The 72089-nt window shown below is 38.7% G+C and overlaps 1 pseudogene; it reads left to right on the forward strand.

The window, feature by feature from the left end:
• The first annotated feature begins 32987 nt into the window (after positions 1–32987).
• Positions 32988–43380, forward strand: LOC114890368 (annotated as a pseudogene).
• The last annotated feature ends 28709 nt before the right edge of the window (positions 43381–72089 follow it).

Below are 72089 nucleotides of genomic sequence, written 5' to 3' on the forward strand. Positions count from 1 at the left end.
GCAAGAGTGTTCCCTTTTCTCCACACTCTCTCCAGCATTTATTGTTTCTAGATTTTTTGATGATGGCCATTCTGACTGGTGTGAGATGATATCTCATTGTAGTTTTGATTTGCATTTCTCTAATGATTAATGATGTTGAGCATTCTTTCATGTGTTTGTTGGCAGTCTGTATATCTTCTTTGGAGAAATGTCTATTTAAGTCTTCTGCCCATTTTTGGATTGGGTTGTTTGTTTTTTTGTTATTGAGCTGCATGAGCTGCTTATAAATTTTGGAGATTAGCCTTTGTCAGTTGCTTCATTTGCAAATATTTTCTCCCACTCTGAGGGTTGTCTTTTGGTCTTGTTTATGGTTTCCTTTGCTGTGCAAAAGCTTTGAAGTTTCATTAGGTCCCATTTGTTTATTTTGGTTTTTATTTCCATTTCTCAAGGAGGTGGGTCAAAAAGAATCTTGCTGTGATTTATGTCATAGAGTGTTCTGCCTATGTTTTCCTCTAAGAGTTTGATAGTTTCTGGCCTTACATTTAGGTCTTTAATCCATTTTGAGCTTATTTTTGTGTATGGTGTTAGGGAGTGATCTAATCTCATACTTTTACATGTACCGGTCCAGTTTTCCCAGCACCACTTATTGAAGAGGCTGTCCTTTCTCCACTGTACATTCCTGCCTCCTTTATCAAAGATAAGGTGACCATATGTGCGTGGGTTTATCTCTGGGCTTTCTAACCTGTTCCATTGATCTGTCTTTCTGTTTTGTGCCAGTACCATACTGTCTTGATTACTGTAGCTTTGTAGTATAGTCTGAAGTCAGGGAGCCTGATTCCTCCAGCTCTATTTTTCGATCTCAAGATTGCTTTTGCTATTCGGGGACTTTTGTGTTTCCATACAAATTGTGAAATTTTTTGTTCTAGTTCTGTGAAAAATGCCAGTGGTAGTTTGATAGTGATTGCATTGAATCTGTAGATTGCTTTGGGTAGTAGAGTCATTTTCACAATGTTGATTCTTCCAATCCAAGAACATGGTATATCTCTCCATCTATTTGTATCATCTTTAATTTCTTTCATCAGTGTCTTATAATTTTCTGCATACAGGTCTTTTGTCTCCTTTGGTAGGTTTATTCCTAGATATTTTATTCTTTTTGTTGCAATGGTAAATGGGAGTGTTTTCTTGATTTCACTTTCAGATTTTTCATCATTAGTGTATAGGAATGCCAGAGATTTCTGTGCATTAATTTTGTATCCTGCTACTTGACCAAATTCATTGATTAGCTCTAGTAGCTTTCTGGTAGCATTTTTAGGATTCTCTATGTATAGTATCATGTCATCTGCAAACAGTGACAGCTTTACTTCTTCTTTTATGAGTTGGATTCCTTTTATTTCCTTTTCTTCTCTGACTGCTGTGGCTAAAACTTCCAAAACTATGTTGAATAAGAGTGGTGGGAGTGGGCAACCTTGTCTTGCTCCTGATCTTAATGGAAATGCTTTCAGTTTTTCACCATTGAGGATGATGTTGGCTGTGGGTTTGTCATATATGGCCTTTATTATGCTGAGGAAAGTTCCCTCTATGCCTACTTTCTGGATGGTTTTTTATCATAAATGGGTGTTGAATTTTGTCGAAAGCTTTCTCTTCATCTATTGAGATGATCATATGGTTTTTCTCCTTCATTTTGTTAATATGGTGTATCACGTTGATTGAATTGCGTATATTGAAGAACCCCTGCATTCCTGGGATAAACCCCACTTGATAATGGTGCATGATCCTTTTAATGTGCTGTTGGATTCTGTTTCCTAGTATTTTGTTGAGGATTTTTGCATCTATGTTCATCAGTGATATTGGCCTGTAGTTTTCTTTCTTTGTGACATCCTTGTCTAGCTTTGGTATCAGGGTGATGGTGGCCTCGTAAAATGAGTTTGGGAGTGTTCCTCCCTCTGCTATATTTTAGAAGAGTTTGAGAAGGATAGGTGTTAGCTCTTTTCTAAATGTTTGATAAAATTCGCCTGAGAAGCCATCTGGTCCTGGGCTTTTGTTTGTTGGAAGATTTTTAATCACAGTTTCAATTTCAGTGCTTGTGATTGGTCTGTTCATATTTTCTATGATTCAGTCTTGGCAGGTTGTGCATTTCTAAGAATTTGTCCATTTCTTCCAGGTTGTCCATTTTATTGGCATAGAGTTGCTTGTAGTAATCTCTCATGATCTTTTGTGTTTCTGCAGTGTCAGTTGTTACTTCTCCTTTTTCATTTCTAATTCTATTGAGTCTTCTCCCTTTTTTTCTTGATGAGTCTGACTAATGGTTTATCAATTTTGTTTATCTTCTCAAAGAACCAGCTTTTAGTTTTATTGATCTTTGCTATTGTTTCCTTCATTTCTTTTTCATTTATTTCTGATCTGATTTTTATGATTTATTTCCTTCTGCTAACTTTGGGGTTTTTTTGTTCTTCTTTCTCTAATTGCTTTAGGTGCAAGGTTATGTTATTTATATGAGATGTTTCCTGTTTCTTAAGGTAGGATTGTATTGCTATAAACTTCCCTCTTAGAACTGCTTTTGCTGCATCCCATAGGTTTTGGGTCGTTGTGTCTCCATTGTCATTTGTTTCTAGGTATTTTTTTATTTCCTCTTTGATTTCTTCAGTGATCACTTCGTTATTATGTAGTGTATTGTTTAGCTTCCATGTGTTTGTATTTTTTACAGATCTTTTCCTGTAATTGATATCTAGTCTCATAGCATTGTGGTCGGAAAAGATACTTGATACAATTTCAATTTTCTTAAATTTACCAAGGCTTGATTTGTGACCCAAGATATGATCTATCCTGGAGGATGCTCCATGAGCACTTGAGAAAAATGTGTATTCTGTTGTTTTTGGATGGAATGTCCTATATATATCAATTAAGTCCATCTTGTTTAATGTATCATTTAAAGCTTGTGTTTCCTTATGTATTTTCATTTTGGATGATCTGTCCATTGGTGAAAGTGGGGTGTTAAAGTCCCCTACTATAAATGTGTTACTGTCAATTTCCCCTTTTATGGCTGTTAGTATTTGCCTAATGTATTGAGGTGCTCCTATGTTGGGTGCATAAATATTTACAATTGTTATATCTTCTTCTTGGATCGATCCCTTGATCATTGTGTAGTGTCCTTCTTTGTCTCTTCTAATAGTCTTTATTTTAAAGTCTATTTTGTCTGATATGAGAATTGCTACTCCAGCTTTCTTTTGGTTTCCATTTGCATGGAATATCTTTTTCCATCCCCTTACTTTCAGTCTGTAAGTGTCTCTAGGTCTGAAGTGGGTGTCTTGTAGACAAAATATATATGGGTCTTGTTTTTGTATCCATTCAGCCAATCTGTGTCTTTTGGAGGGAGCTTTTAGTCCATTTACACTTAAGGTAATTATCGATATGTATCTTCCTATTCCCATTTTCTTCATTGTTTTGGGTTCATTATTGTAGGTTTTTTCCTTCTCTTGTGTTTCTTGCCTAGAGAAGTCCCTTTAGCATTTGTTGTAAAGCTGGTTTGGTGGTGCTGAACTCTCTCAGCTTTTGCTTGTCTGTAAAGGTTTTAATTTCTCCATCAAATCTGAATGAGATCCTTGCTGGGTAGAGTAATCTTGGTTGCAGGTTTTTCTCCTTCATCACTTTAAATATGTCCTGCCAGTCTCCTCTGGCTTGCAGAGTTTCTGCTGAAAGATGTGCTGTTAACCTTATGGGGATTCCTTTGTTTGTTATTTGTTGTTTTTCCCTTGCTGCTTTTAATATGTTTTCTTTGTATTTAATTTTTGACAGTTTGACTAATATGTGTCTTGGCGTATTTCTCCTTGGATTTATCCTGTATGGGACTCTCTGTGCTTCCTGGACTTGATTAACTATTTCCTTTCCCATATTAGGGAAATTTTCAACTATAATCTCTTCAAATATTTTCTCAGTCCCTTTCTTTTTCTCTTCTTCTGGAACCCCTATAATTCGAATGTTGGTGCGTTTAATGTTGTCCCAGAGGTCTCTGAGACTATCCTCAGTTCTTTTCATTCTTTTTTCTTTATTCTGCTCTGCAGTAGTTATTTCCACTATTTTACCTTCTGGGTCACTTATCTGTTCTTCCACCTCAGTTATTCTGCTATTGATCCCATCTAGAGTATTTTTAATTTCATTTATTGTGTTGTTCGTCATTGCTTGTTTCATCTTTAGTTCTTCTAGGTCCTTGTTAAATGTTTCTTGCATTTTGTCTATTCTATTTCCAAGATTTTCAATCATCTTTACTCTCATTATTCTGAATTCTTTTTCAGGTAGACTGCCTATTTCCTCTTCATTTGCTAGATCTGGTGGGTTTTTATCTTGCTCCTTCATCTGCTGTGTGTTTTCTATCTTTTCATTTTGCTTATCTTACTGTGTTTGGGGTCTCCTTTTTGTAGGCTGCAGGTTCATAGTTCCCGTGGTTTTTGGTGTCTGTCCCCAGTGGCTAAAGTTGGTTCAGTGGGTTGTGTAGGCTTCCTGGTGGAGGGGACTAGTGCCTGTATTCTGGTGGATGAGGCTGGATGTTGTCTTGCTGGTGGGCAGGTCCACGTCTGGTGGTGTGTTTTGGGGTGTCTGTGGACTTATTATGATTTTAGGCAGCCTCTCTGCTAATGGGTTGTGTTGTGTTCCTGTCTTGCTAGTTGTTTGGCATAGGGTCCAGCACTGTAGCTTGCTGGTCGTTGAATGAAGCTGGGTGCTGGCATTGAGATGGAGATCTCTGGGAGATTTTCATCATTTGATATTATGTGGAGCTGGGAGGTCTCTTGTGGACCAGTGTCCTGAAGTTGGCTCTCCCACCTCAGAGGCAGAGCCCTGACTCCTGGCTGGAGCACCAAGAGACTTTCATCCACACGGCTCAGAATAAAAGGTAGAAAAAGTAGAAAGAAAGATAGATAGAAAGAAAGAAAGAAAAAAAGAAAGAAAGGAAGGAAGGAAGGAAGAAAGAAGATAAAATAAAATAAAGTTATTAAAATAAAAAATATTAAGAAAAAAATCAAAAACAAAATGGACGGATAGAACCCTAGGACAAATGGTGGAAGCAAAACTATACCGACAAAACCTCACACAGAAGCATACACATACACACTCACAAAAAGAGGAAAAGGGAAAAAAATAATAAATCTTGCTCTCAAAGTCCACCTCCTCAATTTGGGATGATTCATTGTCTATTCATGTATTCCACAGATGCAGGGTACATCAAATTGATTGTGGAGCTTTAATCCGCTGATTCTGAGGCTGTTGGGAGAGATTTCCCTTTCTCTTCTTTGTTCGCACAGCTCCCGGGGTTCAGCTTTGGATTTGGCCCCGCCTCTGTGTGTAGGTCGCCGGAGGGCATCTGTTCTTCGCTCAGACAGGACGGGGTTAAAGGAGCAGCTGATTCAGGGGCTCTGGCTTACTCAGGCCGGGGGAGGGAGGGGTACGGAGTGCGGGGTGAGCCTGCGGTGTCAGAGGCCGGCGGGACGTTGCACCAGCCTGAGGTGCGTCGTGCGTTCTCCCGGGGGAGTTCTCCCTGGATCCTGGGACCCTGGCAGAAGCGGGCTGCACAGGCTCCCCGGAAGAGGGTGTGGAGAGTGACCTGTGCTCGCACGCAGGCTTGTTGGCGGCGGCGGCAGCAGCCTCAGCGTCTCATTCCCGTCTCTGGGGACCGCGCTTTTAGCCGCGGCTCGTGCCCGTCTCTGGAGCTCCTTTAAGCAGCGCTCTTAATCCCCTCTCCTCGCGCACCAGGAAACAAAGAGGCAAGAAGAAGTCTCTTGCCTTTTCAGCAGTTCCAGACTTTTCCCCGGACTCCCTCCCGGCTATCCGTGGCGCACTAGCCCCCTGCAGGCTGTGTTCATGCTGCCAACCCCAGTCCTCTCCCTGCGCTCTGACCGAAGCCCGAGCCTCAGCTCCCAGCCCCACCCGGCCCACCGGGTGAGCAGACAAGCCTCTCAGGCTGGTGAGTGCTGGTCGCCCCTGATCTTCTGTGCGGGAATCTCTCCGCTTTGCCCTCCACACCCCTGTTGCTGTGCTCTCCTCTGCGGATCCGAAGCTTCCCCTCTCCGCCACTTGCAGTCTCCGCCCGCGAAGGGGCTTCCTAGTGTCTGGAAACCTTTCCTCTTTCACAGCTCCATCCCACGGATGCAGTTCCCATCCCTATCCTTTTGTCTCTGTTTTTTCTTTTGCCCTACCCAGGTACGTGGGGACTTTCTTGCCTTTTGGGAGGTCTGAGGTCTTCTGCCAGCCTTCAGTAGGAGTTGTTCCACGTGTAGATGTATTTCTGGTGTATCTGTGGGGAGGAAGGTGATCTCCGCGTCTTACTCTTCCGCCATCTTCCCCTCGTCTCCTAATCATGGGTTCTCAAGATTGCACGGCTCAGAGGCATAATCAGTGGTTCTGGCAGATATTGAACCCCTGTGATTTGTAGCATGACCTATAACATAGTCATTTAAAATATATAGAGGTAAAACTGGAAAGTCCTTTTGAGTAGGTGAAAGCTTTCAATTACTGTTCGTTTTGTTGACTTTCCTCAATCATTGTCCAAAATATAAGTTTAAGATGATAACAACAAAAACAAAGTTTTATAACTCAGCCATCTGTCGTTACAAATAGATTTTCTATCCCAGGTTTACGAACTATATTGTTCATTGACAATCTATTGGGCTAGTTTTAATTAATTCTTTTCTTGGGCTGAGCACTAAGTTTCAGGAGTGAGCACAAATATTTATTTTGGAGGCTGAAGAATTATAGGTCTGATGAAGAACGAGAAGGTTATTACACTCAAAGGACATTTGTACCCATTTTGGGAGAATTGTAAAGGAGTGTATTATTGTGGGATGGATAATGGTGGTTTCCTTCTACACTTAGCAATTTCATAGCAATGATACAGCTGTGTACTATGGGAAACCACCCAAATACTTGGCAGAAGTAGAATACCAATGGTTCATTCCTAATTAAACTTGTTTATTTTATTTATTTTTTTCTTGGTGTGTGTATGGCCTTATTTCAGGTTTGAGTTCGTTCTGTGATACAAAGACTGAATGCGGGCAAAATACAATCTGCAAAGAAAGTCTATTTTTAATGTTCCAGACTCTTTTTTTTTTCTGAATCTTCTCTTTCCTTCTTTTCAACCATCCATCCCCTCATATCAGGCACCTATTGCCTTAATTTCTCTCCCTCTTATCTTTTGTGCAAGATTCTTAGGGAACAATCTACTATCAGCTATTGGAAGTATAAACATAAATCCATGTTGCTTTTCTGAAGCATATTTACACTTAAAACCTCATCTTGATTGGAATTGGAAAATGATGTCCCAATTACTGGAAAATTAGGCATTAATGAGCTGATAGCACCAGAGGAACATTATAGAGCTTCTGGTTTGAGCATAAGGTGATAGTGGGGTAGGAATTTGTTTGAAGACTAAAATAGCCCTTCTGGTTGGCTTGGGAGTTCTTTGGGACTTAACTAAATTTATAATTAGTCAACAACTGATCAATACCATATGCTCTAGTTTGCCAAGGACTCTTCTTCCCCTCCACCCAAAAAAGGACTTTCAACTGAGAAAGAGAATTCAGATTTCAAAATGAGGAGTCCTACCACATTGCCTCTTGCAAAAATGTCTTCTAATTTTATTACTTTCTCTCACTACATTTTATGTTCAGGTGCTTTGTTAGAAAATGATTGATGGAGTCGGAAAAAAGTCTAAAAAGAGGAAAACCAAAGATATGGTATCTCAATCATTTATTCTTTCAACAAATATTTATATTTATACTATCTAGAGTACCTAGAACTAGAAAGTATGGGGGCTACAAAGAATAATTTTTCCCCTTGGGGGGGATTAATTTTTGACTCATCTTAAAATAATAAAGTCCTCATAAAAAAAAAGATTAAAAAACACCCCCAAACCTCATTTGGACAAATATCTGTGCACCATGCTACATGTTGCACAGCCCCACAGAGTGACTTGTGTGTACAGACCTCTGTATACAGTTCCCACTGGACTTGTGTAGGGTACAAGCTGTCCAGCCTTCTGAGGCAGCCCTTTGATACTTACTTTAGGGACAATGAAAAAGAATGACTTGTTGTCTCTAAAATACTTCTCAAAATATTCTTTCTCCTTTGTTTATTAGATAACCACGTTCTGTCTCACACAAACAAATCAACAAAAAATTTCAAATTGATCCAAATGCTCTAAAATGTTTTCTCTTTAAAGTTCATTTTTCATGGATTTTGCACTTCATGCAAGGGAAAAAAAGTGAAACAATGAAGAGGGGCTTTTGGAGTAATTTCCAGTGACTCTAGATTCCCCTCATTATAGATCTTAGGGCTATTGAAAGGCAGGTCTTACCTCCCTAATTGGATGGAAACAGTTCAGCCTTCCTTTCCAGAAAAAAATTGGTCTCTAGAGTCAAATGTTTGGCTTCTCTTTATGCAAAGTAGAGTCAAAAAAAAAAAAAAAAAAAGCACAAATTGAGCCGGTAAGGCAAAAGGTGGAGTAGATTCTGTTCAATGCCTTTCCACCATGGTTTTTTTTTTTTTTTTCTAAACAAAGCAACTCCCAACTAAGGGTGGGCTGTTTCACTTGGGCCAGTGCAGACACACAGACATTAAAGGGTTTTGTGAGTAATTAGTAACATGAATGCAGTCATCACACTCTGAGATGCGTACATATCTATCCAAGCAGAGGGGAAATTGTGTAATTAATTTTGAAACTGTTATGATGTTCCAATTGATTTGGATCAGAAAAAGGAGAACAATTAAGAAGAATCAGAAAACAATATCCCGTTTAGTATTCTAAAGGGAAGAGATAAATTAAATAGGAGTTTAATTGAAAAATTCTGATCTATATGAGGGAAAGGGAATGTTGTGTAAAAAGGATTCCTGACATTATGGGAACACTTATATTAGGCCAGCATCTTGGGCAAAAAAGTCTAAATTTCTCTGACCACAGAGCCTTCAGGAGAGTTAGAGGTCAGAAATCAAAATGTTAAAATTGTTTCAGTTACCCACTTAACCCAAAACTTTTGCTTCTGGAATTATTCTATTGGAAAAATATTACTCCATGTTAATTCCTAATACAAAGTATAAAATATTGTCATTATTTTAGTCTTTCCATGGCCTTTTATGGGTCATTTTACCTTCTTCATGTGGCCCTTTACCTATAGGAACTGGAATAAACATGGCTGTTTTCATAGCCTTGATCTTTCTGAAAATGCCATTAGTAATTTATTTATCTCACAGAAAAAGCATATTGATATTTTCTAGGCTAATGATATAGGATAAAATTCTTTAAAAAAATTAATACATTAAAAAAATTTCAAAACAACCTTGTGATATAATAGCTAAAATCACATGGTGGAAAACTGCCTTGTTTTTATATATATTTATCAATTACTCATTACTTAATTGATTTAATTGTCTACTATGTGTATAATCTTATTTCCTATTGCTGCTTCATTAATTCTTCCTAGAAAAAAATCCAAGGATTTCCTTGTGTCCACTGTACTCATAATTCCCTTGTGTACACAGATTTTCAGGAAAACCAACTGTAGCCTTGGAACCCAAAACCCATGTCTTTTGGAACTCTAATTGAATAAATAATTATGAGGGCAATATAGGCAAGAAAATATATATTATATCAACTACAGGTTCTACTGCTTAACAGTTTGATTTAAAAATAATGATGGGCTTCCCTGGTATCACAGTGGTTAAGAATCTGCCTGCCAATACAGGGGACACAGGTTTGAGCCATGGTCCAGGAAGATCCCGCAGGCCGCAGAGCAACTAAGCCCGTGAGCCACAACTACTGAGCCCGTGTGCCATAAATACTGAAGCCTGCATTCCTAGAGCCTGTGCTCTGCAACAAGAGAAGCCACCACAATGAGAAGCCTGTGCACCACAATGAAGAGTAGCCCCTGCTCACCACAACTAGAGAAAGCTCACGCACAGCAACAAAGACCCAACGCAGCCAAATATAAATAAATAAAATAAATTAAAAATAATAATAATGGCATCCTGAGACTTCCCTGGCAGTCCAGTGGTTAAGACTCTGCGCTCCCAATGCAGGGGACACGGGTTCGATCCCTGGTCAGGGAGCTAAGATCCCGCATGCTGCATGGTGTGGCCAAAAAGAGAGAAAGAAAGAAAGAAAAAGGTAATGGCATGCCTATGAATTGTGGCTGGATTTTTATCTTAAAAAGGGACTGAAATTCGTATTCAGTAAATTTTGTTCTTCTGATAGGTATAGTCGCATGACCTCAGAATTCCTCATGAGCTAATTATTAGAATGATTCTTTGCTAATCAGTTAAGAAAGTTTGGAGTCAAAAGAAAGGAAAAGGACAAAAGGCTGTATGTTATGAAGACAACCATTTCTGGCTTCTGGTTCGATGAATTTATGGCCAGGAGGTAGAATTCTCCTTTCTCGTGAGTTCGGCATTTTGGTTTTCTTTCTTTTTTTTTTTTTTAAGATTTTTGTTTTTTTGATGTGAACCATTTTTTAAAGTCTTTATTGAATTTGTTACAATATTGCTTCTTTTTAAAAATGGTTTTGGTTTTTTGGCTGCAAGACATGTGGGATCTTAGCTCCCCGACCAGGGATCGAACCCTCACCCCCTGCGTTGGAAGGCAAAGTCTTAACCACTGGACCGCCAGAGAAGTCCTGGCATTTTGGTTTTCTTGGATTTAAAATACTCACTGTGTCAGGAGAGAGCATTTCAAGCAGGCCAGATAAGATGAGGAGTCTTTTCTGCCTTCAAACCTTGATGTGCTAAGTTCAGTTGTACAGGGTAAAATAATAGGGCTCTGTTAGTGGTTGATATAGAAAACCACCTGTCAGAATATGCAATATTCTATCAATTTCTTTGCCCCAATTTAGAATTCATTCGACAAAAGATCCAGTCTTGTTCATCTCATATTAAAGTATGGTCAAATTTAAGCTAATTGAGAATGTTGTCTGATAGTGAATCTTCTCTCAGCTCCTTTGCAACCCTCTTTTTTCTCCCTCTAATATCAGAAAGAAGTCAGCTAGGAACAGCCTGTGGTGCTTTCTGAGGGGATTTCCTGCACCTTCACGTACTCTGACCGACTCTTTGATGGTAGAATGAAAAGAACATGAGCAAGCAGAAGCCACTCAGTAAGTACACGTGAGATTTGGTGGATGTACTTTGAAAAACTTGAACTGTTCTCATATTTTTGTTCCATCTACTCATCAACCTCTTTTTTTTAAATCTCAGAATTGTATTCACTTCACGTCTTTCCTAGCTCCACTATAGAGAGATGATTTTATGTCCTTCCTTGAAAGTAGAGTGTCTTGCTGGGTGGCTGTCATTTATCCTCTCATCATATAAAACTTGCTCCTCTCAGACCCCTTCTTCTCTGGAAAGTAGCTGTTCTGAGGATGGTGTTTGCATTTCAACCTGGTGATACTAAATCAAGGTGGCACAGAGACTAAATTGCAATCTTTTCAAAAAACATTACCATTTTTGAAGCTTGGGTTTCCTCTGATTACATAAGAAAAGAGACTCTAGGTATAAGATGCTGGGAAACCCTGTTTCTTCCCTCCAATCATCCCTTGCTTTCCTGCCTCTATACTGAATAACCAAGTGAGTATACTGCAGAAGCTTTCTTACCTGGTCTCTATGGCCTCTGTCTCCCTGGCAACTAAACTTTTCAGAGATTACAGGGAAAACGTTTCCTGCAGCCCCGTAGCTGTTTTAATGCTTTCAAATGTCAGAGGAAAAGATTCTACAGTCCCATGGGTGCTGGTGTGAACGGGTCAAGAGACAATATTTTAAAACTTGTTTAGTCAATTCTTCACGAGGCAGCAACCTTCAAAACGTGTGCAAATTATAAAAATGAAAAATAATGTAAGTAAACTGTGGAAGAGGTTTGGAAGTTAAGCAGAGAGAGACTCCTCTATTTGGCTGCCCCCAGAGCACTGGGTATGGGACATTCTACTTTCCTGTACCTACACATTTTCAAGGCAATAGAGATTTGCTTTCACAGCTGCTGGGGGTACAAAAGGCAAAGGGAGTCGGGTCACCAAAACACTCAGACTGACTTTCATCTTAAGTGCAAAGGAAACACAGCTTTTAACATTTCCCTGTTACTTATATGATCTTTCTCATGAGTGCCCACCTACCAAATATCAGTTTTGGGGGGTTATCATTAACTAATCCCCAATCTGGACATTTTTGTTACGTAACCTGGTCTAACAGAGATGGTGTTTTTTCAAACTCTTCTCCAGTCCTCAGAAACCACCATTTTACCCCGGATAGAACAGGTGGTTGTGGGACAGGGACTTACTACCTTCTCACGGTGGTGAGGAAATACATTCTCAGGAATTTGTTTGGTCATCTTATGCTTTTGCTGGGATAAGGACCTCTGAGGTGTAGCTGGTTCCATCCTGCTGGTATCTACTGCTGAAAGCTGCTCCTGGTAGGCTTTGGGTTCTTTTCTCTGTATTGGCACAGCTTGAGCACAGTGGTCTCCTCATGCTGATTTGGTAGCATGGGAGCACCCTTTGGTGCTATGGATACTCCTGAGAGACAACAACAGCTCCTGTACTTCAGGCTCAGACCTCTTTGGTAGACCTCACTTGTACATGCCTGGGCCCTTGTCTCTTGCCATGGTGACTCAGCCAGACCCTAAACTGCTTAGTGCCTCCACTAAAAATGAGTTTTTTTCATTATTATTTTTCAGTCTCAGGCTGGGTCCCATGCAAGCAGGCCCATATCTGTCACCTTAACTTCGAAGTTTAACATCGGCAGACAAACAATCTTATCATCAACATCCGAGCACCATGACTGATGTTTATTAGGCCCTCAGCATTTTTCTGCTGAATGACTGAATGAATGGATGAATGAATGGCTCTGCTGAGTTCTTAAGGAATAGAAGTCTTTAGCCCAACTACATTTATCCTTAAATATTTTTCAAGTGTATGCTCCAATTCATTCTTATCTAAGAAAGGAGTTGATAAGTACCAAGTCATTTAGGTAAATTTGTCACAGAAAAAGAATCAAAAGGCAGAAAGTATTCTAGAAGTGACTTGTTAAGACACCCCAGTGAGATTCTCTATTACCTTGCCAGGAAAGTAATGGCCCATCATCAATACAAGTAATTGCTAAAGCACATTGATAAGAAAGGCATCTTAATTAAAGATTCTATTGGAAACGTGTGGACCAATCTAATTTCTAGGCCACAGGGCAATAATAACCTTCCTATATAGTATGTTTCTCATTTTTATGAGCATTTATTGTTTGGAGCAACACTGTCTAATTGGACCAAGCACGGGGAAAAGAGCATTAATGCTCTTTGTGCTTGATACACATTTTGAATGGGAATGTGACTGCAGAGAAGACAGTGTGTTAAAGCCTCCATGGAACTTGACTTCTAAGACATCATAGACAGATAGGGAGCAGCCCTGGCTGAGTCCACTGGGGGTAGATATGGCTGCTGTTAATCTATTTGCACTGGGGTGTTGGTGCCAACTCAGATTCTCCTTGTTACTCAAGCTTCTTGTCAGAGTGAATCATTCTCAGTCACCGAATCCCACAAGAAAGTGGAAAGTACTAAGTTTTCATCAACAGATGAATGGATGAAGAAATTGTGGTGTATGTATACTACTGAAATACTACTCAGCCATAGAAAAGAAGGGAATCCTGCCTTTTGCAACAACGTGGATGCAACTTGAGGGCATTATACAAGATGAAAAAAGCCAGACAGAGAAAGGCAAACATTGTATGCACTCACCTATATGTGGAGTCTTAAAAAGCCAAAATCATACAAACAGGCAATAGAATGGTGGTTACCAGGGGTGGAGGGATGGGGGAAATGGGAAGATGTTGGTTAAAGGGTACAAACTCCCACCTATAAGTTGAATAAACCCTGAGGATCTAATGTACAGCATGGTGACTATAATTAACAATACTCTATTATAAACTTGAAAGTTAAGAGAGTAGATTTTAAATGTTATCACCACACACACACAGAATGGTAATTATGTGAGAGGATGGAGGTGTTAACTAACCTTATTGGGTATTCATTTTGCAACATATAGGTATATCAAATCATCACATTGTACACCTTAAACTTACGTATGTTATATGTCAAAAAAACTCAATATGACTTGAAAGAAACTTATGACTGGTGAAAAAAAGTGAAAAGTAGAGCTTTAAATACAAGATAAAAAAGAAAAAAAATTAAAGAAAAAATTGAAATTGCCAATAGAAGTATTGTAATATCCAAATCCCAAACAATGTACAACAACTTCTTTCTGATTGCAACAGAAGATGAAACCTTAAAATAAAAATGGCTGGGTATAAAATGCTCTAAATTTTGGCTCAAATCAATTTGTCCATAGATTAAGATTTTCTGATTCTTTATGAAGTTTACGTTATTGAAGTGGAGAAAAAAGACTTCTTAATTTCAAAACCATGATTGGTTGCATAGAATAGTTGCTGGATGTTCAATAAATAGTCTCTAACTCAATGTATTCTTAAGGGGTTTCCATGAGACAGGACAGTAGATACTGTGTGGTTTGTCTTTTTATATTGCTTATTGATAGATAAAAGAAGTTCTCATCTATACTATTGTTTTCACTGTATTTGTAACATTGCACAAAAACATGTTGCTGTTAAATGATTTGATAAACCATTGGCTTATACTGATATATATATACAACTCTTGCCTATGCTATTTTCCAACAGCACCAGAATCAGACCAATGGGCATCTTATTAAAAAATATCTTTAGCAAAGTAATTCAAGCTGTCTGCGATATAACAGTTGTATATCAGAGCTGACACAGGATTCTTTCCAGCCACTTGCTTTTATTAATGCAGACTTATTTATTAAGAGCATATTTTCACTTCATTTATTTGAATGCTTTTTAAATTTTTATTTTTAAAATTTATTTTATGAATGCTCATCTATGAATGTTCACAGTTGTGAACATAAAAGAGTTGAGTTCTCTCAGCCATCACTGGTTGGTTTTTCTCTCAGGGTTCTTTCCCATTTGGCTGAATTTTTTCTGTCCTTGTCTTCTTTTGTTTTTTGCCACCTTTGTTGACATATGGAAAAATCTTTATTTAGTTTTTTGCTGGCTTGTTTTAGCTCAGCTGGCCTGGAGGGCAGGACTAGAGTGGCAAACTGGGATTTTCAGAGTTAATAGCTGTGCTTTTTCATGAGCGGCATGGTCTTTGGACCAAGTCTTGAAGACTTAGGAGGGTAGAAGTCAGAGACCCACACAGTCTAAGCAAGTGGCCTTCCAAACAAAGACTTTTCGAGCCCCCTGTCTCACATGAGAATTATGAGATGGTGGCTCTGACCACACCACGGCATCACAAGTGGAGAGGGGGTTGAGACAAAGTCTTCACTGACAGGCCCTGGCAGGTGATTCCTCTAGAGTAGTTAATTAAGAGACATGTTATTTGTGGCTACCTTTAACACTATCTATCATGAGATATTCTCATGCCAAATTCCTTTTGACTTTTTCTGATAACCATTTAATTATTTACTAGACTAGAGATGTTCTAGGGCTTAGAAGGGTGGGGGGAGGAAAGCTGACATATCTGAACAAGTGAGTAGTTTATAATGGAACTAAAATATTCATAAAATGACAACTCAGATACTTCAGTTAACACATCCATTCTATTTCTGTTCCAGATAGTAAATTGAAGCCTCTAAATAACGTTTGTTTTACAATGGATGGTGCATTTCTGAACAGAGCAGACACATTTGAAGTCACTACCTTGTGCTCAGTTGATCTCTTTAGATCTGGGATAGGAAGCAGACTCTTTCAATATACATGTACTATGAATAGTAGACATGGGAACTCTGTTTAGCGCATTCACTTTGTAAGCGAATGATTCTTCAGTTTTCCCAAGAGGACAGGTTACTTATTTAACTTGGTTACCTGACAACATTTTGCATTGGTTTGTCATGCAGGGAGGTCTCAGTTACACAGTATTGGATAAATCAAGATCCTTGGTTCATTATACATTCTTATATTTGGTCTTTGTATGGCTCAGTTTGATTTAGTTATGCAGTTGGTTAATTAATTATTTAAAGTATGTAAGCAGTACTTGCACAAGCTTTAAACAAAACAAAGTGAAATCTTGATAATAACCTGCATCTAACTATGTACCCTTCCCATGAATCAGAAGTCAGAATAGATAATTGACTTGAACAAGGTCACGTATTGGGTAAGGGTAGAGATGGATTTCAAATAAAACTTTGAACTTCCTAACCATTAACTCTTAGAAAAAGATCAGTATGTCAGTGATGTTTCTTAAACCCCCCAAAAAACAGTAAAGGAAAGAATGAAAGAAAAGAAAGAAAGAAAGAAAAAAAGAAAGAAAGAAAGAAAGAAAAAGAAAGAAAGGAAGGAAGGAAGGAGGCTTCATGGAAGAGATGACACTTTATCTCATTGTCAGCAGATTAATTATTTATTATTCAACAGCTAAAAATGAAAAACATTGAGAAACATTCTGTGAGTGCTATGTACTTTTTGCAGACACGTAGCCTTACTTATTTGTAAAGGCAATACATACAATATAGGAAAAGGCAATAATATATAAACCTGAACATTTATAAAGCCATATGTACCCATATACTGATTACATTTGCTGATCACTCTTAAACCATTACTCTAATATGCCTCATTTGTGCAGGCTAAACTTTCCATCATTATGTGCTACATATGATTTAAAAAATTATCACCACGTGTCCCCTTTTACATGTCTATCCAAGCAGCACAATCTCCCTCAATATAATCACCTTGGAATACTTGGCATTTACTCCAACAATTGCTGCCAATTTCTTGAAATGTTTTTGGAGCTTCGTTTAATTGGATTTTCACTTGTTGCCATCTTAAGAGGGGCCTAATAAAACCAATATCATTATTTTAATGTTCCATCTCCCCACACCGTTCCATGCAGAATAGCATCATTTATTATTATGTCAGTCAGGATTTTGAGCTGCAAGCAACAGAAACCCTTACTGATGTAAGCAGAAAAAGAATTTCTTGGTAGAAAATTGGGGAGCTCATAGAATTTCTGAGAATATTAGAGAAATGAGTTTTCAGATAGGCAGATACAAAGGGCATCCATGCAGTCAGAAGTGCAACCCAAATAATTCCTGTGACCCAGTTTTGTGAAAGCACGACTGAGTGAGGGCTGTCACAGCTTCCACCGCTGACATCATCAGTGATGTACCCTGGCTGCTGCCAGTGGCACTATGTACGTGGCTGCCCCTGCCACTGTGGCCAGAAATAATTCCCTCTTTCTTCTTTCTTGCTCTGCCAGTTCCAGATTCAGAATCCTGCTGAGGTCCATCTGATTGATTTAAACTTCACCATGGTCCTATGATTTTCAGGAAAGCTGAGAAAAGGAATGTCTGGCTTCCTCATCTTCTTTAGTATTCAGAGACTTCTCTTCCCATATGGCAGAGATAGGGAGAGGCTCACAAATACGTGTGTTCTCTATCCACAGTGTAGAGTTGTTTCTGATCATTTCCTGGACAGAGTCTGTATTTCCCAGGCCACCTTGCATTTAGATGAATGGAATAGAAATGGAAATGACAGTGTCACTTCTGGCTGATGTGGTTAAGGATTGGTGTGCCTTTTTCGCTTTCTCTTTCCTCTTCTGTAGGACCTTGTATTGAAGACTATGGGGCCCCAAATTGGAAGAAACCTAGAACTCTGAATACAGAGTTGACGGCCAGCTGAATTCCAGCCTTGGGCTTTTGTGTGAATGAGAAGTCATCTTCTGAGATCTGTGGAGTTTATCTATCACAGGTACACTCATTATTAATTTTTTCTATGCTTCATACTCCATCCTTACTGGTATTAATTATTGGACTGGCTTTTGATACAGTGACACCTCTAGGATTGTTGAAGATATGACTGAATGCACCCCTTGAGTAGGAAGAGAATCAGTTTATCTTAAGGATAAACTAAGGATGGGGACTTTCAAGAATGTACACAGCATCTATTGGAACTAGACAAAAAGTTTCTAACCTTTTTCCTGATGTGATGTACAGAGTGACTGGTCCAGGCTAGAATTGTGCATTCCCTTGGTTGTGTCCTGGGCTGTCTTTAATCCCAAGCCTTAGATGCAATTGTGCCTAGACTTAATTCTTACAGTGACTTTGAATCTGCTCCAATATATATGAATTTAAAAAACAAACCAACCTCACATTTCCATTCTCTAAGTGGCATTAATAGCAAATTACTTACAACACACCCTACAATCATGCAGCCCATCAATAAGTCAGGACCCCCAGATTAGCACCTTTCTACCAAGCTTGGGCTTGAACAGAAAGCTACTGGGGGAAAAGAATAGGGTTCTCTTAGTTGTAGGAAAAGACACTTCATACTCCTTTGCATAAATTCAGCTATAAAAAGCTCCACCCTCCAACACACAGATATTCTTCTCTAACACCCTGAACAAAACCTTCTTCCATCAAATCTTTGGAAGCCTTCCGTGGCATCACACTCTTTCACAAATCTCTCTCTGTTTTCAGTTTGGCCGTATAATCTGCTTATAAATGTGACATGGAGGAGCCATGTCAAGCTCCCCCAGTGGCTCCAGGCCAAGCATTTTTTTCCCCAAAGAATAATCTTATCTGCACAGAATGGTCCAGCCTGCAGAGAATTCTCCTTCTGAATTTTATATTCTAATATCACTTGGTCCACTTAATGTTTCTTGTTGGCAGGGGAAATGAGATTTTTCTGAGTTAATTCTAATTAAACCCATAAGCTGCATTTTACACACCCTTGAGAGTATAAGAGAACACATTCCGGGGGCACTTTCCCCTGGTGTCATCTTCCAGGTAAGTAACTGTGTTGGGAAAGATTGGCCATGGGACTGGGAGGTATTAGTGCCCTGACAGAATAGTCTCCAGAGTAAGTAGACTCTTCTGATAGACAGTTATGGCATTTTAAGAATCATCAGAAGCTGTTAGTATGTATCTTACATGGTATTTTATAAATGGGGACTGAATTGTATTCTATTAAGTCAAGGATGGGATCACGTGGTGGACAGACAGGGAATCTGGCTTTTGGTTCTTGAACTCTATACCTTCCCAAACTCCTGAAAACATTAAAAAAAAAAAACCCAACACTTTGTTTATATTTGGTCCTCAGCTTCTTGGAAAAGCAACTCCTCAATTTCTCAGAGCTCTGCTTTGGATTTTACAACACCACCCCAGGCATTAGGGGACAGAGAACATACTGGGAACAGTTTTCTTTTCTGTAGAGGTAGTTTAAGTCCTCCAGGGCTGAGCCACTGCACTCAAAGGTAAATTTATTAGTTGACAAACTACATTTATTGTGGAGGATCAAGATTAAGTGATCCTCCAAGTTATAGGCTTCTCTTTTAGAAAATTCATGAGAAACGAGAAGAGAAAAATCCCATGCCAGTGGCAAGTACCCAGGTGGGACCTCCAAGATCCATTTCCTTGGCACTTACACATTTTTCTTGCTGTCACATACGTCTTCATCTTCTTGCCAGAGCTGCTACCCTCTCTTCAAATTCTTGACAGGCTAGGATAGGGGACACTGAGTCAGCAAGGGACATAGAAGAGTGGAGAAAGAAGAAGCAGGGCCAAATTTTTACCAGCTCTGGGAATCATGACTCCTCCCTTAATGGTATATTTTTCAGTTTTATTGAGGTACAATTGACAAATAAAATTGTAACATTCATAAAATGTACAAGGATATAATTCGATATATGTATACCTTGTGAAAGGATTCCCCTCATCAAGTTAACTAACACGTCCATCACCTCACATATTTACATTTTTTCTCTTGATAAGAACACTTAAGTTCTACTCTCTTGCCAAATTTCAGTCATACAATACAGTGTAATCAACTATAGGGACCATGTTATACATTAGATCCTCAGACATTGTTTACCTTCTAAGTTAAAGCTTGTACCCTTTTACCAACCCCTTCCTATTTCCCCCGCATCCAGCCCCTGGCAACCACCTTTCTACTCATTCTATTTTGTTTCATCGAGTCCCATCATTTTTAAAAAATTTGTTCCTATTTTTTTTAGATTCCACATATAAGTGATATCATGCAGCATTTGATTTTCTCTGCCTGGCTTATTTCACGTAGCATAATTCTCTCCATATATGTATGTAACATTTTCTTTATCCATTCTTCTATCAACAGACGCTTAAGTTGTTTCCGTTCCTTGGCTGTTGTGAATAATGCTGCAGGAAACATGGGAATACATATCCCTCCAAACTAGTGATTTTTGTTTCCTCTGAATATATATATATACCCAGAAGTGGGATTTCTAAGTCATAAGTTAGTTCTGTTTTTAATCTTTTGAGGAACCTCCTTATCGTTTCCATAGTAGCTGTATCAGTTTACATTCCCACCAACAGTGCAAGAGGGTTCCCTTTTCTCCACATCCTCTCCAGCATTTGTTCTCTTGTCTTTTTGGTAATAAATACCCTAATATGTGTGTGTATTTGCTCTTCTTTTTGTCTTGACATCACATGCTGTACAGGTACCACCATTAAAGCATTTTCATAGTGAAAAATAAATATAAATAAATACCCTAATAGCTCTGAGATGATAACTCATTGTGGTTTTGATTTTCATTTCCCTGATGATTAGTGGTGTTGACCACCTTTTCATGTACTTATTGGCCACTTTGTATATCTTCTTTGGAAAAATATCTATTCAGGTCCTTTGCCCATTTTAAAATGGATTTTTTTTTTTTTTTTGCTATTGAATTGAATGAGTTCCTTGTATATTTTGGATAATAACTTCTTATCAGACATGTGGTTTGCATATGTTTTCTCCCATTCTGTAGGTTGCCTTTTCATTTTGTTGAGGGTTTCCTTTCCAATGCAGAAGATTTTTAGTTTGATGTAGCCCCACTTGCTTATTTTTGCTTTTGTTGCTTTTGCTTTTGGTATCAAATCAAAAAAATCTTTGCCGAGACCAACGTCAAGATTACTGCCTAGGTTTTCTTCTAGGAGTTTTAAGGTTTCAGGTCTTATATTCAAGTCTTTAATCCCTTCTGAGTTGATTTTTGTGTACAGAAAAATGTTTGTATCTTACACTTAAGATAGGGAGTCCAGTCTCGTTCTTTTGTGTGCGGATATCCAGTTTTCCCAGCACCATTTATTGAGGAGACTATGCTTTATCTATTGTAATTCCTGGTTCCTTTGTCAAAAATTAATTGACTACACATGTGTGGGTTTATCTCTGCATTCTCTTTTCTGTTCCACTGAACAATATATCTGTTTTTATGCCCATATCATACTGTTTTGATTACTATAACTTTGTAGTTTGAGATCAGGAAGTGTGATACCTTCAACTTTGTTTTTGTTTCTCAAAATTGCTTTGGCTGTTCAGGGTCTTCTGTGGTTCCATACACATTGTAGATTTTTTTGGTTCTATTTCTGTAAAACCTACGATTGGGATTTTGATAGGGATTGCACTGAATCTGTAGGCTGCTTTGAGCAGTATGGACATTTTAACAATATTAATTCTTCCAATCCCTGAATGTGAAATATCTTTGCATTTATTTGTGTCTTCATGAATTTCTTTCATTAATGTCTTCTGGTTTCAACATATAGCTTTTTTCCACCTCCTTGGTAAAATTTATTCCTAAGTATTTGATTCTTTTTGGTGCTATTATAAATGAGATTGTTCCTCTAATTTCTTGTTCTGAAAGTTTGCTGTTAGTGTATAGAAATGCTATTGATTTTGTGTATTGATTTTGTATCCTATAACTGTACTGTACTGAATTCATTTATTAGTTCTAACAGGTTTGGGTTTTATATTTGGAGTCTTCAGGGTTTTCTCCATATAATACCATGTCATCTGCAGAGAAAATTTTACTGCTTCCTTTCTAATTTGGATGCCTATTTATTTCCTTTTTTTTTTTTTTTTGCCTAATTTCTCTGTATAGGATTCTAGTATTATGCTGAATAGGAGTGGTGAGGGTGGGCATCCTTGTCTTGGTCCTGATTGTAGAGGAACACCAGTGAGTATGATGTTAGCTGTGGGCTTGTCATAAATGGCCTTTATTATGTTGAGGTAGATTCCTTCTATAACCAATTCATTGAGAATTTGTACCATCAAATGATGTTAAATTTTGTCAAATGTTTCTTCTGCATCTACTGAGATTGTCATATGATTTTTATCCTTCATTTAGTTATAATGGTGTATCACGTTTACTGCTTCATGTATGTTGTGCCATCCTTGCATCCCAGGAATAAATTCCACTTAATCATAGTGTATGATCCTTTCAATGTGCTGTTGAATTTGGTTTGTTAATATTTTGTTGATGAATTTTTGCATCTATGTTCATCAGGGATGTTGTTGGCCTGTAATTTTCTTTTCTTGTAATGTCCTTGTCTGGGTTTCTATCAGGGTAATACAGGCCTTGTAAAATGAATTTGGATGTGTTCCCTCCTATTCCATTTTTTGGAAGAGTTTGAGGAGAATTGGTATTAGTTCTTCTTTAAATGTTTGAAGTGGAGCCATCTAGTTCTGAACTGATTTTGTTCAGAAGTTTATGATTACTGATTTAATTTTCTTACCAGTAATTAATTTGTTTGGATTTTCTCTTTCTTCATAATTCAGTGTTGGTAGGTTGTATGTTTCTACAAGTTTATCCACTTCTTATAAGTTATCTAATTTATTGGTGTTTAGTTGTTCCTAGTAGTTTGTTATGATTGTTAGTATTTCTGTGTTATCAGTTGTAATGTCTTGTCTTTCATTTTTTATTTTATTTATTTGAGTTTTCTCTCTTTTTTTCATAGTTAGTCTAGCTAAAAGTTTGTCAGTTTTGTTAGTCTTTTTAAAAACCATCTCTTAGTTTTACTGATCTTTACTATTATCTTTCTAGTCTCTATTTAATTCATTTCCTTCCTTCTACTAATTTTGGGCTTAGTTTGTTCTTTTTCTAGTTCATTGAGGTGTATAGCTAGGTGGTTTATTTTAGATCTTTCTTTTTTTTCTTAATGTAGGCATTTATTGCTATATACTTCCTTCTTAGAACTGCTTTTGCTGCATCTCAGTTTTGGTATGTTGTATTTCCATTTTCATTTGTATCAAGGTAATTTAAAAATTTTCCTTTTTGTTTTTCTTTGACTTATTGTTTGTTCAGAAGCATGTTATTTAATTATCACGTATTTGTAAAGTTTTCAGTTTTCCTTTTGTAATTTATTTCAAGTTTCATACCGTTGGGATTAGAAACAATGCTTGGTATGATTTCAAACATCTTAAATTCATTTAGACTTGTTTTGAGGCCTACTATATGAACTATCCAGAGAATGTTTTATGTGTGCTTGAGAAGAATATGTATTCTGCTGCTTTTGGATGAAATATTCTGTATGTCTGTTAGGCCCATCTGGTTTACAGTGTAATTTAAGTCCAGTTTTCCCTTATTAATTTTATGTTGAGAAGATCTATCTATTGTTGAAAGTGGAGTATTGAAGTACCCTACTATTATTGTATTGCTGTCTATTTTTCCCTTCAAAACTGTTAATATTTGCTTTATAGATTTAGGTGCTCTAATATTGGGTGCATATACATTTACAGTGATTTAATTCTTTCATTTCCTTCTGGTATCCCCATAATACATGTATTGGTCAGCTTAATGTGTTCTGTAAGTCAAACTATTTTCACTCCCAGCCTTGAAGGAGTGATCTTGTGTAGGAGATGAACCTTATCCTTCAACCCTGCTCTAGCTCTTAGTTGTCTCTCAAACCTTTGGGATTGTCCAAGCTGCAGTCTTTCTTCTTGGTGACTCCTAGCAGTTCAATGAGTGCCAAGACCCATACATCTCAAAGGGGAGGATTGCAGTTAGCACAGGTTGATTAGAAGCTGAACTCCCAGGTAGCAGTTGGAAGCATGTAGTCAAACTCCTTCCGGGGAGAAACTGGGATATGGGTGTTTGCACCTGCTGCTTCTGCACTGAGCCCTGTAGAAATAGCTGCAAGCAAGCGTTCACATGTCTGTTAAGAACTCCTTCTTTTTTTGCTTATTCCTGTGGGACTTGTGAATGCAAGTCCTGCTGGCTTTCTGAACTACGTGATTTGGGGGCCCATCCCTTGGGTGGCAGCCTTAAAAGTTGGGCCACTAGGTGTGGGAGTGTCACTCCTCAGGGAGGACCTGGGAGTTGAAGGTTCCCTCCTGATTGAATGCTGCTACACTGTTACACAGCAGTAGATAGCTGGCACTGTACTGGGGTGGGATTTATGGCAAGCGTGTGTCTCAGCCTTTCCTCCCTATTTTCATGTGGGTATTTTTTCAGTCACCTGATAGGTAGGAGTCACTCAACTAGTTTCTGCATTTCTCTCAGAAGGAATTGTTCTGTGTGTAGCTGTATATTCAGAATGTTCATGGGAGGAAGGAACTTCAGGGACCTCTTATTTTGCCATCATGGTCCGGACTCTCAGCAGAGACCCTCCCCCCCACCATGGTGTTTTTTACCATTATATCTCATTGAATTTTCACTAGACTAAAAACTGCTGGAAGGAGTTAGCAACTAGTATTAACATTCCCTTTTACAAGTGAGTGATCTGACAATATCCCCCGCCTCCAAACTTCTTTAATCACTTCTATGGCTCTGAATTGCCTTAAGAATAAGATTTAAACACTCTACAAAGCCCTTCACAAACTTGTTTCTTTCCTTCCTCAGCAAGCCCAATTCATACTGCTGCCCTTTCACACAGTAATGTCCAGACATACTGAGTTTTTGAAATTTCTCCATGCACTTCTCTCTCTCTCTCATTCACTTGGTGTTTCAGTTATCTATTGCTGTATAACCAACGATCCCAACACTTAGTAACTCAAAATAGCAATGATTTATTATCTCTCATGATTCTGTGGGTTGGCTGGGTGTTCTGCCAGTCTTGCCTGGGCCTTCTTACGTGGATTCATTCTTCTGATGGGCAGCTGGAACTGGAGTGTCTAAAATGGCCCCACCTACACATTGTGGCCTTGGTAAAGATGGCAAGAAGGTTGGGATGTCTCTCCACATGGTCTCTTATCCTTCAGCCATCTAGTCCAAGCTTCTTTACATGATGGCTGTGTTACGAGAGGCAGGAATGGGAATTGAGAGGTCTCTTAAAGCTCCAGAATTTCTGCATGTCATTTCCTCCACATCTCAGTGGTCAGAGCAAGTCACAGTTTAGATTCAGGGGAAAAGTTGATTCTATTGCTTGATAGAAGAAGCAGCAGCATCACATTGCAAAGGGGTGGCGACACAGAGAGTCATGATTCATTGAAGGCCACTGATATTATAATAGGCACATAGAAATGTTCTTCCCTTTCACTTGGTGAATCCGTATTTGCCAAATTTGTCTCAATGGGTAGCGGCTCCCTTTCTGGGCTTCTGTGACCTACTGGGCTAATCGCTATGAAAGCATTTATCACAGGCTCTGAAATCACCTGCTTCCAAATGCATCTTCTCTAGACTGTGAGTCCACCAGTTTTATCTCTAGGGTATAGCACATGGACTGGAACCTGGATGGAGTTCACTAAATATTAATTAAATGGATGAGGCTCAAAGAGTTAAGAATCTTATCCAAGATTACACAGAAAATAAGCTCTACTATATTGCCTGGGAGTCTTCCCTCAAGAAATGAAGGCCTTATATCAAATTTTAAAAATAATAGTGATGAATATAATGGAATTATCTTATATTGCCTTTATTTTATTTTATTTTATTTATTTGAAGTATAGTTAATGTACCTTATTATACTTTACAGGTGTACAATATTCATAATTTTTAAAGTTCATACTCCATTTACAGTCATAAAATACTGGCTATATTCCCCATGTTGTACAACATATCCTTGTAGCTTATTTTATACATAATAGTTTGTACCTCTGAAACCCCTACCCCTATGTTGCCCCTCCCTGCTTTCCTTTCCCTTCTGGTAACCACTAGTTTCTTCTCTGTATCTGTGAGTCTGCTTTTTTTGTTGTTGTTGTTATATTCACTAGTCTGATACATTTTTTAGATTCCACATATAAGTGATATCATACAGAATTTGTATTTCTCTGTCTGACTTATTTAACTTATCATGATATCCTCCAAGTCCATCCATGTTGTTGCAAATGGCAAAATTTCATTCTTTTTTATGGCTGAGTATATTCCATTGTATATATATATATATATATATACCACATCTTCTTTATCCATTAATTTGTTGATAGACATTTTGGTTGCTTCCATATCTTGGCAATTGTAAATAATGCTGCTATGAACATTGGGGTGCATGTATCTTTTTGAATAGGTGTTTTTTTTGGGGGGTATACAGCTGGGAGTGGAATTGCTGGGTCATATCATAGTTCTATTTTTAATTTTTTGAGAAAACTCCATACTGTTTTCTATAGTGGCTTCACCAATTTACATTCCCTCCAACAGTATATGAGGGTTCCGAATTCTTCACATCCTCGCCAACATTTGTTATTTTTGATGATGGCCATTCTGACAGGTGTGAGGTAGTGTCTCGTAGGGGTTTTAATTTGCATTTCTTTGATGATTAATGATGTGAGCATCTTCTCATGTACCTGTCAGCCACCTGCATTTCTTATTTGGAAAAACACCTGTTCAGGTCTTCTGCCCATTTTTAAAACAGGTTGTTTGTTTTTGTGATGTTGAGTTGTATGAGCTGTTTATATATTTTGGTTATTAACCCCTTATCAGTCATATCATTTGCAAATATTTTCTCCCATTCTGTAGGTTGTCTTTTTATTTTGTTGATGGTTTCCTTTGCTGTGCAAAAGCTTTTAAGTTTATTTGCTTTTATTTCATTTGTCTTAGGAGACAGATCCAAAAAATATTTCTACAATTTATGTCAAAGAGTGTTTTGCCTATGTTTTCCTTTAGGAGTTTTATGGTTTCTGGTCTTACATTTAGATTTTTAACCTATTTTGAGTTTATTTATGTATATGGTATTAGAAATGTTCCAATTTCATTCTTTTACATTAGCTATCCAGTTTCCACAGCACCACTTAAGAGATTGTCTTTTCTCCATTGTATATTCTTGCCTCTTTTGTTATAGATTAATTGACCATAAGTGCGTGGGTTTATTTCTGGGCTTTCCATCCTGTTCCATTTATCTCTATGTCTGTTTTTGTACTAGTACCATATTGTTTTGATTACTGTAGCTTTGTAGTATAGTCTGAAGTCAGGGAGTATGATTCCTTCAGCTCTCTTCTTCTTTCTAAAGATTATTTTGGCTCTTTGGGATCTTTTGTGTTTCCATACAAATTTAAAAATTATCTTTTCCAGATCTGTGAAAAATGCCTTTAGTATTTTTATAGAGATTGCATTGAATCTATAGATTGCCTTGGGTAGTGTGGTTATTTTAACAATATTAATTCTGCCAAATATAGTATATCTTTCCATCTCTTTGTGTTGTCTTCAACTTTTTTCATCAGCATCTTATAGTGTTTGGAGTAAAGGTCTTTTACCTCCGTAGGTAGTTTTATTCCTAGGTATTTTATTCTTTGTGATGTGATGGTAAATGGGATTGTTTCCTTAATTTCTCTTTCTGAATGTTTGTTGTTAGTGTACAGAAATGCAACAGATTTCCATACAGTTTGCATCCTGCAACTTTACTCAATTCATTGATGAGCTCTAGTAATTTCTGGTTTATCTTGCCTTTTAAGAATGAAGAAGTAATTTTAGGAGAGGTCCTTCTCATTGTCAGGTTTTTCCTGGAGAAGAGGTTGTCTGTCCTGGGGATAATAGCTGGAATAGTGTTTTGCTACTCAAAGTGTGGTCCAGGGACCAGGAGCATTGACATCACTTGGAAGCTGGCTGGCAATACAAAAGCTCAGGCCCTGCCCCAGGTGTACAGAATTAGGATCTGCATATTCACAAGACCCCCAGGCAATTCCTATGTACTTTAAAAGTTTAGAAGCATTGGGTTAGAGTATATTCTTGAGTGGTATTTCATACCCACTACAACAATGACTCTTAAGAGGCAGCCTCAAAAGCAACCCTACTCTCCTAACTAGGAGAGATGATATTTCTCAATTAATTGTCACTAAGTTTCCAGGGTGACTTGAGTTTGGCCCTCTCTGATTTTGCTTAGTATAAATAAAAGCAAAGCAAGTGACACTGGGCCTTTTGTGGAAGTTTCTCAGTGGAGCCCTGATGTGGTATTTGTTACTGAAACATTGTCATAATGTTTGAGTTATTTTTGGCTTATACTGTACTTTTAAGTATTTAAATATTAACAAAAGAATAATGTGTGTGCAGTGTAAGCAAAGCCTTGCATTTCCTAGAATTTGTGTTGTTATGTTTCCAATCTTTCAATTTTTTTTCCAATCTTGCATATTGAAGTGTGTTTCATTTTAACTTAATTTTTAATTTTTTCTTTTTCATTAAAAAAATAAAGAATGAGGCAGGAGAGTGTGTTATTCACAGTAACTGGAGAAGAAAAACACAAAGCCACAGCTATGTGAAAGTGTGGAAAGAGATACAAACAAAGCTTATCTAAATTTAACCAGGATTTATTAAGTATTCAAAAGTAATCATTTTCCATGTAACACACATAATTCAAACCAAGAGTTTATTGTGACAATCCATTAAGTTGGGCATATTTGTTATTTATATTATAATAATTATGATTATTGTTTAAATAAAAAAGCAATATCACTATGTAGTCAAAGGTTTAGTAGAATTCCTACTCTAAATGAGTTGGTTTTTAGGGGTGTGTGTATGTGTGTTTGCATGCATGTCTGTGTTTTTATGATGAGCCTCCTTTGGATCCAATCTTTGTGAGTAATCTCTTCAGGAACTCTATCAGCCTCACTAAGACTTGGGTTTTCCAAGGTAGAAAGGGTCCTATCTCTTACTTGGGAATTCCCAGAGCTGGGGACAGTCCCTTACCTGCTGAAAGGCTTTTCTAATTCAACAAAGAATATAGAAAGTGTCATCAAAGTTTGCTCAAACCCCCTACTTGCATATATTTTTCAGTGGCATCCTGCCAATTTGTGCGAGTTGCCCACAGGTTGAGCAGCCCAGTCACTCAGCTTATTAAGGGTTAAATGACTGATTCAGGGCAATAGTCGGGGAAGGGCCAAAGTCAGGATAAAAGTGCCAGGCTCATGCTGCATGTTTCCCCTTTTCTTTCACAGGTCCAGCAGCCTTTGACATTCAGGCAATCTGGAGCAGTGATTCTCAAAGTTGAGCCTGTATCAAGAATCCCCTGGAGGGTTTATTAAGACAGTATTGCTGGGTCCCACTCCCCACATTTCTGAGTCAGGGGATATGGGATGGGCTTGGCAAGTTACGTTTCTTTTATTTACTTTGGTTTATTTTATTTTTTTATTGATGTATAGTTGATTTACAATGCTGTGTTAGTTTCTGCTGTACAGGAAAGTGATTCACTTTTTCGTATATATATATATATATGTGTATATATATATATATATATATATATATATATATATATATACACACACACACATACAAACACATTATTTTTTATATTGTTTTCCATTAGGAACTTGCATTTCTAACAACCAAATAATGTTGATGCTGCTGGTCTGGACTCCGCACTTTGAGAACAACTTGTCTAGAGTTTGGTTTATCGACAATGCCCCAAAAGTTAAGAAAGGTTACTATGAGATTGTTACTAGGACAATTCAGAGGTCTGACTGATTGATTGATTTTTCTGATAGGCAAGATGATGTAATGTTAAGGGCATGATCTTTGAAGTCTTTGTTCGAGTTCAACTCCTAGTCTCACTGTTTGCTAGGCTAGGTGGTCATGGGCAGGGTACCGATTATAATTTGTCTCAATTTTCTCGTTGTCAAGTGGGGACAGTAATATCTAACTCATAGGGATTTTGCGAAGATAAAGTGAGACTAATATATTTCACAATGTTTTGCATCTAAGAACTGTTTGAAAAATCTTAGCTATTATTAGGTATTAATATCTACTCCTACATGAGTGGATTGTCCCTGAAAGCTCACCCAGGGTATGTCAGGTCAGGAAAGTATCTGCTCTCCTAAGAGCCTTTGTCATGTATAAACTGAGTGCTCAACTCTAGAGCATAAATCTGTTCAACTCAATCCAATCCAACAAATATTTATAGCATGTCCACTCTGCTGGAGACCATGTTTAATGCTAGGCAGATATCTAAATATTTTCAGCTGTCATATTAGTTATCTATTGCTGAATAACAAATTACCCCCAAACTCAGTGGCTTAAATAAACATTGATTATCTCACAGTTTCTGTGGGTCAGATATTCAGGAGTGGCTTTGTTGATGGTACTTCTGGTTCAGGATCTCTCACGAGTTTGCAGTCAGAATGTCTGCTGTGGCTACAGCCATCTGAAGGCATAAGTGAAGTTAGATCTACTTCCAGGGTGGCTCACGATACTCCTGACAAGTTGTCAGGAGGCTTCATTTCTACCCCATATGGGCTTCTCCATAGGGATGTTTGACTGTCCTCATGACACGGCACCTGGCTTCTCCCAGAGCCAGTGATCCAACAGAGAGTAGGAAGGAAGCTTCAGTGCCTTTTATGACCTAGTCTGGGAAGTCACAGTCTGCTATTTCTGAAATATCTCATTGGTTCCACATGTCAGCTCTATTTAGTGTGTGTCTGGTGAGGAAAGAACTATACAAGAGGTGTGAATACTGGTGCCATTTGGAGGTTGGCTACCATGATGTGGAAACTGAAGTTTAAGAAGAGTGATACATCCACTAGTAAATAACTGTATTCAAAGATGGAACGGGATAAGACCACCAAGTGAAGATGCAGATTCAGCACCGCATGGGGAAAAGTTGTTTTAGCCAACAAGAAAGTGCTTTGTGTAAGAGAAGCATCTGATTGGGACCCTGAAGAAAATGTCAAGGAAAGACATAACTGGAAGAAGGACAACATGAAGTGAGCATAAACAAAATCCTCATGAAAAACAGTGAAAGCAATGTGTTTGAGTTTCAAATTAAACCTGTGTACCTGACCTCACATGATGTCCTCTACAAAATATTATAACCCCACACACAATCCATGTTTATTGAACTGAGGACTCCATCTGGAAACTTTATGACTCAGCAGTCATATGTATAATAAAGACATCAAGATTGGAAAGGGGGTTCCAACCAATGGGAAAAATCTCTATCCTCTAAACCTCTATAGCTTTTTTGGTCTGTATACCCATAAATAGGGTGACCATTTGTCCAGGTTTGTACAAGACACTACAGTGTATGCCTGTTGTCCTTGTGTAATTAATAGTATCTGCTTTCACTTTTAAAATGTCCTGGTTTGGACAATAAATTGTATCATTGCTTGATATACTGAGAAATCGGGTGGGATGAGTTTTTTAATCATAGACCTGTGGCTCTAAGTATCCTGAAGACGGAAATTAAGAATGAACTTTCTTGTATTCTCTAAAACCTAGACCAATACACTGGTTAGAGAGGGTGCTAAAATAATGATCTGTTATGGATTGGAATTACATATTACATCGAGGAGATTACAAGTAAGCCTTATACATAGTGTTAAAATACAGTCCAGAAGTCAGCCAGATATTGTAAGTTTCCATGGAAGGGAGGGAATAGAAAGAGAAAAAATAGAACACCAACAGTGGAGAGTTGATGCACTGAGCACTTAAAGGGTTAAAGTAGTTCTTCGAGCTCTGGGTGTGAACTACATAGTGTCTTAATAATACCTCTAATACCTGTGCATTTATATGAGCAGAACAAGTGAAAACCTGCCTTGCAGAAATTAGATTAAACAGTTGAAGGAGACAGTCATTTTAATAAGGAGCTTCTATATAAAAACCCTTGATACATCATTATCTATTTATTCCTCTCAGTCATTCAATTTTATTTTATCCTTCATAATTAAAAAGGAGACAAAACCAAGTCTTTAAAAAATGATCCAGTGCCACTGTGTTTTGTGTAAACAATATTGGCAGGATGTAGTTCAGTTTGCCTCTGTTCAGGGTCTGTTGCTATTCTTTCTCTCCTCACTCCATCTTTATGCTTTCCTCCCATGAGGTCTTTCACAGATATTCAGGGGGTAGAAATATCTTTTGATACGGAGGCTATTAGTAGAATTATGCTCACACATAGAGAATCATACCATTGCAACATTTCAAAGATGAGGCAGGCAGTCTTAATATGTCTCTCTCTTTTATCTGGATAGCATTTATCACCTTCTGTACTCCCTTGGTACACCATCTTTATTGGTATCAGAAAGTATTAGCTGCTAACTCATTTTCTCATTCTCTGGTAAGTCCCTTGAACCAAAGTTGCATTTGGGGACTGTATTGTAAATTTGATCCAGTGTGAAGGTTCTTGGAAAGCTGTGATACACGTTGTACAAAGGTGTCAATGATAAGATAACACTTAACCTCCTTCCACTCCCTCCCCCCTTGTATACAATGCATACACATTTTTCTTACACGTATCAATTCATTTAATGAAACCTACACAATTTCTAATGACAAACACAAACAACCAAGGCTTAACACACCTTTCTGGCATGTGATTTTTTTCTTAATAAGTAACCTAAAGCTCAGTTAAGTAACTTTATTTATACAATTTTTTTGAGAAATAAATTATGAAAGTTAAGGCACTTATGAAGTTTAAAGCACTAAGCTCGCTATCATTTAAATATGCAGTTTGCCAAAAGTTCAACAGGCAGTTAGCCAGAAAGACAGTTCATCCCTTTAGACTAGTGTCAAGGTCACGACCTCACTTATCTCTGTATTGTATCATGATCAATAGATGTTGTTAAGTTTCCTGTGTATTCTCTTGGGTGTGGAACATTCATTGTGCCTGTAAAAGGGGAAAATTCTGTAATTTAATCCTTAAACAGATTTGACATATGAAGGGACAGTAAATTAGAAATAATTTAGCTGATGGCTTGAAACTGTCTTAGCTCTTCATTGAAGCCTTCTTATTTGTGACTAGTATGTAAATCCACCCATTTTTTAAACCTCTTCTCTGGGGCTCTAGGGAATTTGGAGTGAATAGATGTGAAAAAACACTAAAGGTACGATGACAGATGCTGCAGTTGGAGGAGGACAGGTAGAATTCTCTTGGGTAGATTCCTAGGAGTGGAATTGCTGGGTCATGTGGTGAGTTTCAACAAATTGCCAAACTGTTTTCCAAAGTGGCTGCACCATTTTACATTCCCTCCAGAAATACATGAGGTTTCCAATTTCTCCACATCCTCACCAACACTGGGTATTGTCATTCTTTTTGCTAGTTGTTTTAGTGTGCAGTGTGGGTATAAAAGACTCAATGTGGTTTTAATTAGCATTTTCTTAATGATGCTGCTGTGCATGTTTTCACATGCATTTCGGCCATTTGTGTGTCTTCTTAGTTGAAACATCTATTCAAACATTTTGCCTACTTTTTAATTAAGGTTTTGTCTCCTTATTGAGTTGTAAGAGTTCTTGATATATTCTGAATACAGTCATTTATCAGAAATATGATTTGCAAATATTTTCTTCCAGTCTGTGGCTTGTCTTTTAATTTTCCTAATGGTATAGCATACGGGTTCTCACTCATTTTTAATGCATGCTCTTTGAAAAAGAACTGTGTCATCGGATATACAATATTACTTTCTTCTTTCTCCAGCTAAACTGAATCAGAACCCACACTAATGCCTTCTTTCCCATCATTTTAAGTACTCGAGCATCAAATTATTATTTTTTTTCCTTATTCAGCATCTCCTCTGAGTCAGGAGCTATATATTTACTCTTTCTTATTCTCACAGCTAACCTGCAAAAAAAGGTGTTATGATTCTCATTTTATAGATCAAGAAACTGAGGCTCCGGGTGTTAGCAACTTGCCCCAAAATAAAAGAGGGTAATGATCAGAAGCTGAGTTTGAATCCAGTGCTATTCGGCTCTGAACCCTGTGCTTCTCAGATGATGGTAAGACTGGCTTTCCCAGGCATGGCAAAGCCATGGTCCTGTACATTTGGAAGCAGAAGGTGAAACTTTAAGGCCTTATTGATAGTGTCCTGCCCTTGGCCCAGGAGAGCTGGGGGTACAGCTCCCCCATTTCCTTTCAGGCTCTCTATCTGCTAGCTGTGAAGTAGCCCCTGTTAGTCATCATAGCTAAAAAAAAAATATTTTTTTATCTTGAACAGTTAATATTCATCAAACGTTAATGAAAATACATAACAAATAATTACAACAGGTATGGTGTCTGATTAAAATAAAAGAGGTGACAATCCTGTGCATTTTTAAGCTGAAAAATAAAGAATGTTACATTAATAAGACTTAATTATTTTATCAAATATTTAAAATTACCTTCTTTAATAGATTTTATTTTTATTTAATATATTTCTTTTTAAATCTTCGTAACACTTTCACGAGATTGGTCCATAAAATCCTATCAACTGTTATGGCAAAAAAGAATTTTAACTTAATATATTCATCATATTGATCTAAAAACTTCCACTTTATTTATTGTTCAGAAATGCTAATAACCCTTTTACACTTTATTATAACTGATATTTTCTCCACATAGAGTGATAAATAATTAATACGATTACAGGGACATCATGTGCAGTACACTTATTTGGAATAAAACAACAACAAACCATCTGAGTAGTGTATTATACATTCCATTTTAATACTCTACACTTACAATTAATGCTACATTTTACAGGAAAACATAATTAATTTTGGGAATCTCTCTTGAAATGACCACATTTAGGCAGCTGAAGCCAAGGCAGGGGATCTGTTCTAAGCCAGCTCTCTGTTTTTTCTACATTTCAGCTGCTTCTAAAGGATCAGTACAATTATACACTTATCACCAAGTCTTTTCACATCCTGCAAAAGTTGTTTATAAAAGGGAAAGGACGGTCTTTTGGTCTGGTGCTCTCTACACAAAAGTTGGATTTGATTTAAAATTTTTGCTCAGTTTATATAATTGTGTTTTAATGGAAAAGTAACACCTCCCTCAAAATTGCTAAAAAGATAATTAAATTCATTTGACTTTTCTCTCCCAGCTTCCCAAGAAGGCTTTTTCGGGAGGGAGAAAAATGTGGCCATTGCTTCTATATTGCCATGCATGACTTGATTGTTGACATCTTCAGGGAGACAACTAGATTAAAATACCTGGTGTGGGATCTGGTTACCTGGGTTGAGATGCTAGCTCTGACTCTCTCTAGCTATGTAGCTTAAGGCAAGTTCCTTTACCTCTCTGAACTTTCATTTCTTCCTACTAAATTGTAAGTCCATGAAGGTGGAGACAATGTCAGTCTCGTTCATTTCATTCTTCAGGCAGTGTCTGACCCATGGTGATATGCAAAAACATTTGAGAATGAAGGAAGGATGTGGTTGTTAGATTGTAGAACTCTCATGCAGAAGCACAATTACTTGGGAATTTACATAATGTAGTCACACAGATCAAATCATCCAATCAGCCTGTTCTGATGCTGTACCTGTAGCCTGGACAAACTCAGTCATGCTCAGGATCACCCAGTAAAAACAAAGGCTGGACTCTTTGGCTCCTTCACGGGCTGTTTCTGAATTACTACTTCTGGAGAACTCAACCTAGGACAACGGAAGATAAATTTAGCTTTCCATATTTGACTGACAACACCTCTCCTTTGCCTTGCATTTGTGATCCAACTGCTAGTGTCAACTTCATGTAATTACTGGGCTCCGAAGAACCCCCAGAGCTCTGCTCTAGCATTGGCCCAAGTGACCAGCCTCTACCCTCCTGAGGTGTCTGATCCAGCCCCCTCAAGGGATATGGGACTTCTCTTTCCATAGGGTTCCCCATTTTATATACTGCACGGTAAGCCTTTAGTTCATGGCGGCTTTTGATTAAAGAGGTATCTATGAGAGGCAGGTCTTGGGCTTGTTCTCCAACCTGTAAAGTCCGTGGGAAGCATGAACATGTCCACAATGATCAGGTTATATTCTGATGGAGCCAATCAGATTAGGGAGGTGTGGGATAGTATTCTTATGAAATCTGGTGAGGAAGAGTTAGACATTGGTGAAGAGCAATTCAAACATGGCAGATGCTCAATAAAGAATATCTTATCCTGTGTGTGTATCAATATATGTGCCCCTCAATTCAATGATTGAAAGAAGGGAGGGAGTTCTACAAATTGGGTCCCAAGACATCTAAATTGAACTGGTGAGAAGGAAGAAAAAGTAGGATAGGAATTAGAAGTCCTAACCCAAAAGAAAGCATGCACTGAAACCTAAGGTTAAGAAAGGGTGGAAGGGACTTCCCTGGTGGTCCCGTGGCTAAGACTTCGCCTTCCAATGCAGAGGGTGTGAGTTTGATCCCTGGTTGGGGGGCTAGGATCCCATATGTCTCATGGCCAAAAGGCCAAAACAAAGAACAGGAGCAATATTGTAACAAATTCAATAAAGATGTTAAAAATGGTCCTCATCAAAAAAAAAAAAAAAAAAAGAGGTGGAAGATGGAGACCAGTGACATTGTAGACTCTATTTATTAATGTAAGCAACACTAACTGCTAAAACAAACATTAAAATCTCAGTGGTGTAACACAATGAAAGTGTATTTCTATTCTCAGGCAAACAATCCTGATTGCCAAATATCCCATCAGTGGGTCCAATAAAAGATTAAATGTCCCTACCTCACATTATACAAAAAAATTAGTTCCAGGTGGATTGTGGATAACCATGTGAAAGTTAAAACAACAGAACTTCTAGACCAGTGCTGTCCAATAGAACTTTCCATGAAGATGGAAAAGCCCTTGTCCACTAGCCACATAATGCTATTGACCACTTGAAATACAGCTTGTTCAACTGAGGAAATTAGCTTTGAATTTTATTTAGTTTTCATTCATCTAATTTTAAATAGTCACATCTGGCTAGTGGCAACCCTAATGGATGGCACAGTTCTAGAAGATAACACACAACAAGATCTTCATGAGTCTGGGGAAGGCAAAGATTTCTTAAACAGGACATGAGGACTAATATAAAGGAAGAAGACTGATACACTGAACTTCATTAAAATGAAGAATTTATGCTCACTAGAAGACATCATTAAGAAAGTCAAAAGGTAATGCAAAGTTGCAGTGCAAAAGTATGACAAAGGACTCATATCCCAAATACATAAAGAAATTGTATTCATCAACAAAAAAGAGCAATAACCCAATTTTAAAAACAGCAAAAGATTTGAAGACACTTTACAGAAGAAATTATCTATCGAAATGGCCCAACATACATATGAAAAAGTGTTCAATACAATTTGTCATCAGGAAAAGCAAATTAAAACCATGGTGGGATACCATGTATCCATCAGAATGGCTAAAAACAACAAAACAAAACAAAAACTGACAATCCTAAGTGTTGGCAAGCACAAACTGGCATGCTTATTCTCTGCTAATAGAAATGTAAATTAGTGAAACCACTTTGGAAAACTGGCAGTTTCTAATAAAGTTTAACATATAATTAAACCAGCAATTTCACTTCTTGGTATATATTGAGGAGAAATAGGTACATATATGCACCAAAAAATATGAATTAGAATGGTTTTTCAGCTACATTCTTAAGAGCTCAAAATGAGAGTAACCTAACTGTCCTTCAGTGGTAGAAGTATGAATAAATTGTTATTTAGGTGGGCACATGAATGTATGTGTATACACCAGGTGGAATATGAGGCAGTAATAAATACACACTACCATAGGAAAAAGTCCCACAAATATAATATTGAGTGAAAGAAACTAGCTTCAAAAAGATACCCCATTAATAATTTATTTATATAAAACTAAAAACAATCAGAAATAATCTATAGTGATAAAAATCAGAAGAGCTGCTACCTTTGTGTGTGTATGTGTGTGTTGGTGGGAGTGGGGAAGGGGAACAGGTAAAGGCAGAGTCATGAGGGAGGAATCTGGGTGCTAGTAATCTCTGCTTCTTAATCCAGATGCTGGTTAACCAGGTATGATTATGTGGCAAATATCCTTTGAGCTGTACCATTACCATTTGTGCATTTTTCTGTTTGCGTGTTACGTGTCAGTAAAATATTTACTTAAAGAATCTCTATGAAAATTTATGAAGCGGGTCAAAGAATGATGAGCCGCCAGCGTGAATGACAAAGAGAGGTCTAGATCAATGATAAAAGGTTTATTTTCCCTTGTATGGCATTGTGTCTGACAAAGCTATGAACTAGAGATTGGGAGACTTCACCGTCTGAACTGTCACCTCTCAGAGATGGAGTTGCCTTTTTATGTATTTGAATACAGAAAGGGCTCATTTATCCCTTTAATAAATATTATTGAGCACCTCTACTAAGTGGTAGGCTCTCGTTTGGAGGGGCCAGTTTGGAGTAGCTAGGCTTTTAATTATTCAGAGAAGGTTAAAGAAGACGATGGGCCACTCAAACTTTTCCTTACCTTCTTTCTCCCCTTCACGGACAGCTCCCTAAGCTTTCTTCTGGCTGCCACGTTCTATGGAATTCTATGTGCTTTATTAAGGCAAGTAGTAGTGCCCAGATATAATTAATTCAAGGCTTCTAGATGAATAATTTTGTCCCCAAATCTGCAAACTGTTGTGGGCAGAGGCTTTGCCCGATTCTTCTATGAGCCCCTGTGCCCAGCAGAGAGGTGAAACTTTAGCAAAAGATTGAAGGTGTGGAGAATGAAAGAATAAATGCTAAAAGCATTTAGGACATACCTGCTTTTATTCCATTAGAGTTTTCTTTCTCATTCAAGGGGGAAAACATCTCAGGTTAAAAACACTCAACAGATAATGACGTGGAGTGACAGAGATCTTCCTCTTCAAAGTTTTGATGTGGATACTGGTTACCTGATTCCCAATCTCACCAAATTTAAAAAAAATCTCACTTATGTCACTGTCCCATTATCAGCTACCTGGGGACATTCTATGGATCAAACCTTCTTCTCCCTAGAATATAGACTTCCCATATCAAAGACAGATAGCACATCAATAACAGATAACACTGGTGTTTACCTATCTTTCCAAATCAGGTTAACAAAAAGTTGCAGTCTTGTTTTCCTTTTCTATGACTTGGGATCTCTATTCTGTGAGCCCACAGAGGGGACTGAGAAATGCATACTTTTGTCCTTGAGAAGGAAGGAAGATCTAGAATCAGATTTTTAAATAAATGTTTTGTTTTTGTGTCTTTTTTCTCAACCATGAATATTCTCTTCCCGGGAACACTGAGGACTTGATTCTGCTGACCTCATTTCCTTTGAATCCTTTGATGTTTTGTTTCCTCTGCCTGAAGTATTTTACTGTCACCAGTGAAACCACAGAGAAGATCATATAACTGAATGTCTGTCTCTTCCATGCCCCGTGGATGTGGTGGTGGTGGGAACAGTTCTTGGCTTTGGCCTGAGATATTGGAACTCTTTGGAAGAAGTGAAAAGGCTAGCTGCCTGAAGGCTCCTTTCTTTTTTACTAGATATATAGGCAGGATGGTAGGGTCAGATTAGTCAGTTTATGAACTATTCACAGATGGATTAGCCAGCTGATGGACTATTCAGGCCTCTGTTCCTTTTCCATTTCTCTTACCCTGCTAGGCTCCGGTTTATTCCACTCCAACATGGTTGTTCTTAAGGCCATAGAAAGAAGCAGGAAGAGAAGATGTAGTGGTGAATGATGGTACATAGCGATGCTCAGAGGAGTGAAAATTAGTCTGATGAAGAGTGTCCAGTCATGTAGAAGGGGAGGTGGAGCTTGCAGGAACTCAGCAACCTGGGCTGTTTCAAGGCATGCATCCAACCACTTGAAGAACAAATCTAAAAACAAAAGCCAACACCCTGATATAGGTAATGAGCAAGCTGGTGTTACGCAAAGGATGCTGGACTTTGGGATTTGGGTCCCTATCCCAGACATACTCTTCAGCTAGACTAAATCTGAGCTCTACAATGTGCCTCTGAGCCTAGTGATCTTTGGATTGCCTATTAATTTTATTTAAATTAAAATCTGTTGAGTGCCTCCGCTATGCAAGGTGCTTTACAAACAGTATTAGGATTGCTCTTCACTGCAAGTTATAGCTGACAATAGCTTCAAGTATAAAGTCAATTAATGGTTAAGCATAAGAGAAAGTTTGGCAGTATAAATTCCAGGGTTGGTAGCTCATTCTAGAGATGTCATAAAAGATGTATGACTTTTTGATTTTTGTTGTACTGCTATCCCCAGCATATTTCTGATTTTTTTTTTCGTATGGTTGAAAATGGCTGCTGAAGATCGAAATAATCGTGTCCCCAGAGGGATGGAGAGAGGTGGGGGGCAAATGGTCTTTCTACTCTCAATGCTTTTTTATTGAGGAGGCAAACACTTCCAGAACCCAGAAACATAACTCCTCTTACATCTCATTGACCAGAACTGTATCACATGCCTTCACCTAGATCAATGATTAGCAAAATGAAGTGAATTATCTTCATTGGTTTAGGCCAATCAAAAGTTATTCACCAGGTCTGAAGTCCTGGTCTACAGGAACAAAATAGGAAACTGATAGCAAGGAACAAGGGAAAATGAAAATTGAGTAGATAACCAATGGTATCTAGTACTTATTTATTTGCATAGGATCCTAGTCAACTGAGTCTGCAAAAAGAAAGTCCTTAAGGGTCTGAAAAAAGAAAAAGAGTGAGAATGGATACTTATCAAACTTTCCTGTTTAGACTGGTAGCCACAGTGGCTCAGTAAGCATTTTTTGGGTGGTTTAGGCTCCAGGCTTCGAAGTGTCAGTTCTAGCAATATGACTTGTTTTCACTGTTAAGACCTTTCAGTTCTTGGTGACATTGTTGTCTCATTTGTAGAACAGAACAAGGCCCATGAGCTTGGAGTTTTAAAAATTGATATTTTCATAGGTGCTTGAGACTGGAAATTATTGGTAAACATTAGTGAGAATTATTTATGAATGAGGAATATTCATTGCATATCTCTTTATAACTTTATACCAAAGATAATGGTAGGGTCACTATATATATAATGTATTCATCTGAGCTGATGATCAGGATCAAAATATAATTTCAGTGTCTTTAATTCTCAGCACAATTCAGAGTTTGTAATGTATAGTTTAAAGTGATCTTTAAAAATAGATTTCAATGGCCAACTTAAATATGAATACCTTAAGAATATTACTGGTAGTATTTATTCTACCTAACCAACCATCTATTAGGATTTCCATGTGACTCTACTGCTGTCACATCCACTTCAAATAGTTCAACTGACACCTCTCCTTTCCTGGAAGACTTCTGCTCTTCTCAAGTTACTTATGTGGTTTATTCCATCATTGTGCACCAGGTTGCTTAGTTTTGAAAATTATGGTTATTCTTTTTATTTATTTTATTTTATTTTATTGCGGTACGTGGGCCTCTCACGGTTGCGGCCTCTCCTGTTGCGGAGCACAGGCTCCGGACGTGCAGCCTCGGTGGCCATGGCTCACGGGCCCAGCCGCTCCGCGGCATGTGGGATCTTCCCGGACCGGGGCACAAACCCGCGTCCCGCGCATCGGCAGGCGGACTCTCAACCACTGCGCCACCAGGGAAGCCCAAAAATTATGGTTATTCTTGATGACTGCCTTCTCAGCACATTCAATCAGTTGTCAAATGTTATCAGCTCTGCCTTTAACACAGTTCTCATGCTTAACCTTCCTTGTTCATATCTCTTTCAGGTTAGCAGACTATATTTACATCTGGGAAAACAAACAAACAAACAAACAAAACATCTGGGGTGATTATCTGGCGGGGGGGGGGGCAGCGGGTAGGTGAGGGTTTCTAGTGTTTGGAGGACTTTTCTGAATTTTCCAGGTTTTCTATAATCATTTATCACCAGAAAAAAATGAACATAGAAACAACAGAATCTGTTCTTCAGAGATGTTAATTTGGTTATTCTCAGTGTCCTTCATTCCTAAGTATATGATGCCTGTATCTGTGTCTGTCAGCATCTAATCTTCTGGAAGGCATGACCCTGGCTCATAAACATCCCACACAGCCTAGGCATTCCAGCAGTGTTTGCTCAGTTAAATCTAGTTGAAGACTCGCCGTACCAGACAGCCTCTGCTGGTCCTCTGGCTGCTCCACGCTGCTGCTGCCTCGGCCCATCACTAGCAAAGAAGAAATCTCTATACCCCTCACCCGCGATCGCTCGGGCACGTGCAAATCTGGCTTTACTGGAGATGACGCCTCTCGGGGGAACGAGTTTCCGTCCACCATCGGCCACCCCTGACAACAGGGTGTCACGGTAGGCTTGGGACAGTCACGTGGGCGATGAGCCCAGAGCGAAGCTCAGCATCCTGACTCTCAAGTGCCCCATGGAGCACAGCATCATCACCAACTGGGACGACGTGGTATGGAGAAGATAGGCACCAACCACAGCTTCTACAATGAGCTGCGTGTGGTCCCCAAGGAGCACCTCCTGCTGCTGACCGAGGCCGCCCTGAACCCTGAGGCGCATCCTGAGAAGATGACTCAGATCTCCTTCGAGACCTTCAACACTCCGGCCGTGTGCATGACCGTGCAGGCTGTGCTGTCCCTGTAGCCTCTGGCCGCACCACTGGTACTGTCCTGGACTCTGGAGACGGGGTCACCCACACTGTGCCCATCTACTAGGAGTACGTGCCTCCCCCCCCGCCCCACGCCATCCTGCGTCTGGACTACGGTGGCCGGGACCTGACCGACTACCTCGTGAAGATGCTCCCGAAGCGTGACCGCAGTTTCACCATCACTGCCCAGTGGGAAATCATGCGTGACATCAAGGGGCAGCTCTGCCACGTAGCCCTGGAGTTGGAGCAGGAGATGGCCACGGCTGTTTCCTCCTCCTCCCTGGTGAACAGCTGCGAGTTGCCCGACCGTCAGGTGATCAGCATCCACAGTAAACAGTTCTGGGGTCCAGAGGTGCTCTTCCAGCCCTCCTCCTGAGTATGGAGTCCTGTGGCATCCGGGAGATCCCCTTCAACCCCATCCTGAAGGGTGACGTCTGGGGAGACCATCATGTACCCCACACTGCCCGCAGGATGTAGAGGGAGATCATTGGCACTGTCTCCCAGCAGGATCAAGATCAAGATCAACCCTCCTGGGCTTCCCTGGTGGCGCAGTGGTTGAGAGTCCGCCTGCTGATGGAAGGGACACGGGTTCATGCCCCGGTCCGGGAAGATCCCACATGCCGCGGAGCGGCTGGGCCCATGATCCATGGCCGCTGAGCCTGCGCGTCCGGAGCCTGTGCTCCGCAACGGGAGAGGTCACAACAGTGAGAGGCCCGCGTACCACAAAAAAAAAAAGAGCAACCCTCCACCTGAACACAAGTACTAGGTGCAGATCGGGGGCTCCATCCTGGCTTTCCAGTTGATGTGGATCCGCAAGCAGGACTATGACAAGGCCCGCCCCTCCATTGTCCACTGCTGCATAAGTTCGTTCAAGAGTATAAATTTGCCCTGGCAAGTGTGCACACCTCATGCTAGCCTCATGAAACTGGAATAAGCCTTTGAAAAGAAATTTGCCCTTGAAGTTTGTATCTGCTATCAGCTCTGGATTGTACAACTTGCCGATTTTGACCTTCTGTTTACGTTAACTGTTCCTTTGGTCTATGTTTAATATCCTGTACATATCTTTGATTTAAACCCCCAATACATGCAGCTCCGTCACTACCTGGCTGAGGTGAGAACATGTTTGTGGAAGAAAAACCCATGGTCCTGATGAGAATTTGCGAGCCCATGAGTTTCTTGACCTGTGCAGGGTATTCGTGTGTAAGAGCTGCTTATTCCAGGATTTCTTTAGAGGCTGGCCAGAGACCTGAGCCAGCTGGCATTTGTCTTTGGTGTCCGACGGGGTTGGGAAGGTCCCAACCTTAGAACCCACTTTCCTTTCTTACCTCACAATTTCCTGCCAGAATACCTGGTGGTTGTTACTTCCCTTGAGATGGAAAATGGTTTGCATTTACACCTATAAATGTATTCATCCTTTGAATTTATGTAAGGTTTTTGTATGCAATTCCCAATTCTTTAAGAGATGACCACAAATGTTGGTTTTCTACTGTCACGTGAGAACATTTGGTCCCAGCAACATTTGGTCATTGTGAGGGAAATAAAAGTACTGCAGTAAACAACAGAAACAAATTCAGTTGATTGTTCGGGTGGAGGTGAACCACACAAAATTTTGTCACTCTTAAGATTAAAAAAATAGCTAAAACAAATCCTTAAAATTTTAGTCTTCAAAAAATCCTCCAAATGGGTCAAAATTTCAAAAGAAAGAATAAGAGATTATGAGAAAGAAGAGAGAGAAACTTTCAACCTGCTTCCTTTAGAAGTTACCATTAATTCTCTTATCAGTTCAAGAATTTATTTCGTTCTATGTAACTTTCTCCAACTGTTAGTTTAAATCTTTTTTGTACATTTTTCAATAACTTTCCCTTCTTTTGGACTCTGAGTTGAATCATATCATTAAGATTCTAGGCAGAAAGTTTCAGAACAGTTGGACATTGGGATATTACAGCATTCAGAATAATTTATTCTACATCATTAGTATATACTGCACATCTACCTAGCCTAAAATTTTGACAAAGTCTTTGACAAAGGCTGAGAGAAAGCAGTTCCCAGAGAAGGAAGAAAAGAAATTTCATTCTAGCTGGCTAGACTAGATAGCATCTTGATTTACTATCAAGGTTCCCAAATATTGGCAAGTAATGATTTTTGTGTAAATTATACACTTTGATGTGTACAGAGGCTATGGAGCATTTTATATGAGGTAATAATATTAAGTATTTTGACTGAATTAATGACTGCTTAATCTGAAATCTAAGGAAATAAACAACACTAAATATGACACACTCACCCTTTATGAACTTAAATTCTGGGACAGTCCAAGTTGCCATTTTTGCTGATCTTTGTGGATATAAGATTGAGTTACTTTATTAGCAACAACAAAACTTTCAATCTTCAGTTGACAAATTATGTGGCCACTTCTGGAAAGATTGCTCAAGTCTTTCTTATTATTAACCTATCATAACTCTGATTTTTAAAATAAAAGCTTATTTCTTGTTGAATTTTCATTGAAACAAACATGCCTGTTATCAATTGTGTTCAGGGACTCACATCTTGATAGATGACTAAATGTCTCTCCTTTCCTTGGATCCTCTCTCCCCTTCTCAACTCTCTTTATATAAGAATTGTTCCCATCAGATGAATGGCTTTGAATAGCAATATTTATATATTTCAGTGGCCTGTAACAACATGGTTCTTTTTTAAAAAAAAGAAAGTGCTGGTATAATCAACAAACAAAAATCACATAAAAAAAAAGAAAAGAAAAAAAATAAATGACACACTACTGTTGATTATAAGTTTTTAACATTTTTAAATACTCAAAATACCTGCTTTCAAAGAATGAGAGAAAAGTGGAATGAAAAATGGACTGATTTACATGGTCAGGCCAGTGGATAAAGAGAAGGCGCCAGCTTCTGTGTTTCTCCAACTCTCTGGGAGTCTTGGTGAGCCTATGCTAGCATGTAGCAATGTAAATTGAATACAGTGTAAATTGGATTTGAATGAATCTCCAGCCGGACAAGGCAGTTTTCTCTTTGACCACTTCAATGGAAAAGTCATAGTCAAATCAACTGGTTCCTGCAATTTTTCAAAAGTTGTAAGAGCTTTTAATACAATTTAACAAAGTGGAAGGGAATGAGAGAAAGTATTCTCTCCCACATACACTCAAAATCTTCTCTTTTCCTCTCTCAGGTACAAATACAAATGTTCATTTGCTGTTTTTATTGTTTTAAATAATAATAACTAACATTTACACAATTCTTACCAAGTGATAGGCAATGTTTTATCCCCTTTATATTATATATAGGGGACATATAAAGTATAAATTTATGTTATATTTATAAATATATATTATAAATATACACTATATTTATAATTATATATATAAAGTGTAAATACACACTATATTTAAAGTGTAATATATACACTAAAGTGTATATATTAGTATAAAGACTAATCTTCACACAACCCAGTGAAGTAACTGTTATTATCCTGCTTAGTAGAGAAGGAAACAGGCAAAGAGATATTAATTTACATCCTCAAGGTCACACAGCTGGTAAGTAGCTGGTGGGATTCAAATCCAGGCGTCTACACCAGAGTGTGGGTTCATGAGGTTGATGTGTTTCCCTCTCCCTCTTGTAGCCTTCTTGAACGTGGAGACTTCCTTATTCAGCTACAGAATAGAAATGGCCCTGGTTTCAGAGGCACTCAGGTCTAGATTCTGATTTCAAACTCTGAGAGTTCATAAATTATTGTAGACTTGCTCTCAAAAAAATGAAAGTCCTGATTTATAGCTTTACTTGCTTTCCATGATGTAGATACTTCTGATGTGACTGATTTTAAGTTACCCGTAACTTAACAACTGGCTTGCAAAATTCTTGAAATTCTAATAATCAGCTCTTGCAAGCTGATACGAGATGGCTCCAGCTGATGGAGAATCAGCAATGAACGGTTTTGTTCAAACTCGGGTCACCATCATCTAGAACAGTGACATGAGGCGGTTGCTCGTTCATATTTATTAAATAAAGGAATGAAAATGCCTCAGCTTCTCATACTCTCAGTTCGCTGTATCAGTAAAATATTCATACTAGTAGTATCAGATGGGTTGCTGAATGGATCAAATGTTAGCTGAAAACATGTCTGCAAAATGCCCAGCTAAATGCCTGGACCTTAATGGAACATACATGTTCATTCCTGTCCTTTTGGATTACTACTCCTTACAAAGTGTCTTCTACCTAGTGGGAAGCGAATGAGTGAATGAACAAGTGAACAACTGAATGCATTGGTAAGGAGCATCAGTTCCAGATAGGAATGGGTGACTTTAGTCTTTATCAATCAATGTGTAACGGAGGGAAGTATGTGGCAGCATTCACGTTTTCGTGACTTCACCATAATTTTAAATGTCCCTTTTGTCTTAGGCCAGGAATGTGAATTCAAATGCCAACAGAGGCCAAGCTGTTAAATGATTAAAATATGCTCAAGGGGAAGAAAGTCGGGAGTAGATGGGATTAAAACAAACTGAAGATCACACATTCACCATATAGGCACACACATTTAAACATTTTTAGACTTCTGTGTGAGCCAAATAAAGCATGTCTTGGGCTAGGTATGGCTCATGGACTCCCAGCATTCCACCTTTGTTTTTGGAATGATGAAAAGCATGGACTCTGGGGCCGACACTGGCCTGATCTGAAATCTGGTTGTGCCACTTACTGACTAGTGGTCTTAAGGAAAGTTACTTAAACACTCTGGGGCCATATCCAAGGGGTGGAAGTGACCCCCAGAGTCTCTAGCAGCGACCAAGAGTGAGGCCAGGCATGCATATGATGAACTCTTAATCCCCAGTTAACTCCCAGGCAAGAGGTAGGGAGATAGGGACAGTTTTACTTGACCCTTTTTTTTCTGCACATCGGCCAGGAGGAAAACATTTCTCCATGCCATTATTGGAGACTCTCTAGTACAATAACTGGTTCTCAAACTTGGATGCCCATTAGAATCACCTGGAGAGTTAAAAAAGTGATTCCTGGATTCCAAGCCCTGTACTTTGATGTAATTGATCTGGGGAATGGCTTGGCATCAGATGATTCTAACATGCAACTTCGATTAAGGAACACAGTCTCGGGCTTCCCTGGTGGCACAGTGGTTAAGAATCCACCTGCCAATGCAGGGGACACGGGTTGGAGCCCTGGTCCTGGAAGATCCCACATGCCGCGGAGCAACTAAGCCCGTGCGCCACAGCTACTGAGCCTGCAAGCCACAACCACTGAGCCCACGTGCCACAACTACTGAAGCCCGCGCGCCTACAGCCCGTGTTCCGCAACAAGAGAAGCCACTACAATGAGAAGCCTGTGCACTGCAACAAAGACCCAATGCAGCCAAAAATAAATAAAAAGGAAATCAACTCCTTAAAACAAACAAAAAAAAGAGAAACACAGTCCTAAAAGATGGAGGGAGGAAAAAAATTATATGATTTTTAGGGGACTTTACGTGAATTACTTTAACGTACATTTACAGCATGCTATCTTCTTTAACAAATGAATGCACAAAGACTTTCCACTGGACTTCAAATACTTAAAAAACAACAGCCATTAAAAAAACTCAGTTTGGTCTCATGCACACTTGCATTTATTCAAACTGTTTTCTGTTTAAAAAAATGAATTTTGCCTTCATGAGACATATAGGATGACATATGATTGTTGCTTTAAAACGTGAATGTTCTGTCAGTCATCTCTCTCGGCTTGAATTCTGCCTTGCCCTCTGGATAAACTCCCACCAAGATAAAGCTTAAGTGTCTCACCTAATTTGCCAGGAGGCTGCTTACCTATTTAGGTTAGGGTACCAGAGTTGATGAGAAATTCTTTGGGAAGCCAAGCACAAGTTTTTGCTTTCAACTATTTATAGCAATCAGCTGGATTTTCCAGTCCCTCATTAGATCAATCATGGCCATTGTCTTACAGTTGAGTGGGAAATCGTTACAGGTGGAAGAAGGCAAGATGCTTCTAATTCAGCAGAGGCCCCCCTAACAGGAAATCTGCGAGGAATTATAATCAAATAGTAGACTTGTCAGGGGAATGGAGTTGGTTCCAAGGCAGGATTTCTGAAGCCTTTCTGGATTCTGGGTTGAACATAAAATAAAAGGTAGAGAGAAACTGCAACAAACCCACATAGACAAAGAGAAGACAATGCTTTCTTTCAGGTATATTGCGAGTCTGGTGGTGGGTTTTCAGCTTTCGCTGAAATGCCACTTGGTACCGACACATTTAGATTTGGTGGGGGCTTATCTTTTCTAGGGGCCACTTATTTGGGAATGTGTTTTACAGGTGGCCCTGTTTCTGGGTCCAAACCCTGGGCTTATGTAGCATAGTATGCTGCACATCTTTGCGGCTGAATCAAGTGTCACGTATTATGGGCTGCTGGTAGCCAATAATTTGGGAAGTTCTTTTTTCCTCTCTCTGCTTTTTCCCTGGCCTATTGAGCCACGACAGTCAAAAGCCAGCTGAACCCATCATGAGGGGGAAGGCAGGAGGGAAATTGCTGGGCTCCAGATTTCTGCTTGGGCCCCTTACGTGGGCTCTGGGGTGACCCTAGGAGCAGGTGGGTCTGATTTGGCATCACTCCCATTAAAACCTGCCTCAGAAATCAGTTTATTTGAAGGAGTTAATGAAAGTGCTAGATATTTTCTACCCACTGGCAGAGGGAAAAGTAGTGCACACGTCTGAATAAATAACTGAAAATGGCTTCTCACTGTTCAGGAAGTACAATCAATTTGAAATTAGGATTATGGAAACATCTGCGAAAATTCAAGTGTCATCTCAATTTGGGCTCATTCAGATCCTGTATTTTTCAACTTCCCAAGCAGTGCATTTAAAATCTAATCCTAATTAACACACATAGTTTAATTATAGCCAACAAAATATTCTACAAAAATTGTGTGTGCTGGTTGGGGGGATGGGTGGGGAGGGAGGAGGTGAGGGGGAAGCCAGACAAACGTTCCCTGATTGTAAAAATTCTTGTTGGGTTAATAATATAAATCCTCAAGATTTATAACACACACTGAAGTTTGCTGATCAGGAATCAAAGTCACATAAAAAAGCGTGGAGCCTCCTTGCTTCCTAGACCTACTTTTTTTCTTTCTTCCTATTTCTTGTTAACCTGGAAAGAACAAAAGCCTTGTTAGTTTGGCTCATACACTCTCGTTTGGGGAGAACTTTGTTGCTTTGTTTATTTTTTTTCCCTCTGATCAGAAGATAAACCTTTATGGTTGTGTTTGAGTACAAAGAAAGACATAAATCTACTTGCATAAAGCAAACTTTATGGTCTGTTGTTTTAGCGATGAGGAACACCTCTAAGGATTTGAAGGTTTTACTGAGAGGCATCCAATATTTTTGGATGCTTTACTGGAAACTCATCCTGATCAACCAAAGACAGCAATCAACCATCTTGCAGAATTATTGGGAGGTGTTTTCCCCTCCCAAACCTGGCATAAGTGGAATGTGCAAAGGGAACATAAATTTAAAGAAAAGAAAGCAAAAATCAAACAAACAAGGGGGGAAAAAACCCATCTAGAAGCTAAAAAATTAATTTTAACTAAAATTAACTCTGGGAGAGAGCCTAAAATTCCTAGTTGGCTTAGACTTTGTTATTTTGCATAATTATTTTGCTCAATTATAAACATAAGGGAAAAAAGGAAGATTTAAAAATTTCCTTAAGTACTTTGTTCCTCTGTTACTCATGTTAAAATACAGAGGACTAACTTCTACCCTAGATTCTGTCTGCAGAATTTAATGATGTCCCTATTATTGAAAAAAGAAAAACAGTCAAATTCTTGGTGTCATTCTGAAAATTTTACTGTGATATTGGCTGTAATGAACTTTGACCCTCTGTTAGTATTAAGCAAGTCTAGGTTTCTGAGGATATGGTGTTGATATTTCTTAGGTTAATACCGCTGTAATTTCCCACACTAACCCCAGTCTTGAAGACAAAATTCATTTTTTTTCTTTTTCATTCATTTCATGTGCTTTTTATCATGCATTTTATTTTTTTTCAAAATTCATTTTCTTTAGCTTTTAATAGTCTGTACACTTGCCTTGTCTATAAGTCAATTCCATTCCTTTGTCCACCAAAATTTGTAAGAATTTATAACAATGGGGCAGTTTTCAATTGGTTAATAGTGATGAATGAATTACAGAGGGTATGCTATGACATTTTGTTGAAAAGAATCTACATTTCTTTGCAGAAACCAGTATCTCAGAAAGGCCTGTACAGTAAGAATGTAAGGTATTTCTATACTTACAGGATAATGTTTAAAGACTAAAATCAACCTTGAAAAGTGATCTGCAGAGTAAAATTTGATTAAATTTTTTTGAATAGTAACGCTAACATTTTTTTTTAATCAGTTCTTAGTCTCTTTCATTTTTTTCTCTCTCTTCTTCTCTCTCTTTTCTAGTGCCTTGCCCTCCAAATTGAAGAAAGAGATCATTTATTCCTATCTTTGTCATAGAGCCTAGCACAGGACCTGGCACATAACAAGAAAGCAATAAATACAAATTGAATAAAAGAGTTAATTCTACTTATTCATTGATTTCCATGGTGAAATTAGAGATATGATTTTTGGCTGGGTGTAGGAAGGTAGCTATAGAATTAAGCGTAATAATCTTCTGGGGGAAAAGATAGAAAATTATTATGTCATTTTTTATTTTATTTATTTATTATTTATTTTTTTGGTGGCATCATGGGGCTTGCGGGATCTTAGTTCCCCGACCAGGGATTGAACCCCGCACCATGGCAGTGAAAGCACAGAGTCCTAACCACTGGACCACTAGGGAATTCCCTATAAGCCATTTTATAAGATGACATTTTATAATGGTAATTGTCAAAGCAAGTCACAAAGTAAGAATGAAGAAACTGCAAAGGATTTGGAATTCAGGCATTGGCATCAAATCTGGATTCAAATCTCATGCCTCCCTCTTATTAGCTGTGTGATGTAGCAAGTTACTAACCTCTGTAAACCTTGGTTTCCTCATCTATAATGTGAACCTAGGGTTTTAGTAAGAATCAGATGAGATAATGCTTGTCAAGTCCTCAGCAAAGTGCCTAGTTTAAGATCATACACTGAAGTGATTATTATTAGTTAGAAATATCTTCATTTTTGGCATAATAATTTAAAGGTCTGAAGGAAAAAATACCAACAGCTGAACTGTACAGAACACCAAGGATTGAAATGTCCCCAGACTCTTTAAATCCTTCCAGATATTCTGTGGCACAAGGCTCTACGCTCTCCCTGGATTCCAGGCCCTGTTTCCTGGTGGAATGCGGAAGCTGTTGGCTTGTAGAAAGGAACAGGTCGTTCTGGGCTGAGGAGTGAAGTACAGAGGGGCAGAAATGCAACTACAAATTCAGGAAAAGGGAGAAGCGGCAGTTAGAACAGATTTTCCAACCTTCCATAGTTCACATATATCTAAATACTTTCCCAAAGACTCAGACTCCCAGTGTGATGGAAACAAAACCACGCTTGACCCAAGAAGGGCAGTCATCTGTCCAACAGGCATTCTGTTATTGTGCGGATCGGAAATTAGTGCTCGAGTGCTAACAATTATTGTCGAAATAATTAAGTTAAGAATTCATTTGTAATGTAAAATAGATAGCTAGTGGGAAGCAGCTGCATCGCAGGGGAGATCAGCTCAGTGCTTTGTGACCACCTAGAGGGGTGGGGTAAGGAGGGTGGGAGGGAGATGCAAGAGGGAGGAGATATGGGGATATATGTATGCATATAGCTGAGTCACTTTGTTATACAGCAGAAACTAACACACCATTGTAAAGCAATTATACTCCAATAAAGATGTTAAAAAAAAAAGATATTGACACAGGATAAAAAAAAAGAATTCATTTGTAAAACAAAAACAAATAAGAAGAATGATCCCATTTTGTGCTAAAATATAGTCATGACACTAAGGCTACATTTTTAACCATAGAAATTGTAAAACATAGAGATTTATACAAAACTGGAGTCTTGGGAATTAATTTCATTGCTGTGGGTAACCTAGAAACAAGCAAGCATGATAGTTTTGCTATCAACATGTTTATGTGATAATGGGAGAGGTGAACAGGGCTGATCAAAGATTACTGGCATCAACAGATCATCTGATCAAAAGATTAATGATGGTGGCAAGAAGCGGTGTATGGAGGATATAGGTGGAAGCAGTAGAAGGTCAAATATGGGAGAGTGGAAGCATTTGGAACTTTAACAACACCTTTGTGGATTTGGGGGCCTTTAACAGAGGATTAGAGGAAACATTAAACGTCTAATTCTCTTATTTTCAAGCCAAAATGTCACAACAGAGCAATGTGAAGCAGGTAGAGTCAGGTGGAAACAGAACATGGTGTGGAAGTTTGGCTTTCCACTTATGGTAGAATTACTGATGGAGGGTTTTCTGGTTCCATCTATGGTTGTAACATTGCCACCAGTTTTGTTCCTTGGCCAGAGTCGATTAACGTAAGGGTAGAAATGCCTGATGTAGCTGGACAGGAGAGATTCTCTTTCCCAGGAACTTGAAACATGAGCTGAGATTCTTAGAGGCAGGAGGTGTTTTCAACCTATTGTTTCGTGGTCAATGTCCCCAAGTTCCTGTTGTACAGTCTTCCACACAAGGCCTTGTTCAGCTCTTCCTCAGTCCATGAGCTACGTAGTATTTTTCTAATAAATCTTGCCCCCATCTTCGACCTTTTTCATTAGTTCAGCAGCATTTGCTTGCCACCAAAAGACCTTACATGATTTATCCCCTATTCCCTTCTCTTCCCCGGTGACGGTGGCTGGACAACCATATGAGCTCAAGAGGATTAGACAGCTAAGTATAAAAAGTTGTTGGTCCTACAGATCAAGACAGTTCCACGATTTACAAAATACAGAAAAACAAACAACTCTTTGTAATAGCTCATTTTCGTTTCTAAGCTTAGGGAAAATAAAGCAGTGGGAAGTGATTAACTGAGCAGGCTCCAGAGTTTGAGTCTCAGTTCTATCATTTACTATGTGACCTTAAACAATTTAAACTCTCTGTGTTCTTTGTTTCTTTATCTGACAAAATGGAGATAATGTAGAGTTGTTAGGAGGATTAAATGAGGACACACATGTAAAACACAACTTCATATGGTACTTTTATAGAGAATGTTGGTGATTTTTGTTGTTATAAACAGGTAGAATCAACATTACTTTTTCCATTTTATATTTCCAAAAACTGAGGCTCTAGAAGATGAAATGACTTGGTCAAGGTCACACAATGGTAGAATGAGGTCCAAAGTTCCAATTTTTAAAAATATCATTCACAAATATTTATTGAGTATCAGGCCTTGGGAATACAGGTCCGTGCCATCAACAAACTTAGAGTCTGGGGCAGGGGCCAGCTAACTACCACGTGTCGGATAAATCCAGCTCTTTGCTTTTATAAATAAAGTTTTGTTGGAACACAGCCCTGTGCCTTTGTTAAGCATAGTGTCTGTGGTTCTTACCTGCTGCAGTGGGAGAGTTGAGCAGAGTTTAGACTTTTGGGTCCAGCCCAAAAGTCCAAACTACTTACTACCTGATTCTTTGGAGAAAAAGTTTGTCAAATCCTGGTCTAGTGGATTTATGATGTGTTGGACTAGAAATGTTTTCTTTAATTGTAAAAGACTAATTAAAACAAGAAAAAAAATCCCTCAGAATGTGAACAAGTTTTAGTCTTTACAGCCTCTATCATACCCAATACAATTTTTTTTCACCACTTTCTAAGAGAAAGATTCTCTTTTTGCAACTGTGGGAAGTTGGAAAATGGCTTCTGATGGATCCACATTTCCTCCTCATTTTTCTCAATGTTTAATTATCCTTCAGACCTATAGCTTAGTATATTGTCCTTGCTTTTCTAACTAGAGAAGAAACAATGTGTTGTGTTATCTAATTTGGCTAAATTGCAAAACTTCTTGACAGACACACCCTTTAGCAATGCAGCCTAGAAACTGCTCCCTCAATCATCTCCTTAATAATAATAAAATTAATCACACATGTTCACTTATAATTTTAAACAATTAAATCATTTCTGCTGTCCAGTATCAGGATTTTGAGCATGTTTGTCCACATATTTTAACAAAATCTGGTTAGCTGCTTTAACCTTTCTCATCTAAAATGCACATGATGAGAGATGTGGCAGAATTGTTTCTACAAGAGCTAGAGACTCTTCCACAAAGGACGGTTGAGTACAGCAATGTCATTTTTCGGATGAAGTCCTCCTAGCCTTGCTGGTGGGAGAAAGTAAGTGACCCTTGAAGCACAAGATACAGATCCAGGCATCTGGTTTCCTGAATAAACTCTGTGACATGCACTCTGGAACAGCTTTGCTTATAAAGGGAATGCAGTGCAGAAACCATCGCAGATGGGCTGTCTTGTTGGAATGCATGGGGTAGTGGCACCTGAGTTTGAAGATATCATTTGGATTTATTTCCTTGATGAGCAGTTTTCTTGGGTAAATGCTGTTTAGAATAGTTCTAAGCCTGGGTGCTTAGAAAGGGCCAGGCTGGAATAACCACCGAAATTACCCCCAGCAGGAACTTCTGCAGTCTGGGAAGGGCACAGCACATGCCATGGGAACCTCATCCATGCTGGGTTCCAGCTGACTGGCTCACTTGGGGGGAGAAGGCAGACACCATCTGACACAATAAGAGTGATAATTGAGAAAACAAATTCTCAGGAAAGAATGAATCTGAACATCAGGCAGCTGCCAAGTTGTATTCAAGGATATTGAATATTGACGAGGAAGAGGAACTTGGCTGTACCCATTACAGGAGAACCAAGCCCATCTTGTCAGCAGACAAAGGGGTTTAAATGTTCCTAGTTGTGTGAGCCATTACCAGGAAGCAACCAAGTTAAACTGCCATCCTGATCGGACTAAGTTTGTTTAAAAAATGCTGAAAGTAGAGAAAGGTAGTGCTCTAAGCAATTCCAGGGCTACTTGGAATTAAAATTTCTATCAGAACTGGCACGCTGCATTGTGGGGTGTCAGGCCAATTAGAAGATTGTTCCATATTATTTCTTTTAAATTGAAGTATAATTGATGTACCGTGTTGTATAAGTTATAGGTGCACAATGTAGTGATTCACAATTTTTAAAGGTTATACTCAATTTGTAGTTATTGTAAAATCCTGGCTATATTCCAGGATATATATATATATGTGTTGTAAAATAGACCCTTGTAGCTTATTTTATACATAATAGTTTCTACCTCTTAATTCCCTACCCCTATGTTACCCCTCCCCCTTTCTCTCTCCCCACTGATAAGCAATAGTTTGCTTTCTACATCTGTGAGTCCGGTGTTTTTTTTGTTGTTGTTGTTATATTCACTAGTTTCTTTTATTTTTTATGTTGCCCATATAAGTGATATCATACAGTATTTGTCTGTCTCTGTCTGACTTATTTCACTTGGTGCAATGCCCTCCATGTCCATACATGTTGTTGCAGATGGCAAATTTTCACTCTTTTTAATGGCTGAGTAGTATATCATTATGTGTGTGGGTATATATGCACCACATATTCTTTATCCATTCATCTGTTGATGGACACTTAGGTGGTTTCTATATCTTGGCACTTGTAAGCAATGCTGCTATGAACATTAGGGTGAATGTATCTTTTCAAATTAGTGTTTTCGTGTTTTTTGGACATATAACCAGGAGTGGAATTGCTACATCATATGGTAGTTCTATTTTAATTTTTTGAGAAACCTGGTTTCCACAGTGGCTACACCAACAGTGTACAAGGGTTCCCTTTTATCTATATCCTTGTGAACATTTATTTGTGTTTGTGTTCTTTTTGATGATAGTCATTCTAATAGGTGTGAGATGATATATCATTGTGGTTTCGATTTACATTTCATTGATGATTAGTGATGTTGAGCATCTTTTCAAGTGCCTGTTGTCCATCTGCATGTCTTCTTTGGAAAAAATCTCTGTTCAGGTCTTCTGCTCACTTTTTGGTTGGGTTGTTTGTTTTTCTGATGTTGATTTGTATGAGCTGTTCATATATTTTAGATATTAGCACTTTATCAGTCATATCATTTGGAAATATTTTCTCCCATTTAGTAGGTTGTGTTTTTGTTTTGTCAATAGTTTCCTTTGCTGTGTAAAAGTTTTTATGTTTAATTAGGTACCATTTGTTTATTTTTGCTTTTATTTCCATTACTCTAGGAGACAAATCCAAAGACTATTGTTATAGAAATAGATCTTCAAGATGGCGGAGGAGTAAGACGTGGAGATCCTCCCCACAAATACATCAAAAATGCATCTACATGTGGAACAACTCCTACAGGACACCTACTGAATGGCTGGCAGAAGACCTCAGACTTCCCAAAAGACAAGAAACTTCCCACATACCTGGGTAGGGCAAAAGAGAAAAGAATAAACAGACAAAAGAATAGGGATGGGACCTGCACCTCTGGGAGGGAGCTGTGAAGGAGGAAAAGTTTTAACACACTAGGAAGCCCCTTTACTGGCGGGGACAGGGGGAGGTGGGAGGGGGAAGCTTCGGAGTCACAGAGGACAGCACAGCAACAGTGGTGCAGAGGTCAAAGCAGAGAGATTCCCTCACAGAGGATAGGTGCCAACCAGCACTCACCAGCCCGAGAAGCTTGTCTGCTCCCCTGCTGGGGCAGATGGAGGCTGGGAGCTGAGGCTCGGGCTTCGGAGGTCAGACCCCAGGGAGAGGAATGGGGCTGGTTGCGTGAACACAGCCTGAAGGGGGCTAATGCACCACAGCTAGCCGGGAGGGAGTCCTGGAAAAAGCCTGGACCTGCCTAAGAGGCAAGAGAACATTGTTTTGGGGTGCGCAAGGAGAGGGGATTCAGTACACTGCCTAAACCAGCTCCAGAGACGGGCGCGAGCTGCAGCTATCAGCGCGGACAGCAGAGACAGGTATGAAACGCTAAGGCTGCTGCCGCCACCACCAAGAAGCCTGTGTGCAAGCACAGGTCACTCTCCACACCTTCCCTCCCGGGAGCCTGTGAAGACTGCCACAGCCAGGGTCCTGTGATCCAGGGACAACTTCCCTGGGAGAACACGCAGTGCACCTCAGGCTGTTGCAACATCACACCAGCCTCTGCCACTGCAGGCTCACCCCACATTCTGTACCCCTTCTCCCCCCAGCCTGAGTGAGCCAGAGCCCCCTAATTAGCTGCTACTTTAACCTCGTCCTCTTTGAGAGAAGAAAAGACGCCTTCAGGAGGCCTACTAACAGAGGCTGGGCCAAATCCAAAGTTGAACCACAGGAGCTGTGAGAACAAAGAAGAGAAAGGGAAATCTCTCCCAGCAGCCTCAGGAGCAGTGGATTAAATCTCCACAATCAACTTGATGTACCCTGCATCTCTGGAATACCTGAATAGACAATGAATCATCCCAAAGTTGAGGCAGTGGACTTTGGGAGCAACTGTAGACTAGGTGTTTGCTGTCTGTGACTGACTAGTTTCTGATTTATATGTTTACCTTAGTTTAGTTTTTAGTGCTTGTTATCACTGGTGGATTGTTGGATTGGTTGCTCTCTTTTTATTTATTACTATTTTTTAATTTTAATAATATTTCTTTAAACTTTTTATTTTAATAACTTTATTTTATTTATTTTTCCTTTCTGTCTTTTTTCTTCTCCCTTTTCTTCTGAGCCTTGTGGCTGACAGGGTCTTGGTGCTCTGGCCGGGTGTCAGGCCTGTGCCTTGGAGGTGGGAGAGCTGAGTTCAAGACATTGGACCACCAGAGACCTCCCGGCTCCACGTAATATCAAACGGCAAAAGCTCTCCCAGAGATCTCCATCTCAACACTAAGACCCAGCTCCACTCAACAACCAGCAGGTTTCAGTGCTGAACACCCCATGCCAAACAACTAGCAAGACAGGAACACAACCCCACCCATTAGCAGAGAGGCTGCCTAAAATCATAATAAGTTCAAAGACACTCCAAAACACACCACTGGACTCCATCCTGCCCACCAGAAACACAAGATCTAGCCTCACCCACCAAAACACAGACACCAGTGCCCTCCACCAGGAAGCCTACACAAGCCACTGAACCAACCTCACCCACTTGGGGCAGACACCAAAAACAACGAGAAGTAAGAACCTGCACCCTGTGCAAACGAGACCCCAAACACAGTAAGTTAAGCAAAATGGAAAGACAGAGAAATATTCAGCAGATGAAGGAACAAGGTAGAAACCTACCAGACCAAACAAATGAAGAGGAAATAGACAGTCTACCTGAAAAAGTATTCAGAATGATGATAGTAAAAATGATCCAAAATCTTGGAAATAGATTGGAGAAAATAGAAGAAATGTTTAACAAGGACCTAGAAGAACTAAAGAGCAAAGAAACAATGATGAACAACACAATAAATGAAATGAAAAATTCTCCAGAAGGAATCAATAACAGACTAACTGAGGCAGAAGAATGCATAAGTGACCAGGAAGATAAAATAATGGAAATAACTACTGCAGAGCAAAATAAAGAAAAAAGGATGAAAAGAATTGAGGGCAGCCTCAGAGACTTCTGGGACAACATTAAATGTACCAGCATTCAAATTATAGGGGTCCCAGGAGAAGAAGAGAAAAAGAAGAGGACTGAGAAAATATTGGAAGAGATTATAGTTGAAAACTTCCCTAATATGGGAAAGGAAATAAGTCCAGGAAGCACAGAGAGTCACATACAGGATAAATACAAGGTGAAACATACCAAGACACATATTAATCAAACTATCAAAAATTAAATACAAAGAAGAAATATTAAAAGCAGCAAGGGGAAAACAACAGATAACATGCATGGGAATGCCCATAAGGTTAACAGCTGTTCCTTCAGAAGAAACTCTGCAAGCGAGAAGGGAGTGGCAAGACACATTTAAAATGATAAAAGGGAAAAACCTACAACCAAGATTGTTCTACCCAGCAAGGATCTCATTCAGATTTCACAGAGAAATTAAAACCTTTACAGACAAGCAAAAACTAAGAAAATTCAGCACCACCAAATGAGCTTTACAACAAATGCTAAAGGAACTTCTATAGGCAGGAAACACAAGAGAAGGAAAACACCTACAATAACAAACCCAGAACAATTACGAAAATGGTAATAGAACATACATATCAAAAATCACCTTAAATGTAAATGCATTAAATGTTCCAACCAAAGACATAGACTGGCTGAATGGATAGATAAACAAAACCCATATATATGCTGTCTACATGACACCCACCTCAGACCTAGGGATACATACAGACTGAAAATGAGGGGATGGGAAAAGATATATGCAAATGGAAATGAAAAGAAAGCTGGAGTAGCAATTCTCATATCAGACAAAATAGACTTTAAATTAAAGACTATTACAAGAGACAAAGAAGGACACTACATAATGATGAAGTGATCAATTTAAGAAGAACATATAACAATTGACAATATTTATTCACCCAACATAGGAGCACCTCAATACATAAGGCAAATATTAACAACCATAAAGGGGAAATTGACAGTAACACAGTAATAGTAGGGGACTTTAACACCCAACTTTTACCAATAGACAGATCATCCAAAATGAAAATAAATAAGGAAACACAAGCTTTAAATGATACATTAAACAAGATGGACTTAATTGATATTTACAGGACATTCCATCCAAAAACAACAGAATACACTTTCTTCTCAAGTGCTCATGGAACATTCTCCAGGATAGATCATATCTTGGGTCACAAATCAAGCCTTGGTAAATTTAAGAAAATTGAAGTCATATCAAGTATCTTTTCCGACCACAATGATATGAGACTAGATATCAATTACAGGAAAAAATCTGTAAGAAATAGAAACAAATGGGATTGACATATATACACTAATATGCAAAAGATGAAAAACTAATAAGAACCTGCTGTATAAAAAAATAAATAAAATTTAAAAATTAAAAAAGAGAAAGAAATCAAAGAGGAAATTAAAAAATACCTATAAACAAAAGACAATGAAAATATGACAGCCCAAAACCTATGGGATGCAGCAAAAGGAGTTCTAAGAGGGAAGTTTATAGCAATACAATCCTACCTCAAGAAACAAGAAAAATCTCAACTAAATAACCTAACCTAAAGCAAATAGAGAAAGAAGAACAACAACAATAACAAAAAACCCCAAACTGAGCAGAAGGAAAGAAATCATAAAGATGAGATCAGAAATAAATGAAAAAGAAATGAAGGAAATGATAGCAAAGATCAATATAACTAAAAGCTTGTTCTTTGAGAAGATATACAGAATTGATAAACCATTAGGCAGACTCATCAAGAAAAAAAGAGAGAAGACTCAAATGAACAGAATTAGAAATGAAAAAGGAGAAGTAACAACTGACACTGCAGAAATACAAAGGATCGTGAGAGATTACTACAAGAAACTCTATGCCAATAAAATGGACAACCTGGAAGAAATAGACAAGTTCTTAGAATAGCACAAACTTCCAAGACTGAACAAGGAAGAAATAGAAAATATACACAGACCCATCACAAGCACTGAAATTGAAACTATAATTAAAAATCTTCCAACAAACAAAAGCCCAGGACCAGATGGCTTCACAGCCGAATTCTACCAAACATTTAGAAAAGAGCTAACACCAATCCTTCTCAAACTCTTCCAAAATATAGCAGGGGGAGGGACACCCCCAAAGTCATTCTACGAGGCCACCATCACCCTGATACCAAAACCAGACAAAGATGTCACAAAGAAAGAAAACTACAGGTCAATATCACTGATGAACACTGATGCAAAAAATCCTCAATAAAATACTAGCAAACAGAATCCAACAGCACATGAAAAGGATCATACACCATGATCAAGTGGGGTTTATCCCAGGAATACAAGGATTCTTCAATATATGCAAATCAATCAATGTGATACACCATATTAACAAATTGAAGGATAAAAACCATATGATAATCTCAATAGATACAGAAAAAGCTTTTGATAAAATTCAACATGCATTTATGAAAAAAAAAACCCTCCAGAAACTAGGCATACAGGGAACTTACCTCAACATAATAAAGGCCATATATGACAAACCCACAGCCAACATGGTTCTCAGTGGTCAAAAACTGAAACCATTTCCACTAAGATCAGGAACAAGACAAAGTTGCCCACTCACACCACTATTATTCAACATAGTTTTGGAAGTTTTAGCCACAGCAATCAGAGAAGAAAAAGAAACAAAAGGAATCCAAATCAGAAGAGCAGAAGTAAAACTGTCACTGTTTGCAGATGACACGATACTATACATAGAGAATCCTAAAGTGCTACCAGAAAATTACTACAGCTAATCGATGAATTTGGTAAAGTAGCAGGATACAAAATTAATGCACAGAAATCTCACATTCCTATACACTAACTATGAAAAATCAGAAAGAGAAATTAAGGAAACACTCCCATTTACTATTGCAACAAAAAGAATAAAATACCTAGGAATAAACCTACCTAAGGAGACAAAAGATCTGTATGCAAAAAACTATAAGACATTGATGAAAGAAATTAAAGATGATTCAAACAGATAGAGAGACATACCATGTTCTTGGATTGGAAGAATCAACATTGTGAAAATGACTCTACTACCCAAAGCAATCTACAAATTCAATGCAATACCTATCAAACTAACACTGGCATTTTTCACAGAACTAGAAGAAAAAATTTTACTATTCGTATGGAAACACAAAGGACCCCGAATAGCCAAATCAATCTTGAGAACAAAAAACAGAGCTGGAAGAATCAGGCTCCCTGACTTCAGACTATACTACAAAGCTACAGTAATCAAGACAGTATGGTACTGGAACAAAAACAGAAATATAGGTCAATGGAACAGGATAGAAAGCCCAGAAATAAACCCACACACATATGGTCACCTTATCTTTAATAAAGGAGGCAAGGATATACAATGGAGAAAAGATAGCCTCTTCAATAAGTGGTGCTGGAAAAACTGGACAGCTACATGTAAAAGAAGGAAATTAGAACACTCCCTAACACCATACACGAAAATAAACTCAAAATGGATTAAATACCTAAATGTAAGTCCAGACACTATCAAACTCTTAGAGGAAAACATAGGCAGAACACTCTATGGCATAAATCATAGCAAGATCCTTTTTGACCCACCTCCTAGAGAAATGGAAATAAAAACAAAAAAATAAAATGCTACCTAATGAAACTTGAAAGCTTTCACACAGCAAAGGAAACCATAAATAAGATGAAAAGTCAACCCTCAGAATGGGAGAAAATATTTGCAAATGAAGCAACTGATGAAGGATTAATCTCCAAAATATACAAGCAGCTCATGCAGCTCAATATCAGAAAAACAAACAACCCAATCCAAAAATGAGCAGAAGACCTAAATAGACATTTCTCCAAAGAAGATATACAGATTGCCAACCATCACATGAAAGGATGCTCAACATCACTAATCATTAGAGAAATACAAATCAAAACTACAATGAGGTATCACCTCACATCGGTCAGAATGGCCATCATCAAAAAATCTACAAACAATAAATGCTGGAGAGGGTGTGGAGAAAAGAGAGCCCTCATACACTGTTGGTGGGAATGTAAATTGATACAGCCACTATGGAGAACAGTATGGAGGTTCCTTAAATAACTAAAAATAAAACTACCATGTGACCCAGCAATCCCACTACTGGGCATAAACACTGAGGAAACCATAATTCAAAAAGAGTCATGTACCACAATGTTCATTGCAGCTCTGTTTACAATAGCCAGGACATGAAAGCAACGTAAGTGTCCATCGACAGATGAATAGAAAAAGAAGATGTGGCACATATATACAATGGAATATTACTCAGTCATAAAAGGAAATGAAATTGAGTTATTTGTAGTGAGGTGGATGGACTTAGAGTCTGTCATACAGAATGAAGTAAGTCAGAAAGAGAAAAACAAATACCGTATGCTAACACATATATACGGAATCTAAAAAATAATTTAAAAAATGGTTCTGAAGAACCTAGGTGCAGGACAGGAATAAAGATGCAGATGTAGAGAATGGACTTGAGGACACGGGGAGGGGGAAGGGTAAGCTGAGATGAAGTGAGAGAGTGGCATGGATATATATACACTACCAAATGTGAAAAAGATAGCTAGTGGGAAGCAACCACATAGCACAGGGAGATCTGCTCAGTGTTTTGTGACCACCTAGAAGGATGGGATAGGGAGTGTGGGAGGGAGATGCAAGAGGGAGGTGATATGGGGATATACGTTTACATATAGCTGATTCATTTTGTTATACAGCAGAAACTAACACAACAATGTAAAGCAATTATACTTCAATAAAGATGTTAAAAAAAAACACTCAAATGTAACTTTCGGGCTAAAGAAGAAATGAAAGTAAAAATTGCCAACCATGGGTTCTGATATAAGAAATGTTCACATATTGAAATATAGGAAAGTCTTTGTGTCTTATACATGAGTTCATTTGAATTTGATGCTAACTAAAATGTCCTGTTTGTGGTCTATCAAATATACATTGAACATCTGCTTTAATTATTAAAGAAAAGGGCTCATGGACCATAAGTAAAGAATGTCCATGTTAAAAATGAAGATTAAATGCCCCTCTTCTTGGGACACCAATGCTGTTCCTCTTTTAATGATAAGGCTGCCTTCCCAGGTGCCAAAGCCATCCTGCTTGCTGTGTACGTGCTGGTCTGCTCTTTTTTTTTTTTTTTTTGCGGTATGTGGGCCTCTCACTGTTGTGGCCTCTCCCATTGCAGAGCACAGGCTCCAGACATGCAGGCTCAGCAGCCGTGGCTCATGGGCCTAGCCTCTCCGTGGCATGTGGGATCTTCCCAGACCAGGGCATGAACCCACATCCCCTGCATCATCGGCGGGTGGACTCTCAACAGCTGCGCCACCAGGGAAGCCCTTTTGTTTGTTTGTTTGAACATTGTAGCAATGGATCCATCACTTGTTTAATGTTCTTTGTCCTGACAAGATATAAAACTATACTGAAAACCCTGCTTCTCCAAAGCAGTTTCTCAGTCATCTGGGATGTGGGCTTTGAGGCTTGTCCTCAGTCTGACTCAAATAAAACTCTTCTTAAAAAAAAAAATAATTGCTATAATTTATGTCAAAGAGTGTTCTGCCTTTGTTTTTTCTAGGAGTTTTATGGTTTCCAGTCTTACATGTAGGTCTTTAATCCATTTTGGGTTTATTTTTGTGTATGGTGTTAGAGAATGTTCTAATTTCATTCTTTTACATGTAACTGTCCTATTTTCCCAGCACCATTTAGTGAAGAGGCTGTCTTTTCTCCATTGTGTATTTTTGCCTCCTTTGATGTAGATTAGTTGACCATAACTATTTGGGTTTATTTCTCTGCTCTGTATTCTGTTTCATTGATCTATATGTCTGTTTTTGTGCCAGTACCATAATGTTTTGATTACTGTAGCTTTGTTCCTCCAGCTCTGTTCTTCTTTCTTCAGATTATTTTGGTTATTCAGGGTCTTTTGTACTTCCATACAAATTTTAAAATACTTGTTCTAGTTCTGTGAAAAATGCCATTGGTATTTTGATATGGATTGCATTGAATCTGTTGATTGCCTTGGGTAGTGTGATCATTTTAAAAATATTGATTCTTCTAATCCAAGAACATGGTATATATTTCCATCTGCTTGTATCTTCTTCAGTTTACTTCATCAGTATCTTGTAGTTTTCCGAGTACAGTTCTTTTACCTCTTTAGGTAGGTTTATTCCTAGGTATTTTATTCTTTGTGATGTGACGGTATATGGGATTGTTTCCTTAATTTCTCTTCCTGAATGTTCATTGTTAGTGTATAGAAACACAACAGATTTCTGTATATTAATTTTGTATCCTGCAACTTTACTGAATGTATTGATGAGCTCTAGTAATTTTCTGGTGGTGTTTTTAGAATTTTCTATATATAGTATGATGTCATCTGCAAACAGTGATGATTTTACTTCTTCCTTTCCAATTTGGATTCAATTTATTTCTTTTTCTTGTCTGATTGTTGTGGGTAGGAATTCCCATACTATGTTGAATAAAAGTGGTGAGAGGGGGCATCCTTTTCTTGTTCCTGATCTTAGAGGAAATGCTTTCAGGTTTTCATAGTTGAGTATGATGTTAGCTGTGGGTTTGTCATGTATGGGCTTGTTTTGTGGCCTAGCATGTGATCTATCCTGGAGAATGTTCCATGTGCAACTTGAAAAGAATTTGTATTCTGCTGATTTTCAATGGAATGTCCTATATATATCAATTAAATTTGACTGGTCTAATGTGTTATTTAAAGCTAGTGTTTCTTTATTGATTTTCCATTTGGATGATCTGTTCATTGATGTAAATGGGGTATTAAAGTCTCCTACTATTATTGTGTTATTGTCAATTTCTTCCTTTATGTCTGTTAATATTTGCTTTATATATTTAGGTGCTCCTATGTTGGGTGCATATGTATTTAAAATTGTTATACGTCCTTCTTGGGTTCATCCCTTGATCATTATACAGTGTCCTTCTTTGTTTCTTGTAACAGTCTTTATTTTAAAGTCTATTTTGTCTGATATAACTGTTGCCACCTTGGCTTTCTTTTGATTTTCATTTGCATGAATTACCTTTTTCCATCTCCTCACTTTCTGTCTGTGTGTGTCTCTAGATCTGAAGAGGGTCTCTTCTAGACAGTGTATATATGGGTCTTGTTTTTGTAACTATTCAGCCACTCTTTGACCTTTGGTTGGATCATTTAGTCCATTTACATTTAAGGTAGTTATTGATATGAATAGTCTTATTGCCATTTTGTTAATTGTTTGGGGGTTGTTTTTGTAGGTCTTTTTTTTTCTTCTTCTTTTGTTCTCTTATGATTTGATGACTATCTTCTGTGTTATGTTTGCATTCCTTTTTCTTTTTTTGTGTGTATCTACTATAGATTTTTGGTTTGTGGTTACCATGAGGTTTTTATATATTAGTAAATATATATGTATGTGTGTGATTGTTTTAGATGCCTTAGCATTTTAAAAACTTTTAATTTTGACTTCTTAGCATTTTAATCTTGAAAATGGAATGTGCATGTTTTCTTAGTCTTCTCTAGGCCTGTTCCTCACAGGTCTTGCGATTCAATCCTAAGGGTATTTCATCAGAGAGCAGGAAGGACAGGCTCAGTGTGTGGTGTGTACTGCCTTGCAACACACTGCTTCAGTGGATGAAGGGGGCCTGGGTCCACACTGGACCCCACAAAGCAAAACAAGGAAGGCTGAAACTATGTGACTAGGAGGTGATGGGAAGCCAGTGGTGATCAATCTAATTGGAAGCAATTAGGAGCCATGTTGAGTGATTTTCTCACATGATATTCCTTGTGCCATCTCATTGTGTACGTTAAATGCCCCATTTGGCCTTCTGGTTCACCTTTCATCTAAATATGCAAATAAATTAATTTGAGTCTCTACCTTGCATTGGACAGAGAAGTTCAGTCCTTTCTCCAATATATCTGAGGACTCTTGGGTGGGGGAAGATGCTTACAGAGGGAGTTGCTTTCTGCTCTCTTACTCCCAACTCTTAACCCAGATTCCCCTTTGGCTCCTCTGGCTTCCCAGCACCACTTCCCTAAGGAGTTCCAGCCTTCTTTGTTGTGCTCTACCCTCCAAACCAAGGCAGGCTGCTCCAAGGCTGGTACGTATCTCTGCCCTTCATGAAAGGACACTATCTTTGTCTCCATCTCCCTGTTCCAGAGCAGGGTTAGAAGTATCCGATGAATAAGAAAACCCTTATTTTCTATAAATAAGAAATCTTATAATAACCCTACAAATAAGAAAAAAAATGGAAAAATTTTCTATTTAAGTTGGATCCAACAGCCATCTCTTAGATCAACCCTCAATCAATAGACCATTTATTAAACAGCAAATTTGATTTTCTTCCATGAGTCAGTGGATTGGAAAGAGAACACTGGTTGCAAGTTTTTAGAGCTAGGGTTCTTGCCCTGTGTCTGCCTCTGATAAGTGCTGTGACCTTGTGAAAGCTCCCTTTCCTTTATGATTCTCAAGGTGCTTATCTGTAAGTAGAACAGTTAGGGTTAGGCCAACATTTTCCAAACCGTGCTTTTCATATACTAGTTTGGCAAGATATGAATGGGTGTTCCAGGAAACATGCGTTCTGGGGTTCATTCTTAAGGATTGCATACTTCAACAAGCTTGAGAAGGTTTCTTGGCTGCAGAACTTCTCAGATCTCTCAAAAGCAACTGCAACTATGAGGGAGAGAGATACAATATGCAGCGTTTCCCAAAAACATTTGAAAGAGCTCCCCAGCCCCCCTTTTAAGTGAGAAACCTATAAATATCTTGCAGAAATGCTGCTTATTGAACACTGTCATTTTCAAGAATAATTAAGATGAGTCATTTCATCTTCTTCATGTTCAGGTTCCACTGCAATTGTTTCTTCTTGCTCAGCCCAAGTGAAGCAATACCAAGTCAGAATAAAGGGAGGACTGGCTATTTCTTAATGGCTTTATCTTTCTTTTTGGTCATTAAAAAAAAATACTGAAAATCTTCTCACCTTCCGAAAAATTGCAAAGCAGAACTCTGGGAATTTTGGTAATTGCAGTGTTATTTGTTCAGATGACTCTGGGTTCCATTATGGCCACTGTAAGCCTGCTTCTACCTTATTGAGCTGCTCTTGCTGCCTATTACCTAAAGCTCAGGCATGGCCGAGCATGGCTCTAATTAAGAGATTAAGGAGCCAAAGTCCTAGAAAGGTCAAGTTACCCTCCCTGGCTCAGTGCCACTCTCCCACCTGGTAATACAAAGTATAAAATTCTATTCTTTGAAATGATTCAACGCTTTTGTTCACATTACAATGAAAATAGTTTCTTTGTAGATTTTCTGATTGCAAAATTCTGGATAAGTTTGCCAAAGTGAACTTTTTTTGGTGGGTAGGTGGATGGTTTCTCCTGTGGGGCTGGTTTTCTAAGAACACATTTTGGTTTGCTAGTTGGGTGATTCGGTCCTCATTAGAAGCAAGGATCAAGGTGGGTTCTGGAAAACATTTTGAAGCTATAGAGGAACTTGGTGCATTACATAATCCTAACTTAATACCCACGACTCGGTAAAGTTTCTCTTCCCAGCTCTCTCCATAACAAGCTACTTTCAGGGCTGATTTGCTTCTCATATTCCTTTATCAGCACACCCATAGCTAATGTTCTTTTGCCATTAGGTCTCCCCAGGCTCAAGAAGACATTAAATATTCTCAGTCAGTCTAAGGTGTGAGGGTCTTTGGTGCATATTGTAGTGTGCCACCCAGATTTCCATTCAGGAATGAGAATGTACACTGCAAGATGCTGGAAGGACTGCCAGCAGAGATCTCCCAAATGTCAACATTCTAAAGGAATTGCCTTGGCTGAAGAATTGTCTTGCCCAAAGTCAACTGCATTCAACACTGGTGGATGAGGGGATAAAAGCCTCTGTGTTGCAACTTAGAATAACTATGAAGGGCCATCCCAGCTTCAGAGCCCTGTGACCTTGGATGAGATCCCCCTTGAGACTGCATCACAGCTCAACTTCCCCGTCTCAATCCTGCTTCCTTCTCTTCCCCCACAGTTGTTGACATTAAGAACCCTCCTTAATATATTAATAATTTCTGCATGCTAACTTTTGTCTTAGAGTCTGAGTCCCAGGCTTATATATTACCAGTCCATGAAGGATACCTGTGTTTTAAGGGGATTCCATAGTGTTCGGGTATGTTTAACTCAAAAGGAAGAATCACTGATGCTTCAATTGCTTGGCAGTGTGACATCTGGAAGGGAGTGAAAGAAAGGTGGCTTTTGCATGTAGAGGGAAGGAGTCTTTTTCTCTTTTAAATATGAGTGCTTTTCAGGTCTTATGTAAAACATCTTTCTCTAACTGGAAATCATAAAGATATTGCTCAGTATTTTCTTCTAAAAGTTTGGATATTTTGCCACTGGCAATTCCATTTGGACTTGATTTTGCATGATTGATTTTCCATTTTTATAAAGGACAAAAAGTCAGGTAAAATTAAATATGTGCTGTTTAGGGATAAAAGCATTTGTGACAAAACCATGTACAAAAGAAAGGAAATGATTGATAAAATTTCAGGGTTATTATTGCCTGGGTTAGTGGAGGCGGTGGGTGGAATGAAAAACAATAACACAAATCATCACTTCAGTGGAATTGGTAAGGTTCTAGTAGTTCTAATAATATTTGAGTTGGGTGGAACACTCATGGGGTATCCATTTTTATCATTAAGCTTTATGATCTATGTATACATGACATATATTCTTTAGTGTATCAAGAGTATTTTTGATTTTTTTTTTAAATAGAGGAAAATGAGAACACAGGAAGTGGATATAACAAGAACTGACAACTCTGTTTTGCTGTAAAGGGTACTAGAGACGTAGGCAGTAACGACATGAGGTATTATAGCAAACTTGTATATAGATAAGAAAATTCAGCAGTTCAAGAAAAAATTTTAAATTCAGGAGAGAGAAGGGGCACTTGGAGGAGCGATACCCTGCATTCTTTCGCAAGGTTCTTTTCCTGGGCTGTAACTCTTACCTCTATTATATCATCAGTTCCCCTCCTTTGCATGTATCATCCATTTAGGCACTTGTGCTTATCACAAATATTATTGAGCTCCTCCTCGGTGCCTGGAGCTCATGCATGGATTGTTAGTAGCGAGACGTGTTGTAGCCACCTATGTCCATGAGCTTACTACAGTGGGGTCTTGCCTTGCCGTCCCTAAATTATAGAATAGCCAATTGCCTGGGAGCCCAGATCTGGCTCCACCCACCTCCACAGCCTCGGCAGGAACCAACCCCCTTATCGACTGGGCTCCGGTCACATCTACCTTCTCTTTGGTTCTTTGATTTCTCAAAGCCCTTTCTGCCTCAGGCCCATTGCATTTGTCGACGCTTGTGCCTGGGTTCTCTTTCCCTTGATCAACTCCTATTCTTCCTTTTCACGTCTCTGCTTGCATGTCGTTCTCTCCAAGAGGCCATTTCTGCAGCTTCACATCCCTAACTGCACTTTCATCATCCAAAGGATTTGATTATCCTTCTATTCTTGCTTATATGGCCCTATTCACAACACCTCACAATACTTTTACAGCTCCTATTGCAATGATATATCTATTTGTTGCTCTCCCTGGTTCAATAAGCAAACTATCTGAGGATAGGGGCCGTGATTGCTTTGTTTCCCTTCGTATTAGTATCTGAACTTTTCCCATGGAAATTACTTAGTGGACATGCTGTAGTCTCTGCCCTCCTGCTGCTTTCGTCCCACATTAGAGACAAAACCCAACTTGGCAAGAAAACATTGGACATAGATGAGGAACTAACCCTTAATCCGGTTTTGTTTCTATTACAGTTACAGGGTTTGGTTTAGTGGCTACTCAGCAGTTTTAAGAAAAATGAACTGATTGTCAAATCAGAGCATGTTAAAGCTGGAAGAGACCCAGAAAGTCCTCATGGAAATATCTTTAGGGTAGAGAATGAGACAAGAGGAAGAGGAACAAACAGTGAAAGCTAAAAACAACTATTTAGTAAGTGCTTAATATGCATTAGCCTTGTGAGAAGAGCTTTCCCTACAATGACCTCATTTAATCCCTGTGAATTTCCTGAGAGAAGGATCTATTAGCTTTATTCTACTGTTGAAGAAACTGAAACTCCAAGAGTTATGTAACTTTGTCTAAAATCAAACACCTTGTAACTGGTGATGCCGAGACTGAAACCCAGGTCTTCCTGACCATGAAACAGTACTTTCCCACTTTTTCTGTGGGTGCAGATCACCTGTGGTTTCACTAAGATGGAAATTCAGATTCAGCAGACCTGAGATTCTGCATTTATAAGTTGCCAGTGATGCTGATCTTGCTGGTCCTGGAGACACCCTTGGAGAACCACTGTTCTATTTTGGCACTTTCACACTTTAATGCATGTGCAAATCATCTCAGGATCTTGTAAAAATTGCAGAGTCTGATCCACTCAGTCTGGAACGGGACTGAGGATTCTGTAGTTTCTGTGAGCTCCCAGTTGAGGCCTGTTCTACTCATCCGTGGACCATACTTTGAGCAGCCAAGCTCGCATGGATCCCAAATTCAAAGGGGATATTGTAGGTGGAGGCTGAGACCAACCTCAGAGCTTTCTTCCGACTGCCAACAGCTTCCAGCTGACCTTCTCTGACAATGACTGCACTATCAGGTGGTATCTGAGGCTGCCTTTGAAGACAACAAAAATCCACCTTGGTAGCTAACCACCTCGGGAGAGGGAGAAAGATAGGGGTGGCCCATAGAGTGAATGGGGTCCAAGTGGGGCCAAGGTTCTGTGTGATGTCAACGGGGAGGCCTGCCAGTGCCCCAAATTCACGTTTGCATTAAGCTGAGATGCCAGCCCCTCCTCCCATCCCAACATTTCAAAGCAACATGATGTCACCAGCTCTAAAAAACCCGAGGTTCATAATGAAACTCGTAGTCAGGTGAGCCTTGTTTTGTTTTGAGTCCATTCACAGTGTTTCCCACAGTCCCTCTCTCTGTGAGTTGAGGGGCACAGGCTGGGGGTGAATTCTGGGAACTCTAACTGATCTTTCAGGTTTACATAAAATGGGTTTACTCCCCTCAGGGAACATCACTTGCTTTCTTGTAAATCTT

The sequence above is a fragment of the Monodon monoceros genome, unplaced genomic scaffold (assembly GCF_005190385.1).
Source record: "Monodon monoceros isolate NGI ecotype Baffin Bay Population unplaced genomic scaffold, NGI_Narwhal_1 Super_Scaffold_11, whole genome shotgun sequence".
NCBI classification, from domain to species: domain Eukaryota; kingdom Metazoa; phylum Chordata; class Mammalia; order Artiodactyla; family Monodontidae; genus Monodon; species Monodon monoceros.